This window comes from Phalangium opilio, unplaced genomic scaffold (assembly GCF_054372755.1).
Source record: "Phalangium opilio isolate 3A_F unplaced genomic scaffold, DU_Popi_V2 ptg000039l_1, whole genome shotgun sequence".
In the NCBI taxonomy this organism is placed as follows: domain Eukaryota; kingdom Metazoa; phylum Arthropoda; class Arachnida; order Opiliones; family Phalangiidae; genus Phalangium; species Phalangium opilio.
Window position 1 is genome coordinate 269,134 of NW_028324162.1, and position 71,667 is coordinate 340,800.

Below are 71,667 nucleotides of genomic sequence, written 5' to 3' on the forward strand. Positions count from 1 at the left end.
AGTGAAAAGGCGGGCTTCGAACAAATAGAATTTACGTACAACGTCGATTTAAAATAATCTGCATGTAGCGTAAATGATGAAGCAATGCACAATTCCACAACAAATATTCCTTTAGAATTTTAAATTATTATTGGCATTTTGTTTCGCGATATTATTATTATTTTATTTTCTGTTGTACTCGATTAGATAACCTTTGATGAACACGTCACTATTTGGTACGTTTCAGTTAGATTTGTAACTTCCAGAATAATTTAATGCCTTTTCCAAAATATTGTTGCTTACAAGTTAATACTTCCGCAATAATTTGACGTCTTTTCCAAATTATCTTGGCTTTCATTTAGTTACTAATGACGCTTTTTCCAAAACATTGCTCCTGAGAATAATTTGGTGCCTGGGCTAGAATAGGACAGGTTAGGTCAATCAAAAAATATGAACATTAAAATGAATTAAAGATAAGTAGAATTGTTTAGTATATACCAAATAAATTAAGATAATAGACTGGTTGTGTTTCCCTTAATTGCTTTTATAATGAATATTTACGGTTCAAATTAAGGAAAAGATCAACCGTTTCCTTCAATAAACTTTTAAGCGGAGAATTAGTGAAAAAACTTACGTCTCAATCATCATTAAAGCTTAATATGTAGTGAACTGTGTCGAAGCACAGCATATTTTACTCTACCCAAAAAGTTCTATAATCATTAATTATTTTCACGCCGTTCCGGATATAAATTAATAAATTCAATCAAACAAGGTTAATTTATCGTTAAGCGCTCCAACACTCTTCGTAATCAGCTTAAAGTGTTGCATTTTGGTTGATTTAGAGTTTTAGAAAACCAAAATAATAACAAAATTTATTCTGCACTAAAATTGCTTGATTCTGCTGATGTAAAATGGACTACATACAAACCTTTCACTCAAAATCCTTTAATATTTCAACAATTTACTGCAACATATTAATTTACCCTGATTTCCATATCAATTTATCTTTCAAGCATCATTTTACAATAATATTTCACCTTTCCCTTATATTTAGTTAAAAAAATTTAACTCACTGCTACTCCGCTATTATCGGAGGTAAGTTAGCAATGATTTAGGTCGATTGGTACCTCCCAATTCAGCTGTTATTCTTTTTAAAGGGATTAGTTCGACGAATTTTGTCATGTAATCCGTGAAGACAAGAAGAAATTTGTATCCTCTTCTACTGATTAGAAAGGGTCCCATGATAGCAACTCCTATTTTGTTGAAGGGTCCAGTCGGAACTGTAGATATAAGGCCATGTGTCTTGCGGTTATTGATCTTATACTGTTGGCATAGGACGCACTCCTTGACATATTGTCTGATGTCCTTGTCGAGATCGGGCCACCAGTATCTATGTCCTACTTTCTCTCGCGTCTTGTATTTACCTCTATGGGCAGACAGAGGATGGTCATGCAAGAGCCTCATAGCTTCTCTTCTGAAAGATTGAGGTAGGTAGATCCACGCTGGACGAACTCCTGACGCTTTTCGGTAAATGAGATTGTTTACCATCTCGTAATCTGAGTTGTCTGGAGGATTATCCTGTCGAAGTTATTCAATGATTTCGCGAAAAACAGGATCTCCCCTTGAGCGGTAATGATATCATCGTGATCAAAGATATGAAAATTCGCGTGTGGGTATGGTGGTAAAATATACGCGACGTGTGAATGATCTGATGGTACGTTCGACTCTTCAGATGATGTGTCTTGATTTTCCTCTTCCATGGTGGAGGCTATAGACATGGCGAACAGTCCTATTGGAGCTCGTGAAAGCGCATCGGCCACGACGTTTTCGACTCCTTTCTTATGTTGAACCTTGAAATCGAACGTTTGTAGATACATCGCCCATCTGACGAGTTTTTAGTTCGGTTCTTTGAGTCCAAATAGCCACTGTAAAGCTTTGTGGTTGGTTACGAATGTAAAAGCTTTACTTTCCAGGTACGGGCGGAAATGTCCAATGGCCCAATAGATCGCTAGACATTCCTTTTCGGAAGTACTGTACTTTGCTTCCGCATTTCGGAGATTTCTACTAGCGTATGCTATTGGGACTTCGATTCCGTCTTGAATTTGAGATAGCATTGCACCCAAGCCGGCATCTGACGCATCTGTTGTCAAAATGCTTGGCGCATCTGGTTTATACGCGGCCAATGGTGGTGAGCTGCAAATGGCGTCTTTGATTCTCTTAAAATATTCCTCTTGGTTGGGACCCCGTGTGAACTTGACACCTTTCTTCTTCAATTGATTGAGTGGAGTGGCTATCTTTGAATAATGAGGTATGAACCTATGATGCCATCCGGCCATTCCAAGGAATCTTTGGAGTTGTCTTAGCGTCTTTGGCTGAGGATATTTCTTGATTGCATCAACCTTGGAAGGATCTATGTAAATTCCGGTTTCGTTGATTACATGTCCAAGGACGACTGCTTCCGATTGGGTGAAGCGGCATTTCTTCAACTGAAGGGTTAAGCCAGCGTTCTTTAGTTTATTCATAACGTACTCCAGAGCGTTCTTCTGCTCCTTCCATGTCTCGGAGGCAATAAGAATGTCGTCGAGGTACACGACGATAGCGAATTTTTCTTCGTCTCGGAAGACTTCATCCATGAGACGTTGGAAGGTACTTGGCGCGTTGCAAAGTCCGAACGGTAATACGTTAAATTCGCATTTTACCGCGTGCGTTATGAAAGCTGTCTTTGGCGCAATTCCTGGTTCCATTTCAACTTGCCAGTATCCAGATTTCAAATCCAATGCGGTGATGTATTTGGGTTTTACCAATTTACTGAGAGTTTCGACGATTCTCGGAATCGGATAGTGATCCTTTGCGGTGATGGAATTTCATTCTCTGACATCGATGCAGAAACGGTATTTCTTCTTGCCTGTGCCGGATCCGTCGTCTTGCTCTAGGATCACTACTGGCGAGGCCCATGGGGACGTCGAAGGTTTGATTATTCAATCCTTGAGCATGTCATAGATGCTTTGTTCGATGATTTTTTTCTTGGCATCACTAACTCGATATGGTCTTTTGTATATCGGCTTAGCATTTCCGGTGTGTATTTCATGGACCACTAAGCTGCTTCTTCCTAACTTTTCACCAAAGAGTTCCGGAAATCGGAGAAGGAGTTCTTTCAACTCTCTCTTCTGCTTATATGAGAGAGAGGTTGATTCTACTGCATCCTTGATGTTAGAAACCATTTGGAGGGAGGGAGGAAGCTTATCCTCTGAGACTTCTAAGAGTTTTAATAATAGTCCATCAATATTACAAGTTAAATTTCCAAAATCGATAATGGTTTTCCAGTCTTCTAGAAAATCTTGGCCTAAGATTGCATCTCAGAGAAGTGAAGGGACGATATGGAACTCTTAATTTAATCTCCTCGTTAGTACTATTGTGTTGCGGGAGGGAGACGTCCTCGGGGATTCCCTCCTGGGTTGGCGTTTCCCGGAAACGGACCTCTTTGTCTTTCTACCCTTGGGGATGGACATTCGCTGGCATAGTGACGCAAGCAACCGCAGTTCAAACAGGTGACTGGTCGATCGTCCTGAATGGCTCTCGGAGGATTCTGACGCTCCTGGATTTGATTCTGTGGACGTCTTGGAACGTACTGTAGTTCTTGTTGCTGAGGCTGGTTTTCTCTGGGTTCAACGTCCGGATTTCTTCTCTCGAAGACTCGAGTCAGACGAGGGTATTCGTCTCTGGGTAGGCTTCGTCTTCTTTGTCGAGGCCTTGTCGCAAGGTGGGGTTGCCTTGGTTGGGAACTGGGCCTCGGGAAAGGAGCTCGATAATTTTGAGCCGGGTAGGTTTGAGGAACATTTTGGACTGAGATAGGATTATAACATCCGTCCTGATGTGGGGTGTTATTGTTCCCATGCGGGATGTCCATGTTAGTATAAGTTCCCGTGTTCGGGATGTACCCTTGATTCGATCCCGTCTGGGAATAACCAGTTGTAGGGGGAGCTATCGGTTGCACACCCGAAGGCTGAGGAACTACTTGTTGGGGATTTACTTTAGGTCTGGGTGCTATATACTGCAGGGCCTGTCGTATAGGTTGCTCTCCCACATCCATAGTTTGCTTCGCGATAGGACTTTGAGGCTGGTTTTCTCTGGGTTCAACATCCGGATTTCTTCTCTCGAAGACTCGAGTCAGACGAGGGTATTCGTCTCTGGGTAGGCTTCGTCTTCTTTGTCGAGGCCTTGTCGAAAGGTGGGGTTGCCTTGGTTGGGAACTGGGCCTCGGGAAAGGAGCTCAATAATTTTGAGCCGGGTAGGTTTGAGGAACATTTTGGACTGGGAAAGAATTATAACATCCGTCCTGATGTGGGGTGTTATTGTTCCCATGCGGGATGTCCATGTTAGTATAAGTTCCCGTGTTCGGGATGTACCCTTGATTCGATCCCGTCTGGGAATAACCAGTTGTAGGGGGGCTATCGGTTGTACACCCGAGTATCGAGGGTTTACTTTAGTTTTGGGTGCTGTATATCTCAGGGCCTGTTGCATAGGTGGTTGTTGTTGTGTGACAGAATTTGGGTTGTCTTGGGATGAGAGGGGTTGATCTAACTCAAAAGTTTGTTCTATCTGTAGGCATACATCGTGCAATTCGGATAACGTTTGCGCTGGTAGAACCATTAGTAACCCCTTATACTCCATTCTTAAATTTTGTTTCATTATTATGAGTAGTTCATCTTCCGGTATTGGGGGATGTAAATTCTGATTTAACCTCACGAAATAGCCAAAGAACTCGTCGATGGATTCATTTTGTCCTTGTCGTCTATTATGTAAAGCTATTCGGGCCTTAGCTCCCTCATCCTTAACTCTATAATGATGCTTCACTCGTCTCTTAAATTCTGCCCAATCTACTCGTTGGGGGAGGGAACGATACCAATATAGGTCGTTGTCCCTTAACAGGAGGGGCATGAAAAGCATCTTATCTTCGTCACTTAGTTTATAGAAGTTCGCGTATTCTTCGAATTGTTTAAGAAACTCGGGGACACTTTCGTGTTTTCTACCGTAAAAAGCTAATCTCTCAGGGGGTTCTAAACCCTTAACGTTACCCTGGTTTGATACTGCCAGGTTTGAAAAGGATTGTAGGACTGACGCTAGGAAGGCTGCCTGCTGGGCACCTCCAGTATTTGGACTACTCTGAGGATGAGGGTTTGATGTCCCTTGGGACTGACTAGTACCTTGTGTACCTTGAGGTTGTCCTCTAGGAGGGGACTGGGGAATGCCCTGTGGATTATGTCCCGTAGGGTTCTGGGTTTGTCCAGGGTATATTGGATTGGGTCTATTTGGCCTACTAGGGGCATTTGTATATGTGACCGAACTTCTACGTGGAAATGACCCACTGGGGGCGATAGTAGTTACTGTGGTTGGCGTAATGTTTGCATTTGACGTGGCTTTTGCCATATTTTTCCTTGAGGTAACCCAACTATTCAGAGACTGCTTTGCCTTTTCATATGCACATAATTTAACCTCTACCTTTTGTTTCGGTGGGTCTGGTTTGGGTAGACTGGGTCTATTTATCCCACTTAACGCAACTAAATCGGGGATACTCCCCGCGAGTCTAGCTCTAACTAGGCTATTCCCCTGGGGGTATTAACTTTGACTCATGTTGTCAAATAGGTCTAAATTATTCTCATGTCTAGTTGTTTGTTCCTGCGTATTGCAATATGGGGCTAAATCCAGATTATCGTCCCATGGGGAATCGTCACCTTGGTTTTGGGCATTTGCCATATTTAAATCGCTCAGTCTAGGGGGCGTATAATATCCGCGGTCACGAGATTAGGCTTAGCTAAAGGTAACGTTGAACCCGAGGATTCCGAAATATTTCCCGAAGCTGAGGAGCATTCTGTATCTTGTCTTTCACGGTATAATTTTAAATTTGGGCACGATTCGGTAGTGTTCATTTAAATTTAGGAAATACTTAATTCAAAAATATTTTTCCCGGAATTTTAATTATCGCAAGATAAGTCAAAAATAATTATGTTCAATTTAAATCAATGATAGGGATAATAGTTTTATAACTCAATCTGATAAAAATAAAAATCGGAATTCTGCCTCGAATGTTCGAGAAGGAAAGTTCCCATCATGGCGGCGTTCTGTCTAAACGTGTATCAACCTGTAGCTAACTCGCGAATCGGGCCCGATCACCCCGACGGAAAAAAAGACCGAGGCCCAAAAAGCGAGCACGGCACCATTTGTAACGGTTCCCCTCGGAAAACGAATTATCGGCCGGTCGTTGGAGGGGTTCGCGCTACAAGTCCCTTGTGTACAATAGCGAGGGGAGTTGTGTAGGCCTAACTCAAAACCGTCACTATCGTCCCATAAGGAAATTTGATTTAAAGGAAAGTAAACATGCCTTGTGGTTGATCTTTGAATAATTCTTTATTAAGTCGATGTAATTTAACTGTCAACAATTAATCGAGATCCAAGATTGGAATCGCGATACACGCGGAATACAATTTAGTTCGTTCAAAAATACTTTAACCGAAATGGACCCGTGTCTGGTCCCGTGAGAATCACAAACGAACTAACTGTTCGGGAACTAAAAACGAACTGACCCGCAGAAACAAAAAGAGCGAACTAAACTACATGAAACAAACCGGCGTTCCTATTCGCCTCGGTTTGATTTTTAGAACGGGGGTTTTTCAAGGATAGTTTTTTTAAGGATAGAATAAGAAAGGAGGAGGGGCTTAGATGGCGGCAGGCTGAACATAGTCCCAAAGTGGACTAGGGTGCTCAGCCCTCCGTCATCATCTGCAACGGCTTCAGGGATGAGGCCGCTGCAAAAGTATGGTTATTTTTACAAACAGCTTTAACCGTGACCAGTGATCCCAAAATTGATAGACTTTGAGTGCATGGCGCCAAACAAGAAAAACAATATTTGAACATACTAATAACGCTGACTGAAAAACTAAGAATTTTGGCTCTGAAACTGGATTTTCAATAACATCCAAATGATCCGAAGAGCTATTAGTAATAAAATAAGATTTATTTTATACTTTATAAAATGTAATTCACGTATCAAAAATGCATACCGAATAAAACTAGTATCTCCGAAGCCAAGAGTTGAAGGAGTAAAACTAGTATCAAGTGGGTCAGACTCTATACTTTCATCATCACTCTCATGAATATCTGACATTTCTTCATCTTTTGTCATAGTTGTATTATGATTTAAAAAATCAGTTTGGGTTCCAATACTGTTCACGCTGTTTAATTGGGTCGTTTGACAAGCTATGTAAAAGTTCTCTCAGATTACACATTTAAATAAAATCTATCTACGAATATTTTAATACCTTTATGCCGATTGCTGGGAAAAGCTTGAATACCAACACTTTAGCCAAGATTATAAACTTGGATATATTATCTTTACCTTTAATAATTCTCTGCAATAACTTATCGCTCTGCGGTTCATCTGGGCGGCAAATTGATTCTTCATCTTTTGATTTTGAATATAATTTTTCAAGGACAAAAGCGCGACTTCGGTGTGGCATAGGGCTTGTTGCACAGATTTTTTTTACGGGCAAAGGTCTCTGAAGTGGTTCTGCACTGCCACTGCAGCCTGCAGAAAGTTCTTTGGGTTTCTCAATGAAACAATCGGAAGGAAAAATAGTTGGTATTGCCGACGTAATTAAACGTGACTTTTTCTTCTTTCCCAAGGTTTTTACAACGTCTGGATTATATTCAAAACATTCATTTGTAAAGTGAGCTGAACATATGAGAGATCTAGCTTTCGGTTCCCAGTTTGGTCTATCAATATTTTTTAACCATTTTTCTGCTAAAGAAGGGTCTTTAGGAAATATGTGAAACGATATATCCTTATTGAAGTTGTTGTTTTTACAACGTGGAACTACGCGAATCGTACTCGTTTTAGAAATTTTTTATATCTATTTTATATTTAGTTCAGTTACCCAGAAACCAGAAAGTACAGTAGTACACGATACAAACAAGCAAAAGTATAACGCGGTAAAATAAGTAGCAGACGTCACGAGTCGACTCCAAAGAGTCCAAACGCTTCACGCCTAGAGAGTCCGGACTACCGTTTTCGCATAGAGCCTAGATTAAGGCTCCATGGTTTTTCCCGCGCTTATTCAGTAGACGTTATAAAACAAGCTGGTAAGGCAAGGATATAGGTATGGAAAAGTTCAGTTTTGACGATTTTTAAATTCATTTTACGTATAGAATTAATTTTAAATTATTTTAAAAAGGCGATATTTATAAATTAGAGACTCGAAAGTGTAACTTTAGACCTTTTAAGATATAAAATATGATATGAAATTAAAGCTGCCTATACCCTTTAAGGTTCTGTATGATTTCTTAACACATCAACACAAGGCTAACTGCTAACGCGACGCACTAGTGTAACAATGGACGGACACACACAGACAAAAACATAGACTGCTTTTTAACTCTTTCCGTATTAATTTTGAGTTGAGAAACAAGATTATCTTAAATATTAAAATAAATATAATTAATATTTAATATTTTCTTCTTTAGTTGATCTCCTTATTGAGCGTTACATCGTTTTGATAAAGAACAATTAAACATTCTTGAGAGACTTGATTATTATTGGCGTTTGAAATGAAGCATACGCCGGTTGCTTCGCCTTACTCAAATAGGTAGTATATAAGGGTGTCGAAGTACAGTTAAAAGCAAGAACAACCGCAATTGCGAAAACCTATGGTGGACAACCCACCCTAGGGAGGCTAGACGTTTCTCGTGACCCTAGCCGATCGCCGCGAATGTCTTAAACCCAACCATGACGATGGAGTTAGAAGCCAAAGAGACAGATTGGTGTCTATGTGGAATAGACGGAAGACCAGTAGATGGTGGTGTTTAGAAGCCAGTAAGTAGAGACTGGTCTCTGTGTGGGATGGACAAAGACCAGCAGATGATGGTGTGAAAACTCAAGTAGAGGAGCCATTTCCGTGACTGTGAAAGCAGTTCGGATATGGCGAACAAGTTTTCTCCGATTTGGAAACTGCGAATGCGGTCACGTGGGTGTAACAACAGACACACACACAGACACGATGTTGCTCGCGTGAACACTTCTTTAAAGATGTCCTTCCACGTCAAGGCGTTCGGTATTTTCCGAAAGTTGAGCAGCTCTACTCGCTGACTCAAAACAATTTTAATTCCTCGCCTTGGTAGAAATTTTTCTCGAACGCCACTGGTATCACGTCCACCCACTGGCTTGTGTTGTACATCTTGCTGGATGATCCTGGCATCGGCCTTTTGTGACATTTTGCTATTTCGTCCTTAACGTATCCAATCGTTAGGGAATTAATTTTGGAGTGTCCTTAGTTTGAAGAGTAAACGATAAACGGATATTCCATGAATAAAGAGAAGTAGCCACCTGTACTTAACATAAGCCAATCAGCAGTATAAGTAACAGCAATAAGTTTGCCGATGTAACGCGACAACAGTAAGTGTTTGAATAGATTGGGGGGTTTGAAAGGTTAGGTATGGCTAAAACAATATTACCTATATGTTACCTTTTCACCCAAAAAACATTCCCGGACCAAAGGGTTTGGGGTAATCAATACCTTACCCTTGGCCAAGAATGTTATTTGAGCCAAGCTTGACCCTGGTAATGTATGGCTAATACTATTACCTATATATTTCCTTTTCACCCATACGACTCTTTCCAAAGGTATTCCCCATTATAATATAAACGGCAACCATATACGTAGCTATACTAGCGTTGCCCATGTATAGTAACAAGAATCCATACAGCTAAGAGGAATCATTCTGTAGGCTCCCCGATTCCCTTTTATAAGTCGCCAATGAATGATTGAGTAGCCCCTCGACTCCCATTAAAAACAGGCAATGACTATGTTAGTAGCCCCTCGACTCCCTTTATAAATCGGCAATGAATAAGTGTGTAGGCCTTCGACTATGCTAAACTGGCCAATCATTGAGTGTACTCCATTTAAAATTACGAAGAGCCCCCGACTGAATTGAAAAATCGCCGATTAAGTTAGTAGCCCCTCGACTCCCTTTATAAATCGGCTATGAATAAGTGGGCTGCCTTTCGACTCTTTTAAAATCGAAAATGATTCAGTTAGTAGTCCCTCGAATCGCCAATTATTACTTATGAATTAGTGAATAGCTCCTCGATTCCCTTTAAATATTACCAATTATTAAGTTGGTAGCACCTCGACTCCCTATAAAAGTCGCAATTGAATAAGTGAGTAGAAACTCGACTGACTTTAAAAATCGCCAATGATTTAGCGAATAGCCCCTAGACTCCCTTTTGAAATCGCCTATGGATAGCCCCTATAGACTGCCTTTGACGCGTAAGCGTATGAAAGAGAATTTGGCTTAGGGTTACGAATAGCGGATACGTAAGCGATTGACTGTGAATCTGGTTTAGGGTTTCGTTTTCATTCTCTACTTAAGTGAGGCTAAAAATTAAAATCAATTATAGAATTTCCAAACGTATGTCAGCGAAATGCTATAATTGATTGTGGCATTTCCCGACGGATGTCATTTAAATAGTTTCTTCAAAAATATGTGGCATTGCGCATCCGCAACGCACTCTTATAGAAAAATTTAAATCATGACCACTTTTAAAATCATTCATTTCCGTTTTCACTCCCCTTTAAAAAGGCGAACGATACTTTTTCTTCAGACCAAGTGAAAATAATAGCCCATCGTTAGATGTTCATCAAACGATGTAGCGAAAAACTATCACGCTACCTTTAAGATTGCTAAATTATTATCCGTAACCTTGAAAATGAAAAGCAAAAGCACGCGTCATCTAAATTCTAGGCACCCGACACCCCGGGAAATACTTCTTATCCCGCGTCTTATTGCCCTGCTTTCAATTTGAGAAACATCAGGGCCGGATTAAGAAGATTTTCGCCCGGGGGCAGTGGCTCGATGGGTGCCCCCTCCCTCGGCCCCATAATTTATAAAATCCAGCTAGAAATTTTAACAATTTTGTTTTTATTGGAAATATAGGGAGCTTACAGTTCTGACCCTGAGACGTCACACCCTTCTATCTCTTACTGGAGTTTCATCCCCCCTAACGGTTGGAAACAGTATTCTACGCGCAAAAATGCCAACCAGAGGGCGGCTGCGTGACTTCAGACTATCTCTTCCCCCTAGCCAGCTGTTAGCTCCCTATTGTAATTTTGTTAAGTGAAAAGTATCCCTATGCATGTCTGATACTCACTCATACGCTCAATTTTAGTTGAATAAAATAGTAAGCAAAAAGTGACTAAATAAGGGCAAATTAAGCTATAAAATAAGGGCAAATTAAGCTATAAAATAAGGGCATTTTAAATGAAATGTTTTCAGACATGATCGATTTTCATAATTATTTTCAGTAGTTAAAGATATTCTAAAGGTCGGTGCCGTAATTATGCCCAATCTATGGGCTTAGATATTTCCAGTCAAAAGAAAGGTCCAATCATAAAATTTCTACGGCGAAATTGAATTAAACCATTTTGGAGCAAGCTCAGAATGCAAAGTAATTGATGTCGTTTTAAATCAAAACTAAAACATTCATTTGAATTGGATTGATTATAAATATTAAGTTAAATTTTTGATGAGCGAGCGAAGCGAGCTCCACAATTTTTTGGGTTTGATCAACTGTAATCTCGCAGTTTTTGCGTTTAAACCGTCATACTGTCAAATATATTACGTTTAACCTTGTGGTCGAAAGATAAATAACACCGAAAGACTCAAAAATCCAAAAAAAGTGACAAATAGTAACTAATTTTTGGAAAAGTGACTTTTAGTAACCGAATTTGAAAAAAGTGACTTTGTATCAGCCCTGCCTATGTCTTTGAATAGGCTTTTCTAGATTTAGACTCGGAAAATCTATTTATCGTCTCCTCCCAATTAATTTGGTGTAATAAATTGGTCTCGATAGCTAATATACCTATTTAAAAACGAAAAACAGTCCCGCAATCATTCAAAACTAACGTCATGTTTTTGAGTTTTTCGAAAATTTAATAAAACAATCGCTCAGATTTGGGTATCACCAGACATCTTGGGCGCCCCTATTTTGCTGGCGCCCGGGGGCAGGTGCCCCCTCTGCCCCCCCTTAATCCGGCCCTGATATTAGTCACAGTTTGAACTTTTTTGGAGTTCATTTTAACTCCTACATTTTTAGGCGTTTGACTTTCAATATGAGTACCTGTGGAATCTTTCAAAAGACTAGTGTCCTGTAAAATAGTCTACATTATAATGAAAGCAGAGTTTATTGTTACTTACAGTTACCTCAACGCTTGATGTTGGTGTCTCAATTATAGTTTGTAAATATAGCATGTAAAATTGGGTTCACCTCCATTGCGCCGAATCCCAATCAACAGAACCCAATTCCATTCCACCGAAAAACCCGCATTTTGGCGGATTTATGATTCGGTCCAATGGGTAAACCCCATTGCACCGAAAAACACGCACTTCGTGTTTTTCCCGATGGAGTTTAAATAAATAAAATCCCGGAAACGCAAAGATTTTATCTTTGCTAGCAATAATTAACTTAAAACAATTTAAGGTGTAAGTAAAATGAACACTAGATCCAATCATTTTCTAAATAATTATTTTAAAACTAAGGATTGTAAGAACAAAATAGTAATAAATCAGCAAAATATAACATAATAAAACCAATTGCTAATATTTATTTATTTTTTATGTTATATTAATCATGAAAATAATTTAAGCCAGCCGTTTTAATATACTTGAAGTGTATAACCGCTCCAAAGAGGGAGAGACGTCCTCCTAACCTAACAGTAATTTATTGGAAAAGGCATATTATTTGAGAAGTCAATAAGTTAAACATAAATATTTTGGAAAAGGTGTAACATTTTCAAGTGATTTATAAAATATTACTAAACTAGATTAACCAAATAGTGGCGTTTCCAAGGCAATAAAAATGTATTTAAAACGCTTTCATTAAAAAACAACATTAATAGAAATTTAACTGCAGATCATTTTTGGGGCCGCTATTTTCGACAAATAGAGTCGTTTGAATTGTAAATACCAAACCCGCCGTTGGGCTAAATTCATTAAAAACATTGGCGGGATTCGGTCTAAAGGAATTCTGCACAATGGGAAGATACCGTTCGGGTTACTGAATTTTATTGGAACAGCTTCATCTTGAAGTTTCCCGGCTGCTTCAGAGATTTATCATTAGGTGGTCGAGCTTCGTCCTTAGTCCTCTGACGTTTTGATACTTCATGTTAAGTTGTTTGGATGAGCTGATTGATTTTCCATTCATCATTAAGATGGACATTAGTAAAATAGAAGAATTGTTATTATTCAGGTAGTGTAACAGTTTCTATGGTTTCATCAGCAATTGAGTCCAGGTATTCGTCTTGTCCCTCAATGAATTTCCTGGTATGTTCTTGGGAAATATCTTTGGAAATTTCTTGGGAAATATCTTTGGAATTTTCTTGGGAAATATCTTTGGAATTTTCGTGGAAAATATATAGAGAAGTGGGTAAATTAATTTAGCCACTTGAAACGAGGATAGTTCTTACATGCAGAACCATATCCCAATACAGGAAGTGTAGTTCTTATATGCTTAACTACACCCCTTATAGAGAGGGAAGTTCTCGCATGCAGTGCAAAACTGCTAATAAAGTCAGACATTTAATCGACTTAAAAACATCTGTAAACGGCAGAAAGTTTTAAACCTTGTGCAATTGTATGAGGTACTAAGTGGGTTTTGGAGGCTTTAACGGCCAAGCAGTAGATACAGACGTCGTTGTTAAATTTAATAATGTATATTCACTGAGAGTTTTTCGAGTATCAGAAACGCGTTTAACCTAATTTCCTCTACAATATTTTTTAAAAAATCTTTATTTTGGACTCTAATTACGCTCAAAATAAAGATAAAACATGCCATAAGAGAATTAAGCAAAAATTCCGACTGACAGCTTAGATTCCCTGTAAATCTAAACATAACGATTTTAATTACTCTTATTTTACTTTTAATCTATTTAATCTATTTTATCCTTTACATAAACACCTCACTGATTATTGAAGGCAAAAAAAAAATAAAAATAAAAAAATAGGTAAATATAACATTCCATTTCAGCGCTTGCTGAGCCTTAGCTACGGGACCAGCCTTCGTGAAACGTTTTTAATTTTTTTAACCTTCAAGTTTATGTCTATCTAGGAAAACTTTAGCTAAACATATTGGGTAAAAATATTTTGAGATATCTATATGTAAAGCATAATTGCAATATATCTGGCCCTTTGAAATTCATCTCTAAAATTCTTAACTAATTTCGTTGGAAAATAAACCTTCTTTGGAAATTAATCTCTTGAATTCCAAACGAATTTCGTTGGAAGATAAACCCTAGATCTTCTTTGGAAAACCAACCCTAGAGCTTCATTGGACATTTATCTCAATAATTCCTAACGAATTTCTTTGGAAATAAACCATGGACTTTCTTTGGAAATTGATCTCAAGAATTCCTAAAGAATTTCGATGGAAAATATTCCCTAGACGTTCTTTGGAAATTTATCTTAAGAATTCTAAAGAATTTCGTTGGAAAATATTCCTTAGACATTCTTTGGAAATTTATCTCAAGAATTTCTAAAGAACTTCTTTGGAAAACAACCCCTAGACCTACTTTGGAAATTTATCCCTAGAATTACTCAAGTTTAAATTTAGGCTCTGATTGTCTTTGAGAGTACATTCTTTGCAAATATGCTTACTAGATCTCCTGTCTAACCCATCCCATAATTCGAGGCTTTGCTCGCGGTTTAATTTCAGACATTTCCCATGTATTCTTAGGTGACATTTACCGCAAGGTACAAAATATTATTTTCCATAAAAAGGCCTTGAGCATAGGTTACATTCGTCAGTACTAGGTGTTATGATTTAAATAGGTCTTAAGGGGTGTTAATGTATACATAGACCGAAAAGTCTTAAAAATTAAACAGGCAAATAGCTTCAAAGTGGTACTCCTATCTTAAAATGGATATCATATATTGAAAAACAAAGAAGGGTCCAAAAAAAATGTCAAAATTATTTTAAATTAATTATTTTTCTTAGCTTTTAGGTGCGGGCATCGACTGACGATGAAGGTCTACGGACGTCAAGGACGATCGAAGTCAGGTTGGACGGACAGCTGGCACTTGGGCCTCGGTCACGCTGGTAAGTACTTGAACACTTTAAAACTGATTTTTATAACTGAATTCTTTCGGTTGTGTTTAGACGAGCGGCAGACGTTTAATATTGATTATTATAGTGAAATTTAGGTAATCGGGCCTATTTCTAGCTTAACCCTTAAGTTTTGACCTAATTTCAGGTTTACAAGTGGGGACCTAAACTGTCTTCCTACCTTATATCTGGGGACATTTGTGTATAAATTATTAGATTTTGAATTAATGTCAAAGCCTATATGGTTCCATCAAGTATTTCAATTTCATTTTTCACACTCGATAAATTTACAAGTGGGGACCTTCACTGTCATTTCAACAGACAAGTGGGGTCTATTAAACACACATTTTCTAACTTCATGTATATTATAATTTTATGGTTAAAATATTGATTATCAGAATGAAATTTAAGTAATCAGTCCTATTTCTAGCTTGACACTTAAGTTTTGAGCTGATTTCAGATTTACAAGTGGGGACCTAAACCGTCTTCCTACCTTATATCTGGGGACATTTTTGTATAAATTATTAGATTTTGAATTAGTATCAAAGCCTATATGGTTCCATCAAGTAACTCACGATCTTTTACAACACTCGAAAAATTTACAAGTGGGGACCTTCACTGAGAAAAGGATGTCAGTGCTCGACTAGGCGGGGAGCACTGCCGTGCTTATAGATTGATAACTAGTTAAAAGTTGAAAAGTATTTATAAAATTTGGACGAACTATTTTTTACAAACAAGACAGTCACTTTCTGTTTCAATTGTTGCTTGATATTTTATTGGATCTCCCCTAGCCCTAAATAGGGTGGATGAAGAGGAAAATAAAGTCAATTTTATCGGTTCTTCTTCTAATTTATAAGACCATTCTGCATAGTGAAACATCGAGAAAATACAGTCTCCGAATGATTTTAAAATTGAAATTAGGTTAAGATTTTATAGATATTTTTGAACACTTTAAGCGTTTATGTCTGTAATTTAATAAAAGATTAAGAATGTGCTTAAGGGCTAGGGGAGGTCTAATAACATATTAAGCAACAATTAAAACTGACAGTCTTGTTTGTAAAAAATAGTTCAATCAAGCAAACGAACTATCTTCAATTTAAAACTCGAAGGAAGACTTGTAATTTTAAACTCGAAAGTAGTATTGTTATTTGAAAATTTTCGTCCAAATTTTATTAATATTTTTTAACTTTTAACTAATTATCAATTAAGATAATAAACGTTTTCCAAAAATTCATCAAACAGGCATGTCTTCTTTCCTTCATTATAAAAGTCTTAAAGCACAATATTCCCTAATATCCCAATAACTCCTTAACTGAACGCCCTAGGTTATATATTTATATAAATGATCGAGCAAGCAACTGCATTTTTTTTGGTTTTACTACGCCTCGATGCCCTAAGTTAGTGTTTTTTTCCATTAAAATAAACATAAGAAGTAGCAGACCAGTAGCACAGAGAAACCAACTTCAAGATTTTACCGTTCGGGGTCGTTTTAGCTTTTAGCTGTTATTTTCAGTTGTGAACATTGTTACCGGCTTTAAATTTTTTTCATTTAATTTTTAGGCTTATCCATCGGTAGCTTTGATCGTCAGTTGTGAAATACTCCTTTGCTTAGGCTTTGGTTTCGGTCGGCTTCATTACTAAGCCTCACATCTGCGCTGAACGCGGGAGGCTATAGGCAACCCCAGGCTCAGTTTACCGAAGCTCAATCGCGTAGCGGATGTTCCTAGCATAGAACCCATCTCCTCTGAAGTTGTTTCATATATGGAATAGTCGAACTTGTCTATTTAAAGGGATCTCGTGCAGCGCTTATGCCATCATGAATAATATTTTCAATAGGCTGCAATGATATCGCGGCCCAAATAACAATATTTTCAAACCTCTTCTCTTCAAAAGACGCGAGTTTTAAGTGGAAAATGAAGTGATTTTATATCGATTCTTCTACTAATCTTAAGACCAGTCTGCATAATGAAAAATTCAGGAAGTACTTCCCATGGATTTTAAAATTCAAATTATGTTAAGATTTTAAATAAGGACCTCCGACCAATCTCGTAACGCCTTGCCTTCTTTTAACAAAAATCTCGTGGCACGCTCCATGTCTCCCGCCACAATTGTCACATAGCGCAATTTTTTTGAAATATCGCGATAAATCTATCCCACACGGAGCGTGCCACGAGAAAATTGTTAATAGAAAAGCAGGGCGCTACGCGGTTGGTCGGAGGTAATTACTTAAAATAATCCATGAAATTTCAAGCAAATTGTAGTTTAAAAACCGTTCGGTGCTATTTCCTGGATGTTTCATTATGCAGATTGGTCTTATAGTAGAATAGAAAAAATTACTATATTTTCAACATCACCATCCCTTTAATGAACGTCTGACTTGTTTCAAAGTATTGCGCCACAAGACCAATCATATATATATGCATAAAGTCCATAACATCTAACAAGCATGCACTCTTAAAACTCATGGGTTGAATGAGTTGGGCTATTTGAATATTAACTACAATTTGGTTAAAATAAAGTAGCAATTGAATAAATATTTCCTGGTAGTTTGGGATGGGGTTGTTTCAAACTCAGAAAATGTGGTTATTGCAGTAACCCAAATTGGGTCATTTGCAATTTTAGGCAAACCAAGCATACAAATACGCGGTATTGTACACTAGATGGATATTTAGAAAACTTTGCAATACCAGTTATTGAAGTAATATATAAACAACCATCTGAAATAATAATATAAAAACGAATCTTTGAATATCAAAATGAAACAGCTTTATAGCTACAAAACTACTAAAGGAATCGAAATTACAAAAAATATTTCAATATATTTATTTTATATTATGAAGACAAGGCAAACTGCTAACAAGGTGCACTAGTGTATTAACGGTTTAAGATTATCTTAAACATTAAAATAAATATAATTAATATTATATATTTTCTTCGAAAGTTATTAACCTTATTGCGTGTTACATCGTTTAAAAAATAACTATTGAACATTCTTGAGAGACTAGACTAATATTGACGTTTGATATGAAGCATACGCCTATTGTTGTCTTACTCAAATCGGTACATAAGGTTTCAAATCTTAGTAATGGATAAGAACAGCACAGTTGCGTGAACCTTTGGTGGAAGTCCCACCGTTGGGAGGCTAGACGTTTCTCGTAACCCTATCCGATGGCCGCGTACATCTTAACCTTAACGATCATGATGGAGTAGAAGACAGTAGCTACAGACTGGTGTCCATGTGTGTCTGGACAAAAGACCAGATGATGGTGGTGTTAAGAAGCCAGTAACTACAGACTGGTGTCTATGTGGGATGGACATATGAGTATAGGATGGTGGTGTTATACAGGCAATGGAATAATAACCAGTATAAGTGGAATAAAATTTTCCAAATTTCTGGGAACTGTAAATGCGGTCCTAAAATTAAGAACACATTTGCTCCGATTTTCCAACTCCGAACGCTGTCCCCTGGGGTGTATCGACAGACAGACACGTCGAAATTAGAAACTCTCCGTGATATACGTCAGGTAAAACTAAGCAGTGATCTTACAATATCGTGGAAGCTGAAGAAAGGACCGTGAAGTGAAAAACGTAATAAAGAGAAATTTCGGTTCTATTTTGAGAGGTTTTCAACAGTACAAATTAGGGTTTCTTTCAAACCAAAATTATGTAAGAAATTAACCCAATTTTTGGTTACCTTTCATTCCAAATTTGCGTCAAAATCACAATTAACCCTTACTAGAGTTGTTTTTTATACCAAAATATGATTTTACAATTTAACCAGAAATGGTGTTACTGTTTAGCCGAAATCTGAGTTATCGTTAACGTTGACTCAACATTCGGTTATATAAACAACGAATTCTAGGGTCAATGCACAACAACCCTAAAAATGAGTCGGTTAAATACTGACCCAGCAAATAGTTAAAAAATTAACAACTTTGGGTCAAAAACAACCCAACATTTTTAAGAGTGTAGTAAATAGGTGGGATTGCTCGTAACACCAGACCCCCTACCCTGTCAGCGGCTTAAGCCCCATACCACGAGGTATGCCTACAAAAGTGGCATTTCCCCAATAAAAACTAGCCAATTGTAATCGGATGAGCATATAACTACAGGATTACATTCTGGTAGTTTTTCACAACCTTCACTCGTGACGATTTATCCCAGTCAATTCTGTATCGAACCAAACCAACATTTGCAATACAAAATATTCCTCTATCAATTTAATAATCGTGCATGGTAGAAGGGAATGACTTCTTTAAACGCCTGTCGAAAGCGTAGATTACACCAAAGCTATAACAATTACGTGTCTCGTTTTGAAGCAATCTAAATGCAAAATTGAGTGAGTCTTTGCGTATATTTTGCTTTCAAAATAGCGCAGAGTTTGACCGTGATTCCTCATTCGCTACGTCTGTGTCTGTCGAGGAACCTTGGAGCTCACCATGAACAAATCCTTGAGATTTGTGGTGGAGATTGTGAGTATCGCGTATGCCTTGTTGCGAATTAGCCTTAAGATAAGCCACGACAGATTACGTTAGGTGCCGTGTTGTTCTAATGCTTTTTCGGAAACCTCGAATCATTCTTCACTCTAAAAAGAAACCCGTCTTTTAAAGTTGTTCTAAATGGTTCGTACAACTTAGATTGAGACGCATCGTGGAAAACGAATAGGGACGGAGAGTGTTTTTTTTATTAATTAGGAAACAGGTCGCTTCTCCAAGGCATTTTGGTTGCCTGGCGCTGATTGATTTTCTGTGACTTAATACGGTGAAAGACAAAGGTTTGTGGATATTGGAACGATCATCTCGGAGAATGTAAAATTTAAGTTAGAGTTGAGATTAACACCAGTCGTAATCTTAACTTAGTCGTACATCAAAATTGAAAGCATGGTGATGTAGTATCGTTAGCTGTACGTGTGAAATCAGATATCGCGTTGCATCTCGTGCATCGTTGAGGATTACTCGTGACGACCTCATTATCTTTCTTTGAAATTAAAAGTTCCAAAACATATGAAAATTCTCATTTTAGTTCAAGAATGACTTTAAGAGGAGAATTCTTGACCCGAGTAAATTTAATCCGGGAGATAGGCTCATTATGGAACTCAAAGGACATCCGAAAGGGCGGTAAATTTTGAATACTTTAACAGCTTACTCGTGTTTAGGCTAAATGTTGAGTATTTTTGGCAGTATTAACGTAACATACATTCCCAGCGATCTTATGTATAACACGGTAAGTCTTAAATTCGAACCAGAATGGTTTTAGTCGTGCAGGTGGAACTGCGAAAGGAAGAATACAATTTAATTTGTTTCGTATCCTGTTTTAGGAAGGAGATGTTTATTCTATTTTCGCATTTGTGAGCTTTGGGTTTTGGTCTTATTACGAAAAGATAAATCGAACTCAAAGCCACCCGTTTCGGTTCTACGAATATAACATGTCTAATTTCCAAAAACACGACTACCAAATATCATTGAGTGGAATCATTGAAGTCTATCTGCCGAAGGTGCGTAGACATTTCATCTTTGAGAGACTTCTTATACCAAAACCACTGTCTTTCGAAGGTGTGGACGATTATCATTCTCTTTCTCTTCTTGTTCAGTTTCTTCACGACTGTCAAGCGATTCGTACCGAGAGTACGCCGTTTCCTTGTCGGGGTCTCCGATAACTTGTAGGCTAGAAAAGAAATGAAAATTTTATGTCAAATCATGCTTTTTACGAAGAAAGTTAAACTTTGCATAATGATTAAAAAGGGTATATCTAATTAATTCAAGATTGGATCCCTACTGTAACTCATTAGTGACAAGCTTCCAAAAATATTATAATGACGTATATATTTGAAATCTAAATTTTATGAAATTCCCTAATCTTGGTTGCAGAGCGAAAGGTTTCCCTTCAATAATCCCTAGTGGTATTTTCATAGGGGCCGCCTCCAAAGGAAAAATATACGAAATATATGCAGTCATACCTATAAAGCATCTCAGTTCTTCGAGGGAGCTATGGTTTTCTGTTATTTATCATTGTGAAAGTTTCATGCGTTCCTCATAGCGTGCATGATTGTTTCCCTAATCCTCTAGACTATTAAATAATACGTACGAGTCCGCCAAGAAGGTTATTTTGGCCACCTACTTCGTCGGCTGTTTCATTTTGATGGAAGTCTTCAAAGCCATCCTGTCGACCAAATTGACGGAGGACATTGATCACAACATACATAGCTTCGATGATATCTTCAAACACTCCAACATGCGCATTTTTTTTCAGGGCAACGCAGTGTTCGTGAATTATTTGCAGGTTTAAATATTATTTAAAAAGTTTATCATAGCTCTTTATAGCACAGTATTTAAGACCCTAAAAATGGAGAAGGAACACTCGGATCGAGTGGCGGGTGGGCTATGTCAGAACTTGACCATATTTAGCGCCATCGTGTCGGCCTAATTTTGCATGCATATTCCGAAGTTAGTTTGAACTACTTTGATCATAAAAAAATTTGCAAATTAAACACAAAATTTTATTTAGAGTTAACATTTAATAATTATTGCTTCAAAATAGTTGCTAAAATAACAGTTACTTAGATGCAAAAGGGAATTAAACGCCGGTAGGGGTTTGAACGCTTCTGCCTGAGATCATAGATCCAACACGAGGTCGCAAAAATCGTCCCGAGTATTCCTCCCCCATTTTTTGCGTCCCACCAAAACCAAGCGTTTCCGCAGTTACGGCGCGTATTCCTCTCAGATTTTGCATCCTTCCCCCATCATCCTTGCTCAGGGTACCACGTACGCACTTTGCAAATGAAAACAAACGTGTTCGCCGTTTCCTGATGGCATTCGTAGTACAATCACAAAAACTGGTAAATGGGTTTTCTCTACGTTAGCTATTCCACTTGAATTCAACACTCTTTTACTAGCCGCTATTCCTTCATCTGCATAGTTAGTTGTCCATTCTTCATATATAAACATTTGGTTCTAATTACGCCACCATCTTCTGGTCATTGTCTATTTCAAATAGTTACCATATCTAGGTATTTTCTTACTAGTGTAAGTCAAGCTTCTCAGAGACGAAGTTTGATATCCCCAAGGCACCGACTGCCTCGTGTCCGCCGGAGCTGACTTGACCCCACCACCCCTTCCGTCACCTACCAATTAAGAATCATTTCCTTCCCTTGGGTATTTGCATAACCAATTACTAAGGCGAGCCCTTGGAATCTTCCCAGACTTTGCTCATTCTTTATACAATTAAAATATGTAATTTTCATTCTAATTAGGCATACCGCAAAGACGTTTTGCTAGAATACGAAAGAAGATTCCAAAAAATGAAGATGGGGTAGAAGCCAAGTGTACAGACTGGTGTCCATGTGGGATGGGCAAAAACAAAGGCCAGAAGATGGTGGTGTTAGAAGCCAGGTGTACAGACTGGTGTCCATGTGGGATGGACAAAAGACTAAATGATGGTGGTGTAGAAGCCAGTACTTAAAGACTGGTGTCCATGTGGGATGGACAAAAGACTAAATGATGGTGGTGTAGAAGCCAGTACTTACAGACTGGTGTCCATGTGGGATGGACAAAAGACCAGATGATGTTCGAGTTTAGAAGCCAGTAAGTACAGACTGGTGTCCATGTGGGATGGACAAAAGACCGGATGGTGATGATGGTGTTTAGAAGCCATTAAGTACAGAGCAAAGGTGGGCAAATTCGAGATTTGTTTCTTCTTGTGACTTTCCATTGTAAATAGAAACACAAATAATGCAATAAATTAAATACAATTATTGAATCTAATCTAACGACTGGCTTAAGTAATAATCGACTTCTCAATCAGAAAGCAAGTCGAGTCAAAAACACCAGCTTGAAATCAAAAGTTGGAAGAAGAGTATTTTGAAGGTATAAATCGTTATCATGAAAGTCATCATACTCAAGCAAACCAGTTTATGATTACGATTGGCTCTGTTTGCGCAGTGTGTTTTGTACTCGCGAGCCTCGCTTTCTCTATTCAATGAAGGCTTCAAAAGTCTTGAAAGAAAGCTCAACCTCAAGGGGTTTTTAAATCGCGCTCGAGATGCAAGATAGGATTAACAAGAGTGAGGAATTCATATTCGCAACACTGATTCAATTAAGTCTGGTTTTGGTGAACCTTGAAAGAACAAAATGTTTAGATATCAAGCGAGTGATACAATTAATGATGGTCAGTAACTGTTACATCGTTTCTCAATTGTGATGGTTCTAGTAGCGAACCGACAATGTCCCTTTAAATTGAAAATTAAGATCTGCAATAATAGGTTATGATAGTTTTTAAATTTATTTCAAATCCACTCAAAATATACCTAAAAAATTATAAAGAGAACATGTTCTTATTAAGTAAACGGCTGAAACCATTTTTTTTCTTCTAAGGTACAAAAATATATCATCTAGTGTAATTTAATTTGCCTTGTCTACTGGTGCTGTAGTTGCTTGTTTAAATTATGTTTGAGTCAGCCTTCATTACATGGATTGCCCGCTAACAAAATATTATGCTCTATTCCTTAGATTTGACTACGATATTTAAAGTCCTTTAACCATATTAGGGATGCACCGATATGGGTACAGCCGATATATCGGCCGACCGATATATCAGAAATTCGTAGCCGATATATCGGCCGATATTATCGGCCCATTAAAAAATTGTATTTCTCCATGAATATCGTTTCCAAGAGTAGAATCAACATTTTTTAGGACCATTTACGTTTTTACTTTGTTTTATTAGAGACATGTGTCACATTTCGTTTAATGTGGTACCGCTACATATTTTAGCCTTAACCCCCTTCCTTAAAAAATGGTGTGCTCTAAGTTAAATCCTTTGCTTGGTTTTCAGTAAAAATGCAGCTCCTTTTTTTGTTCAACAATTAAGAAGTAGCGTTATAAGCAAACTTATGGAGAACAAATGAAAAGTTCAAAGTTTACATTAGTGACACCAAATGCATTAGAGAGCGTCAGTATCGACTTCAATTGTTTGTTGGATGTATGAGAAATTAAAGAAATTACTTTCTCATAGTCGTGAACAACGGAATAAAACTGAGATAGTGGAAAACCTTGCATTTTTAAAGGGAAATGTTAAATTGTGGGTATAAATATAAGTGATGTGTTTAAATTAGTGTTCATTGAGTGCCTTATAACTTGTCAAGTTTTTCCCGAAAATATCGGTTTACATGAAGCCGATATTGGCCGATACCGATATGAAAAAGGTAGGCCGATATATCGGCCGATTTATCGGTGCATCCCTAAACCATATTCATATTGATGCACATTTATTCGTCAGTATTTATGTATACAATCTTGGTTTCAGATCTACAATCATTTTATAATATGTTTTGAAAGCATCTTTTAATATTCATAGAAAATAATTGTACGCAAAAACACATGCTCTTTTTTTTTAGACAAAGATATTGCCAGTATATACATTTGATTTGCATGGGCGTCCTTAGACATGCAGACTGCTCCCCGTTACACTGTAATCGACCAACACACTGTTATGAAACCATGCATTATTAATATATTTACAATATTTCTCCATACCTCTCACAAATTTGAATTTTTCTGTATTCCCTGTACAACAAAACATCGATAAGATGTTGGAGCGAAAGTTTAGCTCTTCGAGCTCGTTTCAGACTACCAGCAATTGAAGACATGCTTTCTACATCGCAGCTAGTCGCTGGTATTCCTAAGAATCGTTTGGCTATTTTCGCCAATTTAGGAAACGATTTGTGGTGGGAACGCCAATAATCCAAAGCAGTCATCGTCGTGTCTTCTTCTTCCATTTGCGATGGAACTGCAGCTCCTAGATACGAATCTAATTCGCTTTTCAATCGGTTACTAATCAAAGGTGAGCCTGAGGTAGAGGCTTCGTTTGACAACTTCGATTTTAAATACGTAAAACGCCCTTTAGGAGTAGATTTGTCGACATTCGTCGAAATTACATCATCAGGAAGATATGACTTTATAATTCTAAGGGCTTCATCTTCAGTTGGCGTACGAAATTCAGGATATTTATATTTCCAACTGGGCTCAGAAAATGGTTCTGAAAGAAAGGGACTAACCATTTAAACGGATATGGAAGTAGTACAACAAGTTACTTTTAGTCGATCAAGGGTGTTAAAATATGCATACAAATATACCTCAACAAAACATTCTCCATAATTAGTAATTAAATTTCAAAGTTGTGATTTCAGCTCGCTAAGCCTAATGCCATTTTGCATAAAAAGTTACATATGTATAATTTGATGAGACAAGGCATTTTCCACGACCCATAAGTGGCATATTAATTGTGATTGCCTTTGTTAAAATGTCACCGATTTCTCGTGGGAAACTCCTATGTCTCGTGAAATTAAACATATTCAAACTGTCGCAAAATGGACATGGGCTTAGCTAGCTAAAATAACAACTTTGAAAATAAATTATAAATTAATGAGAAGGTTTTGGTGAGTCATCCTAACTTTTTTATGTATATTTTAACTGATCTATTATGTTCCTTCTTCATTTTCAAGTATGAAACACCGCAATTTATGACAAACTTTGGAACATCAGAAGCTTCTGCGAAGGGTCCAGAAGTGAGGCAACATTGTCTGAATGCAACGTCCCACTGAATCTTGCAGCCATTTCGAGGAGCAGTTTCTCCTTCTCTTCTACAAATATCTCGGTTTCGCAGTCCCTTACTTCCATAAAAGCTTCCATTAACACTGAAATAGCATCACATGCAGTTGGACCATCAATTTTTTGTGTAGCGTCTTTCATTGGTTTAAACAGGGCTAAAAACTCTAAAGAATGTGATTCTACGGTGTATGGAAGACACAAAATTCCAGCTTTATTACTTAATTCCGCTTCGATAAGAACTTTTCTTATTGCGTCAAGCATCCCCTCCTAGGAAAAACTTGTGGTGTTTGAAATATGCGAGAAGTCTCTCCTGCACTCACATAACCAACCTCGTTCAATCGTTCAATTGCATAATATAAACTATTCCACCGAGTTGTACCAGGCAAAAGTACATCACGACCCATTGTCAGTGATCTAAGCTTAGCAGTCCACTTGGGTGATTTCCGGAAGAACTTTATAATCTTGTTTGCGAGCGATATGAACTTAATCATTTCAATACTGTTGCCACCAACTTTCATCACGGCGTTAGTACATAACTGTATCGAGTGTGCTATACAACGCGCTCTTATCCAGTTCCATGGAGTACGATCTCGTAAAGAAGTATTATCAGAATCTTCAACCAAAAACGGCCAATCAGAGCTGGGAGTTGATGAAGTATTTGATTTTTGGTTCTTTGATTGCTCTGGTTGTAATGAATCTATGATCGACTTTTCAGGGTTTGACTGCTCATAAGTGGACTGTATGTTTAACGTTGGCGTCACGTTTTGTCCTCGCTTTGGTAAATTGTGGCAGCGATTTTTTTGACTTGAAGTTAATTTCAGTCTTTTGTGTTCAATAATTGCTTCAGATTTCCCATTTCGAGAAACTTCACCTTCTGGTCCACATTTTTTCTTTCGTTCGATCGTTCTCTTAGTCTTCAAGGCGCTCGATGGCTCTCTACTTTGTGATGGCTCTCTACTTTGTGATGTCTCACTCTCAGCTACTTCTGCGTGTTTGCTCTCGGAAGACTGTGTTGGAATGACACTTTCATGGGCATCAGACATATCGGGAGCTACTGGGACATGAGGCTTTTGGAAGATTAAGTCCCACGGACCCCAGGCTGTTCATTGTACATATAAATCACATACGAAATACATGTTTAAGTAAATGCACGGCTAAGTAATTATGAGGTAGACATTACCTTCATCAAGATGATTTTCTCGTAAATTAACATCTATATCACACGGTTCGATCTCATTTACTTCCGATTCAGAGTCACTAACGTCTTCGTCATTAGCGGTTATTTCTTCATTTATCTTCTCATCTTCCGGGGTCCACAAAAGCCACTCGTCTTGAAAAATATCAGCAAGACTCAAAGCTTTCTCAATATTTGTTGCATTATCCGCGCATACTGAATACACCTGAATATAGGTTAAAGTTTTAACAATGATACTGTATTAGACCTTTGGTAAGAAATGAGGTAAAGATTTCTCCCCTATACTTGGCGCGACAGCGCTGAAGGTCTCTAAAGAGTGAATCCACTTCGTAATTTCTAATTTAAGAACACGCGTCTCATGGCTATTTCAAATACGCTAGATACATATAACTCGATTAAGTATAGTTGAAGAAACCTTAGCTAGGACTGGACTATTCTTACATCTGCTGGTTCAATTCCAACTCTGGCAAGAGTATCCAACAAACGTTGCAGAATACATTCTCCCGTATGTGCCTCAGGAAAGTGCTCAAACGCAATTAGGACATTTCTTTTCAGCCATTCCTGGTCTATAAATTGAGCTCTAATACCTATAAAGACGGAAACGTTATTAGATATCTAACTCACAATCTTCATACCTTGACTCAATAATAAACTAGCTCCTTATGAGTTACTGGGACCAGATAAAATAACGTATCCAGCGATTTCGTCTTTCCACTTCCTTGAGGACTGACTTTTCTACTAGGTATTATTAGCCGTGTCAATTGCTTTCAACCTCTGTACGATTTGTCTCCCCTTTCCCACACGTTGTTGTAAGAAACTTAATCGCTAGCTAAGTTACTCATATTTATGTGAGTAACGCAGAGGGAGCTTCTATATTATTAACAATTGCTTATACCTAAAGTAGGCTCCCTTAAGCGACTGTTCCAGATGTCAATTGTCAAATTAATCCTATTGGGATCTGCCTCGTGAAACAATTCTCGTAACTTAGGTTTAACCGCTTCTGATTTCTTTTCAAGCGCACGTGTCAATTCGCGTCTACTGATCAGATTCAGATGTGGTCCAAGATGTGAAATCATTTGTTTGAACGCCCATCCTTCCACGACAGAAAACGGCAAACCATCAATGGATATCAGATCTAGTAACAAGTCCTTAAATATATTTTGCTCCTCCGATGTATCTTCCACCTTCTTTGCTTTTTTGCTGGGAGGAATCTTAACTACTAAGAACTTCTCTTCCTTTTTTTCGGCGCAGTTTCTCGTACTAATTGATTAGACGAGTGACTTGTCTGTGATGTAATATTTTTGTGTCAGTAATGTGCAAGAGACTAGTGATTAGTTACGCATTCTAACGATGAACAACTTACAACTGAATAATAAATTTTAGTACGTTTATAATAAAAATTTTTTGTACAAAATGAGAAAAAAGGTCTGAAAATAAAGTCAATGAAGACACGTCAAAGTGAGGGTAAAAACACTAAATAATCCTCCAAAGACGAACCAGGAGGAAATGTGTCTAAAATAGACGCGGCGTTGCCGCGTTGAACGGCGACCGCGATTTGTTGTATTAAAAACTCGACAGCACGTTTTTCTCCAGAGACGTTGCGGATACGGCGCCCGATGTCATGGACTAAGTTGAGTCCCTCCCTTCCAAATGACCCCATAGTTTCGATGGCCACCGCCGCAAACATAAAACGGTTCTCCAGCGACGAATATTTCGCTCTCTTCTTACTCTCAGCCTGGGATGCGGCCCAGAGGAAGGCTGATGCTGAGGAGGCTAGGTATGAAGGCGCGAGAGGGTCAGTGCGTGTGAAATCCCAAACGAGAGATTTCCCGCCCGACCAAGGCACTAACGAAAGCCCGTCCGGGCGCTTTCCGTCGTCCCTGGACAACCCCGGTGGTTCCAGTATGGAGGGCACCTCGGCCGAACGCAAGGCACGTCTCAGGAGATCATTCACAGCGCCGTGTCGTGACAAACGCCCCGCGCTTCTCTTGCAGCTTAAACCATGGGTACCGCGCGACCCAACCTTGGAGCCACACTTACATGTATGCGAGACGCATATCTCGGTGCCTAACCGGAGGCCAACCGCGATACGAAAAGAGGCGTCGTCGAGAAGTGTGCCAAGCGAAGAAGAAGGAAGCGCGTTCAACCAGGCCCCGGATTCCTTAGAGGCAATAGATGTCCACCGAGCCTTCTCCTGGGCATCCAACGGTAAATCAAGTAAAGACTTGTGTGAGTTCGCAACCAGTGGACGCTCCCACTCACGTTGTACACCCGAAGGTCCTCAGCAGGGAAATCCTGATGGGATAAGTCACGCCATCTGGCAAGGCCTTCCTCGCACGACGGATCACTGCCTCCCTTTAACGCTAACGGCAAGATGTCTTCCACCAGCTCAGCTACACTGAAACTGGAGGCCAGAAAAGCTGGCAACGACAGCTTAGATGCGTGACGAATTCCGAAACCTCCCTTGGATACAGGAAAGGCCACCTGCTCCCACTGGGGGGCCGCCATTAACGTATTGGTCACAATTTGGATAGTCTGTTGCAAGACATCGTCAAAGGCTGCCAGGTCGTCAGTACAGCGCCAGGTAGGCGCACAACGTAGCAAGTACGACTGAATTGAATTTGTTCACACGTATTACTCGTGTTTGTTCTTTCGTTGGATGGACTATAGTTACACTATATAATTATACACTAAAGAGGACACGCTAAATTTCCAAAACAAAGTACCTCAACATGTCGGCGAAAATTATAAGCAACTGAAGAATGATAGGTTTTATTGCAGTGCTTGCATTGCATAAACACTTTCTTTGTTATTTGTCCATTTTCCACAATGTTTCCATTGTATATGAAATGTTCTTGAAGATTACCAGTTCCAAATTTGCCTATCTTAAATCGTTCCAAGAAGGTTCTATCAATTCTTAGTACAACTTCAGACGACAACGCCTGAATAATGTCGCCAGACGTCTCAGAACTAGATTCAGTTCTATTTTCCATTCTTAACTACGTTCCAACGTCTGCACAGCTCAAGTAGTCATCCTGTGTTTGCGTATGTTAAATAAGAAATCGCATCTCTCATAATTGAGAACATTTCAATTTAAGCAGCAGAGACGTAGGCTAACAGAATCGCGCAGAATCTAGAATTGTCAGCCCAAATATAAAATTATGCCTAATCTTACAAGAATCCATAGTATTTAGATAAGCGGGCTATTTGCGTAGTCCTTAACCCGATGCACTTTGCACACTAGTAGTCTGACCTCCTTGTCAAAAATGGTACTAATACTTCTAGCATAAATTTATACGATACTAATATACTTCTAGCATAAGTTTATACGATACTAATATACTTCTAGCATAAGTTTATACGATGTTCCATAAGTATTGGTAATTCCAGAGACACACTAAGAGTTAGCTCGAGAACGACAAGCGACAATTCACTACACTCGGTTTTGCAGTCCACCACCCTATTTAGTCTCTACAAAGCCTTTGACAGCGTCTCACCGGGCGTCGCCTTACGAGAATCTATACGTCAATTCATGACCATCTCTCAGTAACCAGTGACTGAGTTATGGAGCATATCATATGAACTTATGCTTCAAGTCTGTTAACTTCGTATTTCAGCTTAACGATTTTCACACATGCTATTACATATTTACCGTGGAATCACGAAATACAAGTTGTAGGGTATTGACTAAATACAGTAGCACTGAAACTGTCTCTTAATTAAAGGATTAAATACCAGTAATAAACGTTTTAATTTCTGTATTAATATGTAGAAAATGTTCATTCGTTAGCCTAATTGGACAAGGTATTTCTAGAAAGCCTGGCAATAATTAATAGGCTTGTTCTTTGGGTTAAAAGGGGTCCAAATAGTCTTGTAGCCTTTAGGGCTAAAGCAGTCCGTTTCCTCTTATGGCCTCTCAAATTCATACCACCAGAAAAGAGGTTGATCATAATTGTGAAATTAGTATTGTGACTATAACGGAATTGTTTTTGATTACTTACCATAAGTAAATAATATACATACGTTAGACAATAGCGAATGTCATAGAAGGTTCGGTAATGTTAATCACTTTCTATTAATGGTTTTTTCCAATCTCAAGTAGCTGAAACGTCAGTTACGTTTTCTTCAGATAAATTGGTAACTTCCATATTGTAATTACAAGATATCGTAAAACCATACTTATATAAACTTAATCTGTTACAAAAAGTGCTATCAACATTTAAGGAAACCTGCACGGCTTTGGAAAACACAATCGAAGATGCCTTGTCTCTCGCCTGAGCTACACACATTAACTTCTGATTAGTTTAAACTATTAACACAGAAACGGATTGAGGTTAGCGAACCTATAAAGACGTTCACGGTTTGCTACTACATGTTAACGTTATTAGGTCATTAACCCATGCTAAACAATTGAAATCACTTTTATAAAAAATCCACAAAAAATTGTTTCACAATTCTGACAACTGTCCTTGTTACGCGCCCATAACTAAGAAAGGTCATAGTACTTTTTTACGCATTTTTACCCAAAGAACACTCCTGTTAGTTTGTGTCAGATTTGCCAGAAACAGTGACAGTATAGTATTAGTATAATAGGAGCAAGCACACTTAAGAAGTCAACCGTTGAACAGAAAACCGACCAATACCGACAGTTCACCGGAACTAGGTATTATATCTGGTATCTTTGCACTATCCGTACTCGAATTTGTGTGTTAGTAAGCCTTCCAGGCTGAAACTTATAGCATACATATCCTATTCTTAGTATAGTAAAAATCACGTATTATATTTGGAAATTAAATACTGCGGCTTACCAAGAAATCACTAACTTCTCGAATGTAAAGACCACATATCAAATGTCGTCTACCACGTTTTACAACAAGAGATAAGACAACAAAGTGTATCAAATAAACTAAATCTAAAAACGCGTAGGTTCCACCTAAGATATAATAAATAAAAAACATACCTCAAGTGAGGGCAACACTCTCCGGAGTCCGGTTAGCAATTACGCTTGTGGTAGTTCGGCAAACTCTCATTTAAATTCGCGAATCCGATTACACGCTAATCCGAAACCCGAAAATATTCTCAGATTGCCAGAAAATCATCCTCCCCCCCCCCAAAAACGTGAACCTTGCCCTATGACAAAAAACACCGGACTTATTAGGTTTATGCGTGGTAGGCCAAGTTGGCTAACCACGATCATACGCTTTAGCGGGAAGCCCAATCGTCATGTTTTTAATAGACCCTTCCATTAAATACCAACGCACAGGGGAATGGCGGCTATATTAAGAGAGTTCCCTCGCGCCAAGAGTTAACGCCAGGTGGAGCTGGCGTTCGCGAAACGCAGGAGGCTAGTAAACTCGCGCTGCCGCTTGTGGTCCTTCTTGGCCCGAGGGAACTAGCCTAATATGGCGGTCAATCCCCTGTGCTGTTTGGTTTTCCTGGGGAATTAAAGGAATGATCTATTGGTTCGACTTTCGAACGAGGATTTGTACGCAAACGACTAGGCTGAGCTGCACTTAAACGCATTAGTTAGTTCATTTACTACCAACAGCTAAAAAAATGAGTTTTCGTTTCAATATATATATTTGTCAATGTCAACCTAACTGTTGAGTAAAACCGATCATAACTATATAAAATCGTTCACAAATGTGTGTGATGTATGCTACATTTAGCGACTAACTGATAATCGTGACCACGATTCAATTAGTTGTGCTGGTAGAAACAGAATCACCAAGTAGAGTTCCCAGTCTATAAAGTAAAATCAGACTTTCAAGTTTGAACCCCACCGTACTATTCTATTCAGTCCGCATCGCGAGGTCGAATGTAAACCCCTGGAAGTTTAGCTACCCCGTATAGAATTCGAAACTATTCCGAATTGCATCGAGAAGTAAAAGTATGACGATTAGTTTTTTAAACGAACGTGCCTAACTCGTCTGAATTATCTTCAAAAAAACCAATTACTCCCCCCCCCTAACAACGCTACACTAGATCCTTAAAGCCAACATCGCATCAACGAATTAGCGACAACGTACGCATAAGTGGGCGTTTCTAATAATCGAGCGTAATAGGGAAGGTTCTAACATCTTCAATTGCATTCTTTGAAATTAAAGGAATATAACCAAGGGGTGCAGTTGAAGCCCAGCAGATTCGCAAATTTGCCCACCTTTGGTACAGAGTGGTGTCCATGTGGGATGGACAAAAGACCGGATGATAGGGCTGTTGGACAGAAAATGGAGTAATAGGCATTGTAAGTGGAATACAATTTTCCAAATTTCCGGTCCGGAATTTGGGAAAACGTTTGCTCCGATTTGAAAACTGCGAACGCGGTTCCCTGGGGTGTTAGTCAATAACAACAGACTGACAGACACACACACAGACAGACACACACGTCGAAATTAGAAACTCTCCGTGACATACGTCACTCGGAGAGGTAAAAACTCTCAAAATGATAGTTGCTTGAGATATGCATATATGCAAACAATAGGAACGATAGTGTAATCAATAGGAACTGAACTGAACCGGGCGAATAGTAGGTGTAATGTAGAGGGTTAGGGAAAATGCTCAGGCAGTTGCCTTTTGGAGAGTCACGGAGGCTTTAGTATAGTTCGGCTGCTTTAACCGGCCTAAAAGTTGTACACGTTCGACAGTTAATTTATTAAAAGTGTTTTAGTTTGTTTACGACGGCTATTTTATTTGATCGGAAAGTTTTAAGTAAGAGGAAAGATAACAAATCAGAAGTGGGATTAACGGACTACAACGAAAAGGAAGTGGAATACGGACGTCGACGGAGTACACCCTAGGCCTTGGGGTATAGAGTGAGCAAAAAGTAAAGCCTAGTTGATTGATTCGGTGTTAAGAAAATTTTCAAAAGAGAAGAAAATTACGAGAAGAACGAATTAGATTAACGAATGCACGAGAAAATAAAAGCTAGTACAAATCAAAGAATCCTAGAAGAAGGGGAAAGGGATGTTAGAGCAAGATTTAATACCAACGTGGGAATGAAGAGAATCGGGCACAAGTTTAATGTGAAGGAAGGAGAGGTGGCTGGGAAATTGGGATTTGAGGGTGATCAGGCGAGTACAGAAGGGAATGGTGTCTCGTTAGACCAATTAGAAAGAATTATGACACATGCGATAAGTACGGCGGTGCAGCAGTCGGTGACGGCTGTTATGCAAGTACAGGGTCAATAAGCGCAAGGTGGATCTATTCAAAATCATCACTGGGGCGAGGCGTGTAACTTAATTCCCGAGTTTAACCCAGACACAAACACACAGCAAACGGCGAAGATGTGGTGTGAGAAAGTAGATGAGATTGCCAAGGCTTATGGTTGGAGCGATAATAAGGTTATTATAAATCATGCTCTACTCAAACTAAAAGGGGTTGCGAAGGTGTGGTATGAGGGGTTGGCTACAGTCTCGTACTCCTGGGATGAATGGAAGGATTTGCTTCAAGAATGGTTTCCATCAGAGAAGGGTACCCAGAGGTTATATAACGAAATGATTCAGAGGGTTAAAAGGCCAGACGAGACAATAGAGCAGTATGATCATGACAAGGTGGCCAAGGCCCGGTTATGTGGGATCTCAGAAGATGCAATGGTTGATTTTTTTAATTACTGGCCTGAAAGATAGACGTCTCATCACAGCTCTTAGCACCCGATATTTTTCAACACCACAGGAGTTATTAAAGACTACCAAACAGATAGAAGATCGATTAGACTTAGTCAGTGACTCCAAGGGAGTTAGTTATGATCTGAGTAGGAAGGACAGATTTAAAAGTACTAGGCCACACCACCCCCAAGGCCCAACTTGCAATAAGCCACAGATGCAGGTAGCTAGGGGTAATTTCCAGCAAGAGGATCTGGGAAATCGTCGTAAACCGAAGTATAATGGCCAGGGAGAGCCCTTGTGTTTTAACTGTTTCCAATATGGTCACATGGGGAAAGACTGCCTACAACCAAGGATGTCAAGGTGTGGGAAATGTACTAAGTTTGGGCGTGAGACGAAAGACTGCAAGTCAGGGATAGTACTTCACTTGGGGTCAGGGAAGTTGAACGATGATAGGAACGAGAAGTATTTTAAGGAGGGCCGAATTAATGGCATGGACATTAGATGTTATTTGGATTTCGGTAGTAAATGTGTGCTGATCCGTAGGCAGAATACGGAATGGTTGGGGTGCCAGGTGGAGCCTGTGTTACCGGAATTTGTTATTACCGGATTTGGATCTGGAAGCGTTTGTTTAGTTGAAGGAGTTGCTCACGCAAAGACCCGTGTTGGGGCTCTTTGACTTCCGGACTGAGACGGAAGTGCATACCGATGCTAGTCAGTTTGGAATCGGTGGAATCCTGCTACAGAAGGGGGGTGGAGATGGTCGTTTACATCCCATCATTTACGCTAGCCGAAAGACCACATGCAAGGGAGGAATCGAAGTATCATTCGAGTGAGCTGGAGACGTTGGCCATGGTATGGTCCATGGAGAAATTTCGAGCTTATTTGATTGGAAAGAAGTTTACTGTGGTGACCGATTGTAACTCAGTCCGAAATACAATGGCGAAGAGAGATTTGGTACCACGAATTGGGAGATGGTATCTTCGAACTCAAGAATTCCAGTATGACATTGAGCATAGGTCTGCGGCTAGGATGGCTCATGTAGACTGTTTGAGCAGAGCACCCCATGATCCGGAGGAAGAGTTAGAAATTGTTCATGGGTTAGATGTTCTTTCAACGGAGGTTTCGTTAGATGACTGGTTAACGATTGCTCAGTTGGAGGACCCACAAATTAGGGTCATCAGAGATCAGTTGAACAAAAAGCATAATTTGTCAAAGGAAGATAAATGGGTGAAGGGCGAGTATGATATAAAGCATGGAAGAGTTTTCAAGAAGGTTATGGGCGAAGGAGGCGAGCAGACGCTGTTGTGGGTAGTCCCGCAGAAAGTTAGATGGAGAATAGTTCGACGTTGTCACGATGACATAGAGCATTTCTCGGTTGATAAGACTCTGGCCAAGGTTAGGGAAACATATTGGTTTTCGGGGATGAAGAATTATATTAGTCGATACATTGGGTCTTGCATGGAATGCTTATATCACAAATATCCCGGAGGAAGGAAGCCGGGTAACCTGCATTCCATAGACAAGGTGGGGAAGCCGTTGGACACAGTTCATATGGACCATTTGGGACCTCTTATCAGAAGTACCAAGGGAAATACGTATCTGATAGTCATCGTTGACGCCTTCACAAAGTTTACCATATTGAAGCCTGTTCGAGATGCGGGAGCTGGGCCAACGGTTAAGGTGTTGGAGGAGTTGGTAGCGATGTTTGGGGCACCCCGGAGAGTGAAAACGGATCAGGGATCTGCTTATCCTAGCAACAGGTTCAAGGCTTTATGTGAGAGTTCAGATATAATCCACATAAAGAACGCAACAGCGACCCCGCGTGGGAATGGGCAGGTCGAGCGGTATAATAAAACGATCACTCCAGCCATAGCAAGTTCATGCAGGCGGCAGGACGAGAGAGATTGGGATGAAAGACTTGGCCATATCCAATGGGGTGTGAATAATACAATTAATCAGGCTACGAAGAACACACCTTTTGGCCTATTGTTTAACTTCCGGTCACGGAACCCTTCGGGGAATGTCATAGCGGATGCAGTGACCGAGACTTTTGATGAAGAATTGATGACGAAACGTGAAGCAGCTCTGAACCGCATTAGGGAGGATCAAAAGAAGCAGAGCATGCGTTATAATTTGAAACGTGCTAAGGCCACGACATTCGAGCCTGGGGATTTGGTCGTAGTGGAGAGGGAGCCGATAGCAACAGGCGAGCCAAGAAAAACGATTTCTCGCTATAAGGGCTTTTATGTGGTGACCAAGAACCTTGGGTTTGATAGTTATCAGATCGAGGATTTGCCAGAAACACAGAGGACGAATAGATTCTATAGGAACGTTGCACCAATCGACAAGCTAAAAAGATGGTGCATGTTTGACGAGTATGATGAACTCGAGTCGGGCTCTAGCGATCCTGAAGAGCCAGTTCCAGTAGTCCCTGAAAAGCCAGTTCCAGTAGTTCCTGATAAGGCAGTTCCAGTAGTTCCTGAAAAGCCAGTTCCAGTAGTTCCTGAAAAGCCTGTTCCAGTAGTTCCTGAAAAATCTGTTCCAGTAGTTCCTGAAAAGTCTGTTCCAGTAGTTCCTGAAAAGTCTGTTCCAGTAGTTCCTGAAAAGTCTGTTCCAGTAGTTCCTGAAAAGTCTGTCGCAGTAGTTCCTGAAAGGTCTGTCGCAGTAGTTCCTGAAAGGTCTGTCGCAGTAGTTCCTAAAAAGTCTGTCGCAGTAGTTCCTGAGTCAACGACCCCTGGTGGTCAAGATTCGGTTGGTGCGAGTCAAGATGACGGTGCGCCTGAGGCGGGGATGCAGAGTAGACGGAGTACGCGTAAACGGACTCAACCAAGTTACTTAAAGGATTTTTGTACGAGAAAATAATTAGGGTGTGTTGAGGTTGTTTTATTTGATTATTAGAATTTTAGTTGATACAGTAGGAAAGACATGATGGAAATGTAAGCCGAGTTTTATGATTGCGAGAAATTTTATTGTATCAGTTAGCTAAGATAGAAGTTAGTAGCCTTAGGTGTGGTCAGGATGGTCGAATGTAATCAATAGGAACTGAATTGAACCGGGCCAATAGTAGGTGTAATGTAGAGGGTTAGGGAAAATGCTTAGGCAGTTGCCTTTTGGGGAGTCACGGAGGCTCTAGTATAGTTCGGCTGCTTTAACCGGCCTAAAAGTTGTACACGTTCGACAGTTTATTTATTAAAAGTGTTTTAGTTTGTTTACGACGGCTATTTTATTGATTCGGAAAGTTTTAAGTAAGAGGAAAGTTAAGAATAGGGTCAGAGTGCGAAGGAGTTAGTTTAGTCGAACTTACTGAAATATTCAGTATTCATATTGCTTCACAAGAAGGGCCCCGTGGCTTAGGGTTTAAGGCGCCTATCTAGTAAACAGGACATCATCAGAAGTTCGATTCTCGTCGGAGCTCGTAGTTACGTTATTTTAACTAGTTTTTGTAGGTATTAAAGATTGAAAATCTCTCAAATTAATAGTTTCTTGAGATATGCATATATGCAAACAATAGGGTGAAAGTACGAATGAGTTAGTTTAGTTGAACTTTCTGAAATATTCATTATTCATCCTGCTTTACAATTAGGGCCCCGTGGCTTAGTGGTTAAAGCGCCTGTCTAGTAAACAGGAGATCATGAGTTCGATTCTCGTCGGAGCCTCGTAGTTATGTTATTTAAACTAGTTTTTGTAGTTATCTTCCTTGATATTGGTTTGGTATTGTCAACACTTTGTTTTGATGTATACACTCCATGCTTACGCATCGTAGGTTGACGGCGTCTCTTCTCGGGGAATCCCTGGAGATCTCCACCGACCGTGGCTCTCCACAGGGAGGGGTTCTTTCCCCTCTTCTTTGGTGCCTGGTGATGGATGATATGCTGGGTCGACTCGGGGAGAAGGGGGTCACTGATGTGGCTATGCGGATGGCATCGCGGTGATTGTTACAGGGAAGTTCCCTGCAACTATCGCTGCACTGATGAAAACTGTCTTGCATGATGTTGAGGAATGGTGTATGGGAGTCAACCTTACCGTCAATCCCAACAAGACTGTCCTTATACCGTTTACCCGGAAAAGTATTAATGACCTCTTCAATGATATTTCCTTCTTTGGACAGGTTTTGAAGAAGTCCACCGAGATCAAGTACCTTTGAGTGACCTTTGATGCCAAGCCTACTTGGAAATACCATCTCGATCTTAGCATCAAGAAGGTCAAAATTCAATTTTGGCGTATAAGAAGTTCAGTCAGCAAATCCTGGAGCTTAAGCCCCAGTGCCGTGAACTGGATTTATACTAGGATCATCCGGCCGGTTGTCTCCTATGGAGCTCTTGTCTGGTGGTGAAGGGTTCGCCTTAAAAGAGGCCAAGATGAACTACGCAAGCTTCAAAGGCTGGCGTGCATCGGTATCACGGGATCTATGAGGAAAGCCCTCACAGGTTCTCTGGAAATCCTGCTCAATATGCTTCCTCTCCACCTCTTTATTGAGGAAGAAGCTATTTTGGGAGCCTAACGCTCAACAACCACGGCTGGTGGAAGCCCAAGCTCTGGGATTTTAGTCACACCAAGCTTTTCAGTGAGTACAGCAGTCTTGAGCCATCACTTTTTGGACTGCGATGACTACCTTTTGGGGAAATCGTAATTTTCGGATTTTATTTTAAAAAATGAGCATAATGAGGTAAAAAATGGTTTTTAATTTGAAATATTTTTTATATTTAGAGTTTTTGGTACAAGAAATAGTAATAAAATTAAAGAAAAACAAATGAATTATTTCCTTGGCTTCTTGAATGGCGGCAATTGGTCGTCACTGGATGATTCACTTTCATTTGTAGCTGTAAGTTTTTTAAAAACTATGATTAGTACTCATCATGGCATTTTATTACGCATTCGCTTAGCTTACCCTTTTTTTCATTGTTTTAGTTTTTTTAACCTTTTTTTTACTTTGCCTCTTTCCTTGGCCGTCTTTCGCCGTCCCTTCACCTTTTTCTTTTACTACTTGATTTTCATACGACGTTGTCGCGATGTTCAAATCCAGCTATTTTCCCGGTGTGGAAGGTCGGGAAGGATCTTCGCCAAAATTAAAATTAGTAAACATTTTTCAGAACACAATGAAAACCAAAATTATATCGGTCCAGCTCACCAGACCTTGAACATGAACTTGGAGTATATTCCGGAGACCGAGTAACGGGAAAAACTTCCGTGGTGGACGTTTGTTCCGGTTCCGAATATTCGTCTAAAATGTTTTTAATAATCTTAGATTTTTAGACAAATAGGAAAAGTAAGTTTCAATTGTACCAACCAGATTCCGAATTTTCTTCAACTCCAAAATGAGTGGCTATTTGTAGCAACGAGTCGTCTAATTGAAGTGTTCCATGATCTTTTATGATTTTTCCGAATAATTATATCATGGAATAAAATTTTTCAAGCGTTATATCGTGTTGTTCCAGCTTTTTTCTTATTTTATCCGCTTGTTCCTGCTGATGCATTTTAACTTTGTATTCTTCACTTATTTTTGGAATTGGTCAATTTTCTGGTCAATATCCGCAATGGCGTCTACAAGCTTTTTTCTATTAGATTTTAATTCGGCTTCTGAATTTTCAAGAAGCCTAATGGTGCCAGAAATTGTTGACAATTCTGACTCGTTAATTTCGGGCAGGTTAGGCACATTTTTCAAGCCTGTAAAATAGGTAATATATTCATTAATAGAGAGGTAAGTAGGTAACGTCTCAAATCTCGTTACTATTTAAGAAGTAATCTCATTCACCTGCCACGGCAAAACTTGGGTCAAAGACCCCTTCTACACCGCAGTGTTTAAACGTTAATAATCTGATTTGATCTAAGCACAGCGGTTTCGACCAAATTGGATTCTTATCCAAAAAACTTCCGTATGCGGATACTACCGGTTCGGGCAAGTGGTAATTCAGATTTATATTAGCTCCATAGAAGCCATCTGAAATTCATTCGCATTACAACAAGACAGTTACGATTAAACAGACGTTAAGCGCGATTATAAAAGATGGCCCAAGGATACTAACGGATAAGTTTTTAATTAACGCCGCCACAACGTTCACGAACTCGCAATTTCTTGAATATCCCTTATTTCCGATAGTAAAAGGTTTGGTGAACTTGGGGTGCAGCACACTAATGGCCTTTAGGCGCCTATTACTAAAAAATATCGATTAAGTTTTTAAATTGAAAGAAATGACGCCATTTACAGCGCAAAGGCGAAAAAAGGAAAGATTGAGTACGAACAAAGAAACTAATAGCCCCATCGTATACATACGATGTGGGAAAAAAATCTTACGCATTTCCTGGTTGATGAGTTGCAAGGTTTTTTATTGCAGCTTTCAGGACCTCGTGCCAAGTAATGTCCATCAGAGGGTTTGTCTAGTCTTGGCTATAGAAAATGAAAAGCCTAACTTTTCCTCCTAATGGTAGTCTTCCGAGTTAGTCGGTGATTGCTTCACCTAAATCTCTAGCAGTTAAATATGAACTAGAAGGCACAGGACTTTTCATGTTTTTAACCAAGAGGTCTTTAACATTTGTCAAAGACAAATTTTCCATGATGGAGTAGTTACGGTTCCTATTTGCAAATGAGAAGAAACAGCTTTTATGAGAAAATATTAAGCCATGGGCAAGGAGATGCATCGGAACCTTTTACTTGAAAATAGCCACCTTAAACAAGCTTTGCCTCTTTGCCGCAACGAGGCAATTCAAAGTACTTAACTTACGAGTACAATTAAATGCAATGCTTAAACATACTATCATTATCCCCATCGTTTTAAAATACACCGAAGCAAAATATCACCCGGATACAATTCTCTCCTCTTGAATGACCTACGAAATTTTTATACTGACCTGGCGCTACTCCTTCACGACTACTAGTACGAGTAGGAGTACAACTTGGCAAGTCAAAGCGTAATAGCCTCACCGTAGATGTATATCGTACGTTGTAGCTAAACATTTTACAGATTATAATGGTTATTTTAAAACTAAAACTCACCACATTCATTTTAATGAAATCTGTTGGAGTATACGACCCCAAATATACAAGTTCAGAAAAATTGGACCCCAAACATACAAGTTCAGAAAAATTGGACCCCAAACATACAAGTTCAGAAAAATTGGACCCCAAACATACAAGTTCAGAAGTATTCGACCCCAAAATATCAAATGCACAAGTATCCGACCCCAATGACACAAATTAATAAACCCAAATTCAAATGGAGAAGTATCCCACTCCATAGGGATCCAGTATGTATGTTTAAGTGGTAGAGTAGGTTCGAATCCCGGGTGTTTTGTAAAAATTTAAATTAAAATCAAATGTGCTTCAGATATACTTGGATTTTAGGATTCATAGAGTTCGTTTTTATCAAAAATCTAAAGGATAAGGATAGCGAAAACTCTGCATTTACTACAACTGCTCGGGTCAAACTAAGAGCCTCATCTTAAGGTACGATGTGGGTAAAAATCGTATCTTTCTCTGTAGCCATTCTAGCGTCGCCGATATATAGTAACAATAATCCATACAGCTAAAAGGAATCATTATGTAGGGACGTCACGAATTATCTCGCCTCGCGGTAAACCTTACAGTACACATGCCCTGTCCACAAAACACATAGAAAATATGGGGACATTGATTAAAATTAGCTTTATGGGTTCTCATAGCAAAAAATTCAACCACTTAGCAGATATCTATGTAGTTATGGCAACGTTGTCAATGTGTAGTATCAAGAATCCATACGGCTAATTGGAGTCATTCGAGAACGATTTTCTTCTCGTATTTAGGCGGGCTTCGAGGGAGGGACTAGGCTAATTTTGCGTATCTCCGCCCGCTTTGAACCTTATAAGCCGGGCTCACAAAACCCGCATGGAAATTAACGTGCAAGATACGGGATCACAATGATTCCTATTAGCTCTATGGATTCCTAATAGTAAAAAAATCAAGCACTTACTGTTACTGGTACAAGGTGCGTAAGAAGATGAATATTATTCCAATCGATTAGGAACGAACTTTCTTCACGAAACAGTTAAAAACACTTATTTTCAGAGACTAATTAGTTGAAATGGCTAAGGCACTGATCGCGTTCTTTTGTTTTGAAGTGATTATGAACGAACTATCGCGATTCGCGACGAAACGAGGTTGCTTACGCGTTAAAATCAGGGTTGTTTGATTTAAATCACTGATTTAAATCAAGCGAAAATCATTTGATAAAAATATGGAATATATTTTTATTTTTAAAAAATGTTTTCTAAGATTCCAAGAAGTAGTTTAAGAAACTCAAGAGGAAACTTAACTAGAAAAGACCTATCATTAAAAACAATCATAGTGTTGTTATATTTCAATGTAAGTTCTTCCCAGAACTCCAGTTTGTCTTGCTGGATAGGCTAAGAAATGAAATAGCGGTCAAGCTAGTCTTTATATACAAGCATTTGAATAGTAATAATATCCAATAGCTGCTTAAATGTCATGATTATTTTGCTTTTGGTTAATTTTGACTCAAGAGTTTTCATGTTGGTAATTTACTATCTATTAGTTCAATAAAAATAAAAAAAAAACAAATAATTAAAATAAAAAAAAATCCGATTTAAATAAAAAAAAATCGATTTTTTTTTGAAAAAATCCAAAAAATCAACCACCCTGTTTAAAATTAACCTTGTTATCTAAGGAAACTCTCTCAGAAGGTAAACAAACCTTCTGAAGGGGGAAGCGGTCGTATCAGCATACGGAAGCTTTTTGGATAAAAATCCAATATGGTCGAAACCGCTGTGCGTAGACCAAAGAAGATTATTGAAGTTTAAACACTGCGGTGTAGAAGGGGTCTTTGACTAAAGTTTTCGCGTGGCAGGTGAATGAGATTACTTCTTAAATAATACAGAGATTTGTGACGTTGCCTACTTAGCTCTCTATTAATGAATATATTACCCATTTTACAAGCTTAAAAAATGTGCCTAACCTGCCCGAGATTAACGACTCAGAATTTTCAATAATTCCTGGCACCATTAGGCTACTTGAAACCTCATTAGCCGAATTAAGATCAAATAGAAAAAAGCTTGTCGACGCCATTGCTGATATTGACGAGAAAATTGAGCATTACCAAAAAAGAATTGAGGAGTACAAAGTTAAAATGCGTCAGCAGGAGCAAGCGGATGAAATAAGAAAAAAGCTGGAATTAGACTTAGATTATTAGAAACTTTTTGGACGAAAATTCGGAACTGGAACAAACGTCCACCACGGAAATTCCTCCCGTTACTCGGTCTCCGGAAAGTAGTTCAAGTTCAAGTTCTGGTGAGCTGGACCGATATAATTTTAGTTTTCTTTGTGTTCTGAAAAATGTTTACTAATTTTAATGTTTGTTAAGATGCTTCCCGACCTTCCACACCGGGAAAATAGCTTGATTTCAACATCGCGTCAACGTCGTATGATAAACAAGTAAAGGAAAAAGGTGAAGCAAAGGCGAAGGACAGCCAAGGAAAGAGGCAAAATAAAAAAGATTAAAAAAACTGAAACAATGAAACAAAAAGGGTAAGCTAAGCGATTGCGTAATAAAATGCCATGATGAGTACAAATCGTAGTTTTTTAAAAACGTACAGCTACAAATAAAAGTCAATCATCGAGTGACGACCACATGCCGTCATTCAAGAAGCCAAGGAAATAATTCATTTGTTTTTCTAAAATTTACATACTGTTGGTTGTACCAAAAACTCTAAATTTAGAAATATTTCCACATAAAACCATTTTTTTCCTAATTATGCTCATTATTTTTGCACACGACATCTAGATGGCGTTTGCAAAAATCTTACTCCATACGGAAAATTTGACGAGGGAGAAGCCACTCTGTAATAAAGTCTTTCTGACGGTGTAAGATGTGAAGCGTATTACGCCGTTTAACGCGGAAATACACTCGGGATTACTTTAACAGTTTTTATTTCAATATTAGAACGGATTAAAGGCATATCTCCCGAATTAACGGCATTAAAACCACCAAAAAGGTAATACCGGGGGAATACGCCAGTGGCTGATCCCTCGGGCGTCGTTCGTTTCTAGTTGACGGGGGGAAAGCCGCTCCGTAATAAAGTCTTTCTGAGGGTGTACGATGGAAAGCGTATTATGCTATTTGCCTGATCCCTCGAATGCCGAGCGCGACGTGCCGGTTAGTAACCTCGTGTTTTGAGCTCAAGATGATACTGAGAATAAACTAAGGGGAGATTGACGCGGCTCTAGAGACCACGCGCGTTATCAGGGGTATCGTAAATTATGTACGCAGGGAACCTCGTATTTTTAGCTTAAGATGAGACTGAGAATAAACGAAGGAAAGATCTCTGGTCTAAACGCGCCAGATTTTACGGTACACGGTAGACCGGGAGTCTTATATTACGTACGCGGGAACCTTGCGGACTGACGACGGCAATGCTCTAAGCCTTTGTTTAGCTGAATATATTAACCGATGTCAATATTAAAGATTAACCAATATTTTTAACTCAATGAATCTAAAATAACAATATAATCTTTAATATTTAAGAAATATTCAGGTAGTATTTTTGAAATTGTAAATAAAAGACGCAGTAATTGTCCCGATTAGTGAAATCAATTGTCGCAAAGTGTATACAAATGGCCAATTGATTTAAGTTCCTATATAGAAACTAGTGCAAATAAAACGAAAATTATCAAATCTTAAAGGAAAATTCCATGGTGTAATTTTTATAGTTTAAATCGGTTCGTAATGGCTTAAAACCTCCCTAATGACGTTTAAATTTTTTTCTTTACCCGATTAATTAAATTACGTTTGAAGCCAAAACAACACCAAGAAGCCCTTTCATTATATGAAATTGCGCTATCAATTCGAAATTTTAAACAATTGAAAGAAGACATTCCAGCAGCCTTAAAGCAGATAAACAATGGTGGTTTGTTTATTGCAAATATCACCTTAATACCGTACGTCATGAAAATAATGAAAGCCGTCGTGGATTCATATAGGTTTTGGTCCAGGAGCCCCTTTCCAGGAAAAGCTATTAGTAAGTATTGGTTTTGGCTGTATCAAAAGATGATGTATTTGGTATTAAATTGTCTTTCTTTCAGAGCGAAAAGCGAAACGGATAAAAGACGATGAAGATTTTAAAATTCAGTTTCATTCCATAGTCAGGGACAATCCAGAGGTTGAAGAGTGTGGATTCTCTAGTGAACAGCTTGAAAAATTTAGAGTGGTGTTTCAACGTAAGCTCGTCCACGCTAAAATAGCAGATCTAATCAGAGCGGCTACTAGCAAATGAAATGACAAAAGGGGTAGGAGGGGAGTAGGTGGCCAAAATTTGCGCTGCATGCTCTATGGGATGGGGAGTAAGTCAAAAGTGCGGACAGTTATAACCAAGCCTAAGCCAAAGGTTAAGAAGATCCGAAAAAATATCAAAAGAACAAAAACAACGAAATGTTCCACCAAAGATAAGAAATGCTTCCTCTCAAAGCCATTAAGAAAACAAGAAGAGTTGATGACTAGTTCAAAGCTATTGAAAGACTCAGATTGCAGCACCGTTATGGTCAGCCCTTCCAAGCCATCAATATCCGGAACTGCTAGGCAAAAACAGTCAAGATCGGGACGAAATATAAAACAAACGCAATTGAAAGATTATTTGTATAATTAGTATATGTTTGAGACCATCTAATCATTTAAAAAAACCTTTCATATGTGTTAGAACTGATATTTCAACGTGATAATTAATTTCCTCTTCTATTATAATTGAACGTGATAATTAAATTCCTCTTCTATTATAATGGAACGTGATAATTAATGTCCTCTGTGATAATTCGTGGTCTGAATTAATCAAGATTAAGTTCCTCTAAACTAAAGTATCTCTTGATAATGTATGAGCTACATAATTACGGTTAAGTTCGTCTTCTATCATATTTTAATTTGATAAGTGGTAGGCTAGTCTAGACGACGAAATAATTAATAAACAGTTTTGTCTTCAATCGGAATTTAATGTGATAATTGATAGGCTAGTTTAGACCATGAATTAACTAGTAAATAAACTTAAGTTCTTCCTCCATTATAATTTAATGTGATAATTAATTAGCGAGTGACATTGAAAATGTTAAAACTTATGATCTCATTTATTTTAAAGAAAGTCAAAAAGCAATGGTTTATTAAACAATGGTCTACAAAATTCTGTTTGTTATCTACGTTTCACCAAAAGTATATAGATATATAAAAACAAAAAGTACAGTTCATGAGCAATTCCCTGCCTTTGGCTGTGGACGGCATGTTTACTTAGAAGCTAGAGGTCCTCCTCTCAACTCCAACAGGAACTATCCAATCGGAGAAGCGGTTTTTGACGTCATGGGTTTATCGACTTTTCTCAGAAAATAGTACATCATGCTAGCGCCCCAAACGTTAATTCTTTATACTAGTCTAGTAGCGTCTGCTATCTTTTCTGCTAGAATATAACTGTGAAAAATGGAAAACGACGTTCCGTCAACTTAATTTTAAAAGATTTTGAAAACAGTCATTTTTTACAACGGACCCGTTGGAAAAGAGAAAAAAACAAATTACGGTTATGAAGGATTCTGGCTTTTTAAAAGGAACTGTAGAAGATATGAATAGACGATATAATTTACTCTATTCAAAACATGAAGAACATAGCGAAGGTTATTCTGCTTTTTGTATATTCATGGTGCAAGTGGGTTCAAAATCTAGTCTTTTCTGAAACTGGATCATATACAGCAATCTTATGTGATGACGAATGTGAAAATGAATTAATAAATGTTATTCAGTGGTTAGGTTGGCGGGTCATTGATCTTAAGGCCAGTGACAAACAAATCAATGATGTTCTACCACAAATGCAATCATATGACCAAACAGTTAAAGAATACGAGGAAGACATAATCGATGCAAAAACATCTAAATTAACCCGTTCAAAAATTTACGGCTGCATTTTGCTTTTAAGTAGATTTTTTTAGAATCTACAATACATTGCAAATATTCTGGAATAATACTGGAATAAACCTGAAAAAGCTTTAACTTCAGAGAAAATTTAGATGCATTCCAGAGAGCACTGCAGAACATTTTAGAAGTTTTGCAAAAAAATACCTGTCGCAGGAAAACTCACTACAGCAGATATACATACCTATTTAAGTTACTCTACAGTCATAAAATAGCTTCCTTAGAGCTAAAAAACCGAGGGGAAACAGGAATTCCCTACGAAATCAGGTTGTTTGTAGGCTCATTACAGGTACCTTTCAGATTTTTTGTATGCATGTTACAGTCAAAAAGAGGTAAGTTTGTAGGATCATTGCAGGTGTATTTCAGATAGTTTGTAGGATAATTGCAGGCGCTTTCAGATATTGTGCAGCATCATTGCAGGTGCCTTTCAGATATTTTGCAGCATCAATGCAGGTGCATTTCAGATACTTTCTAGAATAATTGCAGGCGCGTTTCAGATACTTAAAGGATAATTGCAGGTGCGTTTCAGATACGTTGTAGGATAATTGCAGGTGCGTTCCAGATACTTTGTAGGATAATTGCAGGTGCATTTGAGATTCTTTGTATGATAATTGCAGGCGCTTTTCAGATACTTTGCAGGATCATTGCAGGCGCGTTTCAGGTTCTTTGTAGGATAATTGCAGATGCGTATCAGATACTTCGCAGGATCATTGCAGCCGCGTTTCAGATACTATGTAGGATAATTGCAGCCGCGTTTCAGATACTATGTAGGATAATTGCAGCCGCGTTTCAGATACTTTGTAGGATAATTGCAGCCGCGTTTCAGATACTTTGTAGGATAATTGCAGCCGCGTTTCAGATACTTTGCAGGATCATTGCAGCCGCGTTTTAGATACTTTGTAGTGCTGAAATTTTGGAATTTCAATTTATAAAATTAATTAATTTTTACCTCTCCGAGTGACGATGACGTCACAGAAAGGTATAACTCTGTACGTAAGTTTTTGCGTATCTATCACCGCGTTCGCAGTTGTTAAATCAGAGCAAACGTGTTCGTGGGAAGATACATTAGCTTCTAATCCACTATCATCGTTAGGGTTAAGATGTACGCGGCGATCGCCTAGGGTTACGAGAAACGTCTAGCTTCCAAAAGACAAGAGTTCCACCAAAGATTAACGGCAATGCGGGTTTTTCTATCAATTATTGTGAATCAGTCGCCTTAAATACCATAAATTTCGAAAAATTGTTAAAGAGGCTTATGCTTGAGTTCAATGTCAAAAATAGCTATGTTTAAAATGATTTTAGGAATAAAGTTTCTTAAAACGATTTAAACAGAAGGTGATTAAATTAATAAATATCAATTATATTGGTTTAACAATTAAGAAAAACCTCTTAATTGCGTCAAGACTCGGAGTGGTTTATTTTGGATTCCCCTTTGTTTAATCTCTTGAAAATTCCCAAAGCTGTTGAATTAACCGTACAAAAAATTTAAGCTGTAATTCAGCTGCATACACGCTTTTTTATCACTACCACACTACCACACTACCACGCTGTAATATGTATACATTAAGGCTACATTTTCTGCACCTCAAAAAACTGGAAAATTTCACAGCAATTCTAGAGCTGCAAATTGCTGCCTTTTCTACATTTTCTGTTTGTTAACTGTTACAGGTCTGCAAAAGTTATGGAAAAGTTGAAATCCAGCTTTCAATTTAAAACTGTAACTGTACCACATTTAAGGACATATTGCAGGTATTCAAAAGTAGAATTTTCTACTTTTGAATACCTGCAATATGTCTATAAATGTGGTCAAGTTGCAGGTTTAAATTTACAGCTGGATTTATACTTTTCCATCACTTTTGCACACCTGTAACATATGTATAAATGCTTTGTGTTCACTTCATCAGAGCTTTTTTGGCTGTAAAATCTCAAGAACCAGGCATGTTACAATCCGTTGGAGAAGTAAGGCGCTTGCGCAGACCCATCCCGCTGCTAAGATGTAAAATACTAATTTGAGGTCGTCTAGTTTGATGTAATTTGTTTCGTCACTCATTTCGATTTCCTTTTTTTTTATTCCTCGACAAAAATCGTAAATCGTCGTATTCCCATTTTGTATCAATCCAGAACACGATTAATCAAAACTTTCTTGATTAGCATCAGACTTAAAAAGTATCGATAATAATAATCTAAGCTTTGACTATGAAGGGATTTCCACACTTAGCCTGTGGCTTGTTTACAGGTGGGTCCCTTTACAATGCATAGAGGGGTGGTGGCTAGCCCCTATGCCACAGCTAACTTACAGCGCCTTTACTATTATTATTATTATTATTATTATTATTATTATTGTTGTTGTTGAGGAGGGTACGCGCCCTAGCACCGATGCCATAGGCATATTGTGCTTCCTCATATTCAGGCCTTGAATAGGCCCGTAGTTGCAGCGTAGCGAAGAATTCGCTCCACCGTAATAGAGGAGACCCTCGAGGGTTCCAAAGTATGTGAATCAAAATATTCTAGTCTAAGCAGTCGCACTCGCAAAGTACGTGAGCGGATGTTTCTTCCTTCTCCTGACACGACCTACAGAGAGGCTCGTCGGCAAAACCCATCAGATGGAGTTGCCTATTAAGCCGACAGTGCCCGGTCAAAAGACCGGTGGCCAGCCTAATATCCCATCTGCTGAGCGAAATTAGGTCTCTGGCACGAGACCTGCAGGGACCATTGACAAAAAGTTTAGTCTGTCTCTGGCCCTCCATGTTATGCCAGAGCTGGTTTTGTATGACAGTCAACCTGTCATGCAGACACCGTTTGACGTGCCTGTAGGGGATGGGGACGGCCGGCCAGGGCCGTCGAGAGACTTTGCGGGCCCGGGAATGGTTGTGGTTCGGGCCCGTCAAAAACGTCTACAAATCATTGGGAGGTAAAATATTTGCGTGCACAGTGGCGGGTCCGCACTCCGATTACTCTTTTCTCGTAGCAACTTAAGCACTTTTAAGCCCCGGTATCTTCGTTTTCGTTATAAATTGTGTAAACTAATAGTGCTTACTGGGCCTACCTTTATAGCCTAATTACAAGTGTTTACCTAATTTGGTTTACGAAATACCTCAGCTCAAATGTATATTATAACAGTCACTGGCCGATCACGAAAATTCTAAGGTAGAAACATAAAATTTGGGAGATATTTATTACTTAAAAATACTGAAATTTCTTTGAAATGAACTTAGTTCTCACTTTAAAACTACCTATAAAGTGAGATCGTAAAAAGCACACTAAGGTTTAAAAAATATGCCAAGCTTCGATTTGGAACTAATACATCGTAAAAGTTCTGAGATCACCGTCCTGAACGGTATCTTTCCAATGAAACAAATTCCCATTTGAAAGAAATGCGCCAAATAAGATATAAGTTAAGCGGGACAGCGGGATTTACGTAAAACGCCGATTTTAAATAATCTGCATTCAGCGTAACTATAATGAAGTAATTCACAATTAAATGAAATATTATAATTTTATTATTTTCTCTTGTGCTGAAATTCGTGTTAATCTAGGTTATGTTATGTGTGGTTTGGTTATATTGAGAAGGCCCAACGTGTTTGGTATCGGTTGAATAAAAAGTTTCGTAAACCCAAATAATAACAAAGTTTATTTTACTCTAAAACTGCTTGATTCTGCTGCTGTAAATTTGAACTACGCACAAAACTTTTATTAAAATCCAATAATATCACAACAATTTACTGTAAAATGTTAATTTACCCTGATTTCAATATAAATTTATCTATTACGCATCATTTACAATAATATCAAAGAAAATAATTATTATGGCATATATCACCTTTCCCTTAAAGTAATCAAATCGATTGAAAATGGAACTCCTTGCTACTCCGTTATTATTGGAGAGAAGTTAGCAATGAACGCTTTCGTTAACTGTAGTCTTTTGACGCTATTTTCCCTTTTTCGAAAACTGCCAGAGAGGTAATCTGACACTGGTTCAGCGCATTCAGGGCGGCCTGACTGCCTGAATAAATTCTCACAGTCCGTCCGGTATACTCTTTGTTAATACAGTAATGTGCGCAATAACAGATCGCGGCAATTTCCGCCTGGAACACACTAGCGAAGGTACCCAGGCAAGCAGAAAAGCCGACCCTTGTGGTTTGGCAGTAATAGCCGGCGCCAGCGCCGGAATCAGTCTTCGAACCATCGGTGAACCAAATAGTTTCACCCCCAGTGCCAAGAGGCAGCAGGTTAGTCCACTTGCCCGACTGGGGAAGTGGATGCTGAAAGGCTTAGTGAAATCAAAAATGGTAACGGTTTTGTAAGAGCACATCGTAAGCGACGGCTCAAGTGCGGCGTACTCCCGAAAGAGCTGCGTATGGCTGTAATCCCAAAGTCTTGGAACCCAGCAGCCACTAATGTTGAGCCTGTAGGCTCCCATGACAGCCTCCTCCTCAATGAAGAGATGAAGAGGAAGCATGTCAAGGAGCACCTCCAGGGAAGCAGTTGGGGTCGATCTCATGGCCCCCGTAACACCAATGCAGGCAAGCCTTTGAAGCTTGCGCAGGGCAGCCTGCACCGTCTTAAGCCGGACCCTTGTCCACCAGACAAGTGCCCCGTAAGAAAGTATGGGTCTGATGATCCCAGTATAGAGCTTGTGTACAGCCTTGGGGTTGAGGCCCCAAGTCTGGCCGACAGAGCTCCTGGTCCTCCAGAAGAGCATCTTGGCCTTCTTAATACACCGATCAAGATGCAGCTTCCATGTGAGTCTGCAATCAAAGGTCACCCCCAGGTATTTCACCTCGGAGGACTTTGTCAGGACCTGGCCAAAGAAAGAGATATCATTGAACAGATCCTTAGTATTCTTCCTCGTAAAAGGAACAAGGACAGTTTTATCAGGATTAACGGTGAGGTTAACCGCCTGACACCATTGCTCCACGCTAGAGAGAGCAGATCTCATAAGCGCGGTAACAGTATCCGGGAACTTCCCGGTAAAGACTATCGCTACATCGTCCGCATACCCGAAGAAGCTACAGCCCCCAGCACCCCCGAGCCTCCCCAAGAGTTCGTCCACCATCAGGCACCACAACAGGGGGGAGGGCCCCTGCTGGTAGTCACCCCTAGAGAGTACCCAAGGAGGGACGCCGACACCTCGCGGTCGGTAAGCATGGACTTGATCCAGCGGCCAAGAGTGTCGCTGATGCCAAATCTCTTGACAGCTTCAGTATTAACCGAGCTAGAGACCTTGTTCAGGCCATTTGAACTATATTTTCGAATGGCTCTGTTATCTTTTTGTATTTTTGTATTATCTCTATTTTTGGAAAGTTGGACTATTCGCGTCTTCGCGGTGCCACTTAAATGGTACCTGGTACCGCACTGATTAATTGCTCTCTCTCGGGACACATTTGGTGCCGAGAAAACTACTCTCTCTCTCTCTTCGACCTTTGAACCTTTACCGGAGTTCGGAGAACTAAAATAATTAGACCAAATCCCTGAACATGATTGGCTAAAGAGAAAGTGCCCGCGAAAAAGAAGAATTGAGGAACTGAACTTGGTGGTCGTAAAGAGTTACTTTTTGACGAGGACTCGAATAGGAAGGAGAGCAAGGCTTTGCTGTTACTGGACTGCGACAAAGAAAGAAAAAGACTTAGACGTTTTCGAGCGGCTCAAGACTTAGAAGTTTCTAAGAAGACCGCAGAGCCTTGGGACTTAGGCGTTTTCGAGTGACCTGGCCGTTTGAAGTAGAACCACTGACCAGTCCCGTTTCTCGTCAGCTAATCCTGGTACGGGCTAAGAAGTAGCCCCTTCCGCAATTTGTGCGCGTTCGCTTCGTGCGCGTTAAACAGAGAGAGAGCCAACGCTTGGGTATCGTTAAACAATTTTAATTCGAACCGGAACGTGTTAATATTATTTTGGGGGATAGTGTGCATGCGAATATTATTTTGGGGTTCCTTTTATATATATATCCATATAGTGTGCATCTTAATATTATTTTGGGGGTTACTGTAAATAGAATACGGGGATTTAAATTAACAGTTTATTGTTTGTTAGCCAGGGCCTTCTGCCTTGGTTAGGTATTTGAATGCTATTAAATTTGATTTCGTTTGGACATTTAAACCAGTTCTAGTTATTACTCCTATATTCATACCCTAGACTTGAATTGAACCCACAGTTATATTACGAGAAGCCTAGTACTTTATGTTTTCCGCTAGTTCAGGGAAACCAGGAAAAAGCGGTTACACCGTGACGTAGTCGTCACTCGGAAAGGTAAATATTAAGGTTTTAAAAGAACAATTTTCGTTTCTGGAATATTAGCGTTGTTTTTACCTCTTTGAGTGACGATAACGTTTTGGGTTTTCTTATCATACAATGCGAATCAATCGCCTTATATACCATAATTTTTCAGCAATTCTTAAAGAGGCATACGCTGCAATTCAAACGTCAAAAATAGCTATGTTTAAAATGATTTTAGGAATAACGTTTCCTAAAACAACTTAACTAGAATTAAGGTAAATTACTGCTGATTAAAAAAATATATATAAATTATTTAATTATTTAAGAAAAACCTCTCGGCTCGGTGATGTTTATTTTGGTTTCCCAACTTGTTTTTTTTTATTGTTATTTATTTTATTATTTTGTTACTTTTTTTCAATTTAAAGAGTACGAATATTTTATATTGTGAGTGTTAGTTAAACAATTATTTGCGCAATTGTTTTGGTAATGAGAGGAAAGATAACCATAACAGATTTAGCAACATTAACGTCGATTTTACAAAAACGTGTACACTCGTAAATAGACGCTCATTTGATAATAACTTCAGCAATGAAGGTGGCTGTGGCAATTTTCAAACCGTAGGCAAACAATACGAATGCTCCATATGTTTCATTGATTGACATTGACGAAAGACTTTTCGTCGGTTTTTTCCAAACAATTCTCGAAATGTAGAAATGGTTTTTTAATAAATAAGTAATGCGTATATTTGGTTTCGGAAAACACCATCGTTCTAAAAAGCAAGGAAATGAGCAGTACAAGTAATTGTTCAAAAAAACGAGGCTATTCAGTGCTTACCCTAGTCATTTGCTCAATATATTCAGGGCACCTTTTCAATTCGCCACTGAGATGAAAGACGAACGGCAGGTTTTTGATTCGCTCTGAATTGAAATAGAAAACCATTTTTCTGACATCAGCTTCGTCTTCAAGAAGAATTGACATACGATTGTCCAAGAAAAACTGTGGTACAAGAAGTCCAGCTCTTCCCAAAAATACGTCCTGCTACATTTTAACGTCTAAGAAGTTGGGAAAACCAAAATATTACCTCTCCGAGCGGAGATGACTATCACTACCCCTTAAACAACCTAAATATATGCATCTATCGCTTTTTGAATTCTTTGCAAGTGCAGGAATTGAATTTTAAAATAGTCAATTGTTCAAGCCTTTTCAATATCTCTCACTTGCTGTGGAAACTCTACCCCCCCCCCCCATATTATAAAACGTATCGACTGCATACATGTATATTATCATCATTACTTGTCTTAAATTACCTTCGACGGCTGAACGAGGTTCATCTTACATAATATAGGGACGACGTCATATATTTTAACGTTCACTTTATTTACTTTTCATTTAATTTAAGACCATAACATTCTGAAAGTACATTAGGCTCAGAAGACGCTATTTATAATATTACATTAGGCTCAAAAGACAGTATTTATAACACTTCAACAATACTTCAATATATACAAAGCAATAAATAACATAATACATTAAACTGTACAGTAAAAGTTAAATATAACCTAATTAAAACCGTAAAACCCACAATACATATGGGAACAAAAGGTTCTTGAAAAACGATTAACAGAACAGTATTTATAATACTTCAACGTTTCTATCTATATACAACATTGAATAGTTATTTAACATTATATATTGGAACCTTCAGTATAATTTAACATCAAGCAAATTCGAACCATAAAAACCCACAGCGCATATGGGAAAAAAGGTTCTGGGAAAACCCATTTGGGAAAAAACCATAATCACAGTTGAATTATTAATATTAAAACACTTATTTTAAATTATTGCTTTTCACTCTGACGTCTGAGCTATCCACGAATAAATTTATTAATAGCATTAAGAAACGATGCAATGGATGGATAATACAAGCTTATTCGAACCATAAAAACCCACAGCGCATGTGGGAAAAAAGCCTCTGGGAAACCCCATTTGGGAAAAAATTCATAATCACAGTTGAATTATAAATATTAAAACACTTATTTTTAAATTATTAGTTGATTTTTCACTCGGACGTCTGAGCAATCCACGAATAAATTTATTAATAGCATTATCGAACGATGCAATGGATGTCAAATATTCATGTCATAATACAAGCTAATTCGAACCAAAAAAACCCACAGCGCATGTGGGAAAAAAGGCTCTGGGAAAACCCATTTGGGCAAAAACCACAATCAAATTAGGACTATTAATATTAAAAACTTCTTCAGACTATTTAAGGATGAATATTTGGTGGATAGCGTCCGAAACAAAGCAATAACCTAGTAGATGAGGCGTAGTTCATAAAGTTTCGTTTTTTCGAAACTATTACATAAGTGTATTGGCGCTGTACGTTTCAGATAACAAAGACCAAGACGACTACAGTTCCACAAAATAGGAAAACTCTGCCACTTGGCGTTAAGTTTTTCTCCTTTCTGTATTTCCACTGCTAGACTGCTATGCAGCCCGCCCTTGTATTGCTCTACTTGCCGCTCCCATAACATTGAAGGTGCTAGAACTATAGTTCTAGTCGATAAATTGCGGCGACGTCCAACTTCCGCTTTGAGCGTTGGCCAACTTTTGAGGACGCTGCAGTGTTACCAACGGCAGATAACACCGCCAGGAACATTTTCAAAATCACCTCGGCGGCGTTTTGCCGAAAAAAGGGGATTTTCGACTAGGACTATTTAATTGTCGCCGATTATTCAGCCTTTTCCGCTTCACCATACCTAAAACATTTTTGTAGTACGCTATACAAAATTGCACCATTCTTCATCAAACCTATGAAACTTGGTGCAACACTTACACTTTCTTCAGTGGATCGCCTTTACATGAACCCACAGTTGCCACTCCAGATCTCAGTCATCTGACGCAACCATTTTAACGTTTTCAGAGTTGTATTTCACCTTTATTAAGCCTAAGGATAAGCCTAGAGATATATTTGCCGACGTATTTTCTGAAAAACCACAATACATCACCTCAACGATTCTGCCCATTAACTAATTATCACTATTACATACCTTGTTTACAATTTCGTTGACCTGGTCTTCCATGGTTACCCATGAACTAAACCAATGCTGTAGAGTTACTCATGAATCACTCCAATCCACTAGGGTATTCATGAATTACGCATATCCTCTAGGGTATTCATGAACTACGCATAATCTCTATGGTATTCATGAACTACGCATAACCTCTATGGTATTCATTAACTACACAAATCCTCTAGGCTACTCATGAACTACGCCAATCCTCCAGGTTACTCATAAAATATACCATAATTTTAAATGGATTAATACCAAACTTATATGACCGTCAATTCCAATAATGATACTTACCTTTTTTTTCAAATCTTCAAGTCAGATGTGGGTTCTTTAGTCAAGGATCCCAAGCCTTGTGTGGGTCTCTTAGTCAAGGATCCCAAGCCTTAAGTGGGTCTCTTAGTCAAGGATCCCAAGCCTTAAGTGGGTCTCTTAGTCAAGGATCCCAAGCCTTAAGTGGGTCTCTTAGTCCAGGATCCCAAGCCTTAAGTAGGTTTCTCAGTACAGGATCCCAAGCCATAAGATGGGTTTCTTAGTACAGGATCCCAAGCCATAAGATGGGTTTCTTAGTACAGGATCCCAAGCCATATGATGGGTTTCTTAGCCAAGGGTCCCAAGCCCATTTCTCGTAGTTTAGACCCTTAAAGCAACAGGTGGCTCCATTGGCGCCCCTACCATGATGCCTAACCTTGTATATACATAAGCATTTTACCTTGCCGTAGGTTGGTAACAATGAGACTTAATGCATTATAGAGGATCTGAAACTTTCCCAAACAAGCTAAACCCAATGTACAATAGAGTTATTTCAATTCGGGGTGGGGGAGGAGAGATTTTGAGGCGGGGTTTCGCTAGTCCCCGCCTAGGCGCCATATTGTACGGGAAATTTAGCATAGAGTTCTTCAGCGGCCCGCACGGAGGGAGGGTGAAAACCGGCTCCGTTTATTGGCAGGCCCAACTGTGACGTTTCCCCCTTCAACTGATATAGCTCTATAGAAAGGTCGTCAATAAGGGGCGCAGTGGAGCTCCACCTTGCTTTAAATAAATTTTTCCATTTCAAACTATGTTCTTTTAAAAATGCAAATACCCTTGTTGTAAGAATAATAAGACATGCTTCGTCTCGGTCTCGAAAAAGTTGGTTACCAAACGCCAAATCCAATTGACAATGATAGTCAGTCGAATACTTTTGTTCTAGACCCGGCAAAAGAGATATTCCAGATGAATCAAAGAACATTCTCAGTGCCGTTTGGCTCTTTAAAAAGTTAATATTGAAATCTCCAACCACAACCGTTGGAATAGACGAATCATATTTCTTGTCAAACAAAGGGTTAAAGTCCTCAAACACAGTTCTCAAACTTCCTAAGGGAGATTTGTACAACAACACCACAGATATAAGTTCTCCTTCTATGTAAACATCTAACCAGCAAAGTTCCACGTGTGAATTATATAAAAACGTCTTGGTTTGGACCAAGGCCGAAAAAACAAACGATATGTGTGAGGTTTATCAATTGACTGAAGTTCAGATATTGAAATGGTTTTCTAGTTATTTTTATCCACTCAATCCTTAATCAATATTTAATTCAATCAACTGATTTTACTGTTAATCGATCTAGTCCCTCTAAATTAATTGAAAAAAATTACATATCTACGCTTTTTCAAGAACAATTACATTTTCCGAAAACATTTTATCATGAAATTAATTATTATTGAAAAAGCGTAGATATGTAATTTTTTCAATTAATTTAGAGGGACTAGATCGATTAACAGTAAAATCAGTTGATTGAATTAAATATTGATTAAGGATTGAGTGGATAAAAATAACTAGAAAACCATTTCAATATCTGAACTTCAGTCAATTGATAAACCTCACACATATCGTTTGTTTTTTCGGCCTTGGTCCAAACCAAGACGTTTTTATATAATATCTATCACTTCAGTCTTAATGTAATTAAATTTTGAATAATTATGTTTGCTTTACCGTCATACATTTGCACTCTAAAATATAATGGTGCACTCAAACACCATATATGCTGTTTTTTTCCAGTGCCAAAAAAGACATCATTTAGGGTGTACATTAACCCCATTTCTATGATCAATTCACGCCATTTACTAATATTATTTGGAAGTATTAAGGGAATATTAGGCATTTAAGCACCATTTACAGTGGCTTTTAACATCTTTTTTTGACAATCTGTTGAACTTCTAATATTACTTAGTTTAATGGTTTTAAAAGTAGGGAAAAAGTACGCTACCTTTGTCACATTATTAAACCAAGTGAAGTGAAATAATTGTTAAATATTTATTATAACCACTACACCACAGACACGTGGTAAGTCTAAGTTTTCCAAGATATCTAACTAATTATTATGTACAATCACGATGGTTAAAACATGTATCTACCTGGGCTCGAACATGGGACTTTCCGTGTGTGAAGCGGACGTGATAACCACTACACCATAGATACGTGGTAATACTGAGTTTTCCAAGAGATCTAGCTAATTCAAGCGACCAATCACGATGGTCAAAACATGAATCTAATAGGGCTTGAACCTGGGACCTTCCGCGTGTGAAGCGAACGTGATAACCACTGCACCATAGATACGTGGTAATACTGAGTTTTCCAAGAGATCTAGCTAATTCAAGCGACCAATCACGATGGTCAAAACATGAATCTAATAGGGCTTGAACCTGGGACCTTCCGCGTGTGAAGCGAACGTGATAACCACTGCACCATAGATACGTGGTAAAACTGAGTTTTCCAAGAGATCTAGCTAATTCTTATGTCCAATCACGATGGTCAAAGCCGTACTTCTGTAATTAAGTAAAATTAACATACTTAGACTTAATTGTTTTGATCAAACTGGCTGATAGCACACCCTGAATACTTAATTGTTAATTTAAGATAATTCCGAAAAGTAACTTCGCTGTAGTTTTTAAGTTAGCGGTGGGGAAAGATCACGAAAAACCCATGTTAATCTCCATAGGAAATTAGCAAAAGCGGGTGAATATTACTTTAACGTTACAAAACGGTATCAAGTCATATCTACAAGGGCCTACCGGCCCTGTAGAATTTCTAACAGGACTGTCGCTTCGTAAAACTCTAGTATCTATGTTTTTAACTTCGTTTTCAGGCGTCTCTCTTGAATATATGGACGAACCAAAAGCAACTCTGCGTGCCGTACTTGGCAAGTAAATACCACCTACTTCCTTAAAAGATGACACTCTAAAATCGTCCGTCTCTTTTTTCCACGTCTCAACAAAACATAACATTTGACTTTTCATTATTACATTGTCTGCTAAAACATCTTCTAAATGAGCATTTAAAGACTGCACGTTATGTACATAAATGTAAACGGGATCATGCAAGAAAGGTAGTTCGATGCTTTTTGTGTCTCGCAACCTCTTAAGTTCCAGTTCTACTAGGTTGTTTTTGGGTGAATTAGGAACTTTAAATTTTCCATCAATATATAAACCGGAAGCGGTTTTTGCTCTACTACAAGCCACATATAAATGCGCTCTTTCAACTTTTTTTGTAGCCTTACCACTACCGACGAGTAAGTATCACCCTGACTTTTATGTATCGTAATGGCCTCAGAAACAACCAAAGGCAATTGCTTCCTAGAAACTGAGGCATTATTTTGTCTCCATTTTCTATTAAACGACTTGATGACCTTTTCAACAGGCGTCCACGAAGCGTTAACATTACTATTCAAATATAAACCATGACATTTTTGCCTCAACATTTTCCCAACTTTGGGATCGTCAAACTCAATCCATACCCTGAACGGGATTTTATCCCCGAGCCTATTTGTGCCGTACTCTATCTTTCTTAACCAACCGGTCACGCCATTAGTTAGTCCGTCAGAGGTGTCAACATTGTTGGTCATCATATATCTCGCGCCACACGCAAGAGTCAATTGTTTGGGCAGACCATACGGGTCAGTCGTTGCTAACTTTTCAACTTGGGAAAGTATGTTATTTTTAACTTCAATACTAAGATCACCATTGACAACATCTACTGAAACCGAAACAGCCTTTTCCGTATTCATGTTTAAAAGCTTATTTTGATTGAATTGGTTTACTTCCACGTTAGTGGCAAAAATATGTATCGCTTCTTTTGGGGGTACACGCTCAGGCGTTACCTCCAGACTACTAAAGAAATCAATATCATTTTGAGTCATACTTCCCACAGCCATTCTATTTAAAGCTTCAGCATATATTTTATCATCTCTCTGTCTCATAATTTCCTCAAGTTCGGCAAATTCAAATTGCTCCGATATTGGGTTACCAATTAACGACGCGTAAGGATTATCTGTCTCACTTTGACCTTGAAATGCGAAATAATCGCAAACTGGTCTCAATTGGTTAAAGTCTCCAACTAGAACGACAGACACACCACCAAAATAATCAGGACAACCCATAATCTCTTGTAACATAGCGTTTACCCGATTAAACACTTTCGCTCCAACCATTGAAATTTCGTCAATTATTACTAGTTTTACTTGACCATAGAGTAACCTGCATTTATGAAGTGTTTCACTTTCCAATCTCGATATAATTCCACCAAATTGGCTAACGGGTAAACTAAAAGTACTGTGCAAAGTTGCCCCACCTATGTTAAAGGCAGCCTTGCCAGTAGGTGCGCAACGGATTACTTTCGCTTCCGATGGATTACTCCCAGGTTGTTTGTTGTAAAACCTTGACACAGATTCAAATATAGCACTAATCAAAAGACTTTTACCCACACCAGCGCCCCCTGTAACAAAGAGGCGCAACGGATTTTCTTTGCTTTTTACATGATACAAAACATGGTAATATATCTCTCTTTGTTTTGAATTCAATTTTCTAAGAAGGGCGTTGTACTACGAGTCATTAATTAAGGTAATTGACGGAGCAACAGTATTTTCAGCATGGCCATCAATAATTTCTCTATTAATATTTCCTACAGGTTCTTGAACCGTATTAATTAAAAAATCGGAATCATCCATAGCTAAAGATCTATCAACTTCATTTCCATGTTCTAATTCAGGCTGGATATTAGTAACATCCACTTGAATTTCAAAATCTGCTACAGCCTGTTCTACGGCTTCTTCGTCAATTTCATTGTGAAATTCTTTCCTAACTTCATTAATAGTTTCGCGACAAAGCTCATATTCTGATTTCATATCCTTTGTCAAAATATCATTACTTTCATCGCGCCAAGGCTTAAACAACATTAATTGTTCACGATAAAAGTCATCGGGATCTTTTTCTAAATTGAATCTTCTGTATCTAATAATTTTAGCACGGCCACGTTTCCTAATAAACCCTGATTCATCTTTAAGTTTCAGCCATTTACCACAAGCTTCAACTTCATTGCTCTCTCCCTCATCAACATGATCGTGGGCGGCTTTAGTCACTCTACGGGCTTTGGAATATTCGTACCAGGCACCAAATTGAGCTAACGTTATTGCCTCTAGTTCCTCTGGCCTTTGAACATAATGTTCTAGCATCCCAGAGGCAAAAACATCATTACTGTCTGCTGGTAGTTCTTCAAGTTCAGATTGACTCTTAAGAATGTGTACACGATTTTCAGGGGCATTGGTGTTTATAAAAACACAGGCGCGACTGCACCTGGACACAGGAATTTGTAAACCACAGTAAGCCGCTTCCTGAGCGCTTACCTCGTGGGCATTCAAGAACTGATTAGCAATTAGTTTCAACTTCTGTTTTACTGAACATTTATCATTTTTGGCCTGTTTAGAAGCTTCGCGCAGAAGCAAAGACATCTTTGAGACTTTCCTACATATGATACAATATACATAATCAGTGCGTAAGCATCAAGAACGAATTGAATGTCCATATTCGCCTGCCAAAGACGCAAAGCGCACGGATTGTAAGGATTAACTCTAGTATCTTTAGGGTGTCTTTTCAACAAAACTCTTTTCTTTTTGAGGTCATAAGTAACGGCAGAAATATATTCCACTTCTGACCAACCCAACTTAACTAGCAACTCCTCAAAACTATCTACCCAAAAATCTTTTTCTTTCGATTGCAACATCTCATACAATCTCTTTGAACTTGCCTTACATCTGAGTTCTTCCTGTACGCTACCAGGCTCTCTTAAACCAGGGTCGTAAATTATGGTTCTGGGCATAGGTGGAAACGGGATTCCAAAACGACAAACGGAATTATTATCGACCTTCTTTCTGCAAGTCGTTGTGTGTTTGTGAATTTGTAATCGTGTTAACAAATCTAAATGTTCGTCATTGTGCTCAGCAGCACAAGAAATAACGTTATCAATAAATTCCTCTACTTCCTTAACATTTGAGAGATCATTTTTAAGTTTTGGAGCATCTTTTATCCAAATCAAACCATGTTGGTGGGGCGAACCTCTTTGCTGTATTTCAACTCTAAAATAATAGTCTTCTATAACGCCAAGAGGACCTAATTTCTGTAGAGCCTTGAGCAAAGCCCGAAAACGGTGGTCAAAATATCTAGTGCAAGTAACAGGATCATCCTGAATCAGTTTTGCCCTTTCCGAAAAACTTAAATTATTAATATCATCGTTAGGTAAACTCTCCTGCCCAGAGGTTAGTCTCAAAATATTCAGTAGCTCAGGCCATTTACTTTCGGCAGCCGAAAACGTTATGAAAAAGGTAGCCGTACCAAGCTGTCTAATCATACCCATCAATTCCTTTTGTCTGTGTTGCCAATAAGAAGGCGAGCTCTGTAGTCTTTCTAAAACCCTAAAACCATCATCCTGCTTAATTAAAGCATCAAGAGAACCTGCAGAGGCTAAAAGTCCAGCAGTATAATTAGACCCGTCTGTTCTTTTAGTTTTCCTCATGCAAACCTGTATAGATTGACTAACTTTCAAGGTTTCCAATTTGACAAAAGAGTAAAACAATTTCGAAGGATTTTTAGCACAGCGCCTATCAATATTACGAAGCTCCTATTTAAAAATATCACCAAAACTTCCCTTAACCTTAAGGTTCATTTTTTGACCCACGTAAATGCTCGGGAATGACAATTCTTCCGCATCCTCGTCAAAGAAAGACATTGGGGTTTGACCTTCACCAGGAGCAAACTTAACATGCATGGTATTACTTGGCAAGAAATTACTTAAAGAAACTAATAATGTGTCTTGATTCCCACTTTTAACGAACTACTTTCGTTGGGTTCATTCCACATATCATCGCTATCATTCTCTGCGTTTATTGGCGCTACTGGATTATCTCCTGATACATCAACTTGATTTACCTGACGGTCATTTTCGTCAACAATAAATTCAAGTTCTTCAGGAATGGGGTCTAATATGTCACTCTTAACGGTAATTCCATGTTTAACATACAAAGGCGTTTTTACCAGAACGTTAAGGGCCTCTAAAATGACTTTGGGTCTCACAGTTTCGTACAAATAGGGTGTGTTATACTGCATTCTTCTCATAAACTCAATTTGAATAGTATCCGTGTCTCGAGGTAACCTGGGTAAAACCGAGACGTTGGACTCTACATTTATAGGGACGTTAACCACATTTCATTTAATACCACGTTGTTGGTCACACCCTAAACTTCGTATTTGCATGAATGGTATTCGTGGTGATATCATTCTTTCTTCTAAATTACTTATGTTACTTAATTGCGCAGGTATTTTAGGAAACACAAATCCATTTTCCCTTGAAAATTTTGGAATTTGCTTTCTCTTAACGGTTTTATTACAAGTACTGCACAAAAATATTTCATCATTCATCTCTCTTTGTTCAATACCAGGGACTGACCAAAAATCTATGGACTTTACAATGGTGCCAGATGACTTAAAAAAAGATTTGAACATCCTTCACACGGCCACGTTGGGCCGTCTTTTATGGTATTAAAATAGGTCTGCTCTATAAGCGAGGGGTTTGCTCGCCTATCTGCGGCTGAAGATCTTTTTCTAGCACGTTCAACATCTCTATACTCGGGATCTTGGCGTTTAGCCGCCATACGCGTCTGGTTTCTAGCACGTTCAACATCTCTAAACTCGGGATCTTGGCGTTTAGCCGCCTTACAAGCCTGGTTTCTATCACGTTCAACATCTCTATACTCGGGACCTTGGCGTTTAGCCGCCTTACAAGCCTGGTTTCTATCACGTTCAACATCTCTATACTCGGGATCTTGGCGTTTAGCCGCCATACCCGTCTGGTTTCTAGCACATTCAACATCTCTAAACTCGGGATCTTGGCGTTTAGCAGCCTTACAAGCCTGGTTTCTATCACGTTCAACATGCCTATACTCGGGATCTTGGCGTTTAACCGACTTATACAATTGGTTTCTGACACGTTCTCTTTCCCTATAATTTGGATCTTGGCGTTCAGTAGCCTTACTTAACTGATTTCTTACACGTTCGTTTGCTTTATACGATTCATCAACCCTTTTTAATTTCTTGGTAAATATTCCACTCTGATTTTCAATTTCGCAATTTGACTCATTCACTTGCTTTTTCCCCTTTGCTAGCGACTCCCTCTTACTGCATTCTTCATTTTGTCTCAAAATTCTTAATATTTCTAAGGGATAGACGTTACCATGGGACGTACAAGTTTCTTGTTCATCGTCTTCGATTATTTCACTAATATTAGCATTATCATTTTGTACATTATTGGGTTCCTCATTAATAGATATGTCTACGCTTATAGTACTTTCAATAGAGCTTTTATTTAATGCATCATCTTTCTTAGGATCATGGCCAACTGGCCTCGCGGTAGGACCAACATTGGGTGTGCTAGAACCTGTTCCCGAAACAGCCTTTTTTTCAGCTACTAACACTCTTCTCCTTTCATTTTCTCGTTTCCTAAATTCACGATCTGACCTTTTTGCCCTCATTCTTTCCCTTGCTTTACGTTTCCTGATTTCCTCTTTACTTAAATTATTATCTTCCTCCATTTAATTATTAATCAGTTAAAAACTCACAAAGATTGGCCAAATCAAACTCCTTCAGTAGTTAAATACTCACAAAAATTGGCAAAATCAATCTCCTTCAGTAATACGTAACGCTTAAATATATTATTTTCCGAACAAAATTAATTGAGCAAATTTAACGCTTAATTTCTGCCTTTGAAATTCTATCAAAGAGTGATTCAACTGTTTAAAAAAAGGTTTTTTTCGCAAATAGGGCGCTATCATATCAACCGCAATTCCGTCATATTTAAAAAATATACATTGCCAACACTTTTTTAGACACAATAGTGGAAGTTTTAGTCTCAATTAAATCATGTTAAACAATTATCTCATCTACAAATAGCTTACACATGTCTTTTTTTACCAATACTTAGCCGTTTGGTTTTTTCTAAAGCAATCTTAGCACCAAAATACTTTTTGATACAAAATAAATGTTCTATATTCTTCATTTTTGAAAATATATTTTTAAGCGTTTATAATGATTACTCTCTACACCTACACTAATCTTACAAAAACAAGGAGTATAAATCCACTAGTGGAAGCGGTGTTTTTATTGAAAATATATATTTTTAAACGTTTATCATTATTACGCTCTACAGCTACACTAATCTTACACAAACAAGGAGTACTATAAACCCACTACTGGAAGCGGTATTTTTATTCAAACGTAAAACAATTTCGCTTAAGTTTATCGGTAAAAATGTCTCTATCACTCCTAGGTAACTGTATGCAGAGGATTTTACGGCATTGTAACTCAAATTCATCTGATTATATTTTAACAAGGTTAAATCTAACTGGGAGTAAGATGAAAGGAGTAGAAGCTTATCTGTCTATTTTATCTTAACAGTTCGTTAAATCATAAGTTTATAACGAAAAAACGCGGAGGGGGAAAACGAGCAGACAACAACGATTTTTGGGGGTAGAAGGTTAAGAGCGCCATCTGTCATCCGTGCCAAAGTTGAACTTCCTCTCGAAACGCAATGAGAAAGTGGATAAAATAATGTAATCAGCTATTTAACTGCGTCGATATATTTAACGACTTGACCCATGGCTTCAATGAATCCTATTTATTCTTGGATGCTAGAAAACTTGGTAGACGTAACAGTCTGTACCAAGTACCCAAGCATCCTTCAATAAACGCCTGGCAACATTGTGGTACGCATGGTACAACTAAAATATCGGATGTGTATTTATCTTTAGACTCACTCCAAGACGTTAACCCCTCATTACAGAGGATTTGAAACACTATCGTAATTTATTGTGTCTCGAATCTCTACGTTCCTGTCCATTATGAACAGTGCTGAGAGAATGATACATCAGAAAGAGCCATTCAAATCGAATTGCCGATAGGAGCTTCCCATTTTGGCTGTTGTTTTCAAATTATATCGCAATGCACGGGCCTTGATAGAATAGGAGGCAATGAAGGATATATATCTCAATGTACGGGCGTTGATAGATATATAGAGGCAATGAAGGAAATATATCACAACGCACGGGCCTTGTTGGATATGGAAGGCAAAGAAGGAAATATAACGCAATGCACGGGCCTAAATAGATATAGGAGACAATGATTTATCGACTTCGGTACTTGAGAGGTTTATCTTTAATATTTAAATAAATATAATTATTTTTAATTATTTTAATCGCCAGTAAATAACTTTACAAATAGTTAAATCGTTTAAAATAAAGTTGTTTCTATTATCTTTCGAAACTTTGCTAATATTGACGTTTAAAGTGAAGGGTACCCCTCTTGCCCGCTTTCTTCAAATTTTGGGGTATATATACGATTCGTTTCCATTATAATAATAGATAAAAACGCATTCGCGTGAACCGATGGTGGAAGCCCTGCCACTGGGAGGCTAGACGTTTCTCGTAACCCTAGCCGATCGCCGCGTATATCTTGAAACCAAACGATGACGTCGGAAAAGAAGCCCGAATGTACTGACTGGCGTCCATGTGGAATGGACAAAGACCTGAAGATGGTGATGCCTGGAAGCCAGCAAGTACAGACTAGTGTCTATGTGGAGTGGACGAAAACCAAAACTGGTGGTGTGGGAACTCAAGTAGAATAGCCAGCGGAGCCAACACAATTTTCCAAATGGACCAAGCCTCTCCAACGTAAAACGTTCTGAGATCCCATGTAGAGCCAAGTCTGCCATTTGGTTCTCATTCAATCGCCAATTGAACAATTATGTTATAAATTAAGTCCTTTTCCTAATTAATAACCAATATTCTTTGACTCTATCATTATAATACATCTTTGTTCGTATCAAATATCGTTGTAGTATAAAGCCTAAAATATCGTATTGAAAATATATCCGACGAACCTGACATATATAAAGCCTTAGTTAAAAAGCAATTAATCAATAGTAATTACCCAGACCATCTAATTGATTCTATTTTTGAAAACCATGTTATTAAGAAAAATAATATTAGTAACCCTAACAGCCATGTTTAGCACTACCATATATAAAAGGAAGTTAAAATTAAGTAGACTTTTAAAGGGTAAATTCGATATTCAATTAATTCATGCGAGGAGGAAACGGTCAGAGATCACCTAGTTAAAAATAGACCAAAACAAAATATAAATTTATTAGAGAACCGTTGCATAGTCTACCAAGTAAATTGCCAAACTTGTAGTAAAACTTATGTTGGCGAAACCCAACAAACCCTAAAAAATAGATTAAATGGACATAAACAATGTACAAAAAACTTTAATAAGGAGAATGGCTTTGCTGCACACGTTTGGGAGTCGAAAGGTCACATAATAGACTTTAAAGAACCAAAGATTTTATACCATGAAAAACATTGGCGAGAAAGAAAATTTATCGAAGGCCTATTCATTAAAAAATCTGGAACACTAAATTTAAATCAGGGTAGTAGTGAATCAACACTGTGGGGTGTGATCGATGATAAACCTCTTAAGCCGTAAGAGGGCGCAATCTGATTAACATAAACCGAGATGATTTCATATGGTTTTAGTTTCCGTGATAGTTTAGAGCCAATAGTGTTTTGGACTGATGAAGACCCTCGGGTCGAAAGCCATCCGCTTGTTGTATTTGCTAGAAAAATTTTACATCTAATAATGTACTAAATCATTACCATGAGCTTTTCTTCGCAAAATTAGTCTTTCATTATAAAAATATTTTACCATGGCAAAAGAAAAGTTTAATATTTATTGTTAAGTAAGGTACGATATGACCATTATTACGAGCCTACACCTCGGGAGGTCATCTTTTTTTTCATAATTTCTGGAGGTTCTTATTTTATAAGCTCATTTTGCAAAATGTAAGTTCTAAAGAAGCGTCTTCTAGAAATTATTCGCGTGGTGGAAGGAAAAATATGAAAAATATGACATACCCAAGAGAGAGAGAATATTTTTAATGAAAATTTGTGGATTCCGTTTATTTATAAACCCTAATGGTAAATAGGAAATATTTCTTATCTTAACTTTTCACTAGATGAAATAAAAATTTATCTTGTATCGATCCATTTCTTTTCCACGACTTTTAACCTTTGCGCGTACTTTAAAATTAATTTCGCGAGTACTTGTTTGATTAAATATAGTGAATTTTATATATATAATAAAATTAAACTAATAGTTTTTAAAAATATGATATGCATTTAAAACATTCGAGTAAAGACGTGGTAGTTTATCTTGTATCAATTAACTTTTTCCTTTATGACTATTAAAAATTAATTTCGAGTGTACTAAACTAACTAGTTTTGAAATTATGAATTACGCTTAAAATATTCGAAGTGCCTCTTTGAAATTTAATACTAGTGGCATGGGGCAGGTCGGGTGTGAGGGTTTGAAATTAATAAGACACATGTAGTTCAATCATGAGAATAAGGTACTTAACGATTTATTAAAATTATGATACTTTTGAGACAAATTTTGTACTTCAAACTTAACCGAGCTAATGGTTGAGATAAAAAAGGTTTAAATTCGCAAGACGGAACTGACTGAAAGTTATTCTTTAAGCATATCCTAGTTTGGTAAGTTGAAGTTTCAATATTAATACTATCCTCCCAGGGACGCCGATCATTATTTTTCCCAGGGGGGGGCTGTGCCCAAGGAATAACACCAGAGAGTGTAGCCAATAGGAAAAATTGGAGTTATAGGTTTTTATAGGAGAAATTGTGTGTTTTAATAGAAAAATATATGAGAAAAAAATCCTCGTATGATTGAGTCCATATCTTTCGACTAATTGATCCATAATGTTATGTAAGGAAATTTAGTTTTTTCTTTCGTAACGTATTTTTCAAGCCTTCCACACGGAAATTACTATTTATGGATCTAGTAGAATATCTACTACTAAGACAAAAATATAGCATATTATAGGAACTTTCATGAAATTATAGGGTAACACCTGATAGTTTCAAAGATATAGCGTTTTATAGGAGTTATAGGACCGCTGGTCTCCTCGCAACATCAACTACCCCCCCGACTCCTGGATAATTAGGTCTCTAGCAGTCACTGATTGGCGTTTCTAAGCGATACCAAGTATTGGTATTAAAAAATCCAACCTGAAAACATTGAGTGTCTCCGTTATGAAAATAATCGTGCTAGTTCCATAATTAACGGAATATGTTTACTTGAAATTTAGGGTATATATGTTGATAGGGATGACTATGCCAATGAAAGTACAAACCTAATTCTAATAAGTAAAACAGACTAAAATAACTCTATTATCGCAACAAGAAAAGGCCATTATTATTTTCCTTATAGTGTCAAAAGAAGGAGCCCTTCCAGAAGGGGGTCTGAACCCCCCACATTGTCGGAGCCCCTGTTTCCTCCACGAATAAAGTTTAACAAAATGACGACCCAGGGGCTAAGCTCTAATAGTAGCTGAGACGCTACTTGACTACAATTAGGTTAAAGGGGGGAGGAATAATTATAAGTTAAGAAAAAGTATAAATTATAATTCTTTTGTCGAAAAAATTGAAGTGTAAAATTATATATATTTTTAATTTAAGAGCATCGCGATTCTAAATTCAACACAATATCAATGAGATTCCGTATAATATCTAACTTCTTAATTAAAAAAAATATTATTTTTACTATTTTTTTGTTTAGTATGCAATAAAAACACTACAATACTATGGCTTACGCCCAGATTCCAACCAAAAGTCAATATAAAGAAGCATCCTCAACGACGGATACAGATTACGCCACATCTAAAAGGTACAGTTATTACATTAGTTTTATAGGTTATTAAATTAATTTTTTGTTTTCTTTAAACAATATTTTCAGTAAAATTATTCTAATGTGGAATTTTGTGAAAAATGTCCTCTTTAACAATGCATACGCAAACACACTAACAATCATAAATAGATCACATAATTACATGATTTTCCGGGTGAATTTTATTCACCAATCTACTCTCAACGGATATTCAGATGATACCAGAGATGAATATTGGCGAATGTTTTTCGTAAGTAAAAACAAAAAAAATTTAAAAACTTTTTATTTCACGTTTTATGTTTTGTTTATTTTTTTTCAAAAGATTACGCCAGACTAAAAAAGCGGGATTTTCCAAAAAAAGAACGCAGACTACACGGCTTTAAGAAGAGCTTTTATAAATGCCTTACCAAAATGTAAATGCGATCATGGGTCAAGAATAGTAAGAGGACTAGGCAGTCGCAAGCTTCTACGCGCAAACGATTTCGTCTTTCTAAAAAAACAGCCTTCCTATATCAGTGGGGGTTAAAATAGGGGAGAAACCGGAATTGGGGTCAAGCATTTCCGGCTACGGCCAACTTTGTGCGATCTCGGTTGGCCGTATTTCAGAGTATTGCCTTTTAAATATGGCGGTTTTCCGAATCCCGAATTTATCTTGTTTAATCCCAAACCAAAAATAAATAAACGGTACAGGAAAGGGTAAAGTTTAGTATTTAAATTTTTCAAGATGGTTAAAAACAAGCTCTGCGCTTTACCTAACTGCAATAGTGATAGTCGCTACTTTTATAAACCGTACATGAAAGGTGTTGAGTTCATAGCGTTTCCTA

At 38.3% G+C, this 71,667-nt stretch overlaps 1 protein-coding gene and 1 non-coding gene across 2 annotated transcripts; one reads left to right on the plus strand and one right to left on the minus strand.

The window, feature by feature from the left end:
- The first annotated feature begins 38,113 nt into the window (after positions 1–38,113).
- On the plus strand, positions 38,114–38,186 carry TRNAT-AGU (transfer RNA threonine (anticodon AGU)). Its single transcript has one exon. It is a non-coding gene; the product is annotated as a tRNA-Thr (tRNA).
- Positions 38,187–55,025: 16,839 nt separating this feature from the next.
- LOC149680944 (uncharacterized) lies at positions 55,026–59,964 on the minus strand. Its single transcript, XM_089834519.1, has 4 exons — positions 58,719–59,964; positions 56,723–58,099; positions 56,509–56,658; positions 55,026–56,431 (listed from the first exon to the last, which is right to left on the minus strand). The coding sequence occupies exons 1-2, from the start codon at positions 58,885–58,887 to the stop codon at positions 57,603–57,605; spliced, it is 666 nt and encodes a 221-aa protein (XP_089690645.1). The 5' UTR covers positions 58,888–59,964; the 3' UTR covers positions 55,026–56,431; positions 56,509–56,658; positions 56,723–57,602.
- Positions 59,965–71,667: the final 11,703 nt, after the last annotated feature.

Bases quoted from the DNA above. Each gene is read 5' to 3' on its own strand.
- LOC149680944 (XM_089834519.1), bottom strand. From the start codon at position 58,887: ATGCCTAATATTCCCTTAATACTTCCAAATAATATTAGTAAATGGCGT. The intron at 58,100-58,718 runs GTAAAGCAAACA...AATCTCCCTTAG, and splicing joins TAGAGTGCAAATGTATGACG to GAAGTTTGAGAACTGTGTTT.